The sequence below is a fragment of the Bufo gargarizans genome, chromosome 1, assembly GCF_014858855.1.
Source record: "Bufo gargarizans isolate SCDJY-AF-19 chromosome 1, ASM1485885v1, whole genome shotgun sequence".
In the NCBI taxonomy this organism is placed as follows: Eukaryota; Metazoa; Chordata; class Amphibia; order Anura; family Bufonidae; genus Bufo; species Bufo gargarizans.
Window position 1 is genome coordinate 424,623,743 of NC_058080.1, and position 72,089 is coordinate 424,695,831.

The 72,089-nt window shown below is 43.7% G+C and overlaps 1 protein-coding gene across 1 annotated transcript; it reads left to right on the plus strand.

Moving 5' to 3' along the window:
• Positions 1-26,476: 26,476 nt before the first annotated feature.
• On the plus strand, positions 26,477-33,949 carry DMRTA1 (DMRT like family A1). Its single transcript, XM_044286544.1, has 2 exons — positions 26,477-27,011; positions 33,038-33,949. The coding sequence occupies exons 1-2, from the start codon at positions 26,477-26,479 to the stop codon at positions 33,874-33,876; spliced, it is 1,374 nt and encodes a 457-aa protein (XP_044142479.1). The 3' UTR covers positions 33,877-33,949.
• The last annotated feature ends 38,140 nt before the right edge of the window (positions 33,950-72,089 follow it).

Genomic DNA, 72,089 nt, shown 5'->3' on the forward strand with positions numbered 1-72,089 from the left:
TTTTCCTGCATTGATGGTGCCTTTCCAGACATGCAAGCTGCCCAAGCCACACGCACTCATGCAACCCCATACCATCAGAGATTCAGGCTTCTGAACTGAGCGTTGATAACAACTTGGGTTGTCCTTGTCCTCTTTGGTCCGGATGACATGGCGTCCCAGATTTCCAAAAAGAACTTTGAATCGTGACTCGTCTGAACACAGAACAGTCTTCCATTTTGCCACACTCCATTTTAAATGATCCCTGGCCCAGTGAAAACGCCTGAGCTTGTGGATCTTGCTTAGAAATGGCTTCTTCTTTGCACTGTAGAGTTTTAGCTGGCAACGGCGGATGGCACGGTGGATTGTGTTCACTGACAATGGTTTCTGGAAGTATTCCTGAGCCCATTCTGTGATTTCCTTTACAGTAGCATTCCTGTTTGTGGTGCAGTGTTGTTTAAGGGCCCGGAGATCACTGGCATCCAGTATGGTTTTACGGCCTTGACCCTTACGCACAGAGATTGTTCCAGATTCTCTGAATTTTCGGATGATGTTATGCACAGTTGATGATGATAGATGCAAAGTCTTTGCAATTTTTCGCTGGGTAACGCCTTTCTTATATTCAGTTTTTATTCACAATTTGTTTAGTGTCCCAACTTTTTTGGAATCCAGTTTGTATTACAGGTTATACTGTAGTTATTAGATTTCTGGAGATGGGTCGTCGTTTACGTAATTGGAGTCAGGAAGGAATTTTTTTCCCCTAAAATGAGGAAAATTGGCTTCTACCTCACAGGTTTTTGTTTGTTTTCCTCTGGATCAACTTGAAGGATAACAGGCCGAATATCTTTTTTCAGCCTTACAAACTATGTTACTATATTACCTTAACTTTTAGGGGTCTGATCCCTTTTACAATGCATTACAAGAAAGTGAATTGTAATGCATTGTGACTGTCAGTATCCCAACCTGGGATCTGGGCCTCATTGGCCCCTGTAGTTGGCAGGCCCAGGCCATTGCATCGCAGGAAGACAGTGGGTTGAAAGAGGGAGAGGGAATTTTCTGAGTAGACGGCAGATACAGCTGTCAGTAACAGCCAGGCCCCTGTGTCTGTTCACATTATAGATCTCTATTTTTTTGTCCTACTTTCCAGATCGACCTGAATCCTATACATTTGAGGTGCACTATCCTGCCATTATAGCACTGTCACTTTATGGAAGATTGTTTTGGATGCTATGACTAGAGATGAGCTAATTAAAAAAAAAAATATTCTGTTGGTTTGCCGAATTTTCCAAAATGATTCGATTCAATCCAAATTTGTGTCAAATCAGGTTAAAGACTGCTATTTCCTGGTTGCAGAGAGCCTGTATAATGGTGTAGAACACTGTGCCTTGTAGCAACACGCATAATGAGTCTGCTGTGAAAGTGAAACAATACTGTGAGTCAGTATGACACACAGATAACAGGCGTTGCTCTTAGAATCACTGCACACTTCACTTCTTTAGGAAGTTACGTGGGCCAAAACTGACCAAATAACTTAAGTGCGAACTCAGCTTTACAGGTAGGTGTTAACTACGGGTATAAAGAACCGTGCAGATGCCAAAGATTCCACTATAGCGTTAAAGAGCGCACTCCTTTTACACCGTCATCAGCTGATTCCACATAGATGTCTTCAGAAACTGTTCTATTAAAGGGCTTCTGTCACTCCACTAAATTCATTTTTTTTTTTTTTGTCTCCCTACAATCCTTATGCTGCGATTTCTTAATATATATAGCTATTACACTGTTTGGTTCAGTAGTTCTATCAAAAAACTGACTTTTATATTATGCAAATTACCTCTCTAGCAGCAGGTAGGGCGGCTACCTGCTGCTAGCAGCCGCATCCTCCATTCATAATGACGCCCCCTCCTCATGTTGATTGACAGGGCCAGCGGACGCGCTCGTCCTCTGACTGGCCCTGTCTGCGTTTTAAATCTCGCGCCGGTCTTCAGTTGGCGCAGGCGCACTCAGAGGAGGACGCTCGCTCGGCCGCTCCATCCTCAGTGCGCCTGCGCCGGGTGTACATGTGACGTCATCGGCACAGGCACGCTGAGGATGGAGCGGCTGAGCGAGCGTCCTCCTCTGAGTGCGCCTGCGCCAACTGAAGACCGGCGCGAGATTTAAAACGAAGACAGGGCCAGTCAGAGGACGAGCGCGTCCGCTGGCCCTGTCAATCAACATGAGGAGGGGGCGTCATTATGAATGGAGGATGCGGCTGCTAGCAGCAGGTAGCCGCCCTACCTGCTGCTAGAGAGGTAATTTGCATAATATAAAAGTCAGTTTTTTGATAAAACTACTGAACCAAACAGTGTAATAGCTATATATATTAAGAAATCGCAGCATAAGGATTGTAGGGAGACCAAAAAAAAAAATGAGTTTAGTGGAGTGACAGAAGCCCTTTAAAAGCTTACACAAGTAGAGCCCCCCTGACAGAGTGGAGAGGGTGTCAGCAGTAAGTTTGTGTTGACGTCACTGATTATTTTGCCCTTCCTCTGATCCATCAGAACAATAACCCCCCAAAAAACGGATCCTGTCCATTTAGCATCCGCCCTCAATTGGTCAGCATTTGGTCAATAATCCATCAGTATTGCTAATGCCCAAAAAAAGTGGATCCAAAACAGAGATGATACGTGAATGGAATATTTTCATGTCTTCTGTTTTGTACCCACTCCTGCTTTTGGCTACAAAATCATAACCCAATTCTGATAGGACCATACAGGCCTTACAGCTGCTACACAGACGGGATCCGTTGTGTGTCTCATTTTTCCTTCCTTTTGACAGATCAGAAGAAGGGTCAAATAAATGATGATGTCAACCAGGCCAAAAAGGCTAAATAGTGGCCCAGTCATAGAGTGGGGAGAATGGGAACAGCATTAATGTTTACAGAGTGGCACAATGACATAGTGTTGAGGTGGCAGCAGCATCAGAAGGCCACAGAGTGGCTAGGTGACATAGTGTGGAGGTGGCAGAAGTTGAGGAGGCCACAGAGTGGCACAATAACAGAGTGTGGAGGTGGCAGCAGCAGCATGAGGAGGACACAGAGTGCCAAGGTGACATAGTATTGAGGTAGCTGCAGCATCAGGAGACCACATAGTGGCAAGGTGAAATAGTGTGGAGGTATCAGCAGCATCAGGAGACCACAGAGTAGGACAATGACAGAGTGTGGAGGTGCAAGCATTATCCAGAGACCACAGAGTGGCAAGGTGATATAGTGTGGATGTGGCAGCAGCATCAGGAGAGAACAGAGTGGCACAATGACAGAGTGTGTAGGTGGCAGCAGCCTCAGCAGACCACAGAGTGACAAGGTGACATAGTGTAGAGGTGGCAGCAGCATCAGGAGACCACAGAGTGGCAAGGTGACATAGTGTGAAGGTGTCAGCAGCATCAGGAGACCACAAAGTGGCAAGGTGACATAGTTTGGAGTTAGCATCAGCATCAGGAGACCAAAGAGTGGCACAATGACAGAGTGTGGAGGTGGCATCAGCAGCATGAGGGGGGAAGGGGAGAGTGGCAAGATTAAATAGTGTTGAGGTAGCAGCAGCATCAGGAAACCACAGAGTGGAAAGGTGACATAGTGTGGAAGTGGCAGCAGCATCAGGAGACCACAGAGTAACAGAGTGGGGAGGTGGTTGGCACTAACAGTACACGCTGTCGATGGTGGGTGTAAAAAGGAGCACTTGGCATCAAATGTGTGGCATAAGGTGGGTGGCATCATCCGTATAGTAGCTGAGGCAGGTAGTCAGAAGAAACCGATCTCTTTGGTCAAGGTATTGGATTGGCACCATGGATGATCAAGTCTGATGAATCAGGCATTGGTAGGTGGAAATCCTGGCAGATCCACGCCTGATTCATCTTGTCAAAGGTAGTATCTCCACATTTTGGACAGGTGAGTTCTCCTTGTGGTAACTATGGCCCCCGCCGCACTAAAAACCCGCTCTAATGGCACACTACTGGCCGGGCAGGACAGCTTTTCCAGGACAAACTCAGCCAGCTGCGGCCACAAATCCAGTTTTGCTGCCCAGTAGTCCATTGGATCTTCAATGATGGCTGACAGGGTGCACTCCAAGTATGCTACCACCTGCTGGTTCAGGTTATGCTCTATGTCTAGCTGCTGGTGAGTAGTTTCTTCACTATGCGGGTGAAAAAAGCTGCTAATCAGCGACTCTAGACTCAGGCTGCTGCTGCTGGAGCTGGTACTGCTCCTGCCACCCCCGCCAGCAGCCATGGCAGTGGACTGTGAGCGCAGAGAGCCCCACCGGTCAAACCTGCGAGAGGATAAACGATGATGCAGATAGGCAGCGGCCAACTGACTACATAGGATGCCTCTATAGTAGTTCAGTTTGTCCTCCCTCTCAGCGGGTGTAAATAAGGCCCCCATTATGGACCGGTAGCAAGGGTCTAACATGGTGGAGAGACAGTAGTCATCCCTCTGCCGAATGGTGACAATTCGGCTGTCACTACGCAAACAAGTGAGCATGCATCGTGTCATTTGTGCAAGTGACTCAGAGGGACTCTCTGCCTCCATCTCCACTGCATACTGCCATGATGTGTCTCGATCATCTGCCTCGTCTTCCTCATTTCCCTGTTGCTCCTCCAGCTGTTCCTGCTCCTCCTCTCCTGTCACCTGTGTAGAAAAACCACCCATTTTGCTACACATTGCTTGTGCTCCAATGTCCTCCTCCTCCTCTAGTTGAGCCCCCACAGGGCTCATGTGGCCATGAGATGTAGGTGCCATGTCTCCAGTAGTGTTAGGCATGAATATTCTAATCGCGAATATCGCCACTTCAAGATTTTGCGAATATTTAGAATATAGTGCTATAAATTCATATTCTCAAATATTCTAGATTTTTTTTTCATCAGTAACCTCCCTTCTTGCTTGTGGGCCAATGAGAAGGCTGTAATGTCTTTGTCTGAGCTTAGCAACATCCCTAGCAACCAATAGGAAAATTGCCTACCCCTTACTATATAAGAACCTCCCCAGCAGCCATTTTCTGTAGTTTTATGGAGTTCTGAGAGAGACAGCAGTGTCATTGCTGTGCTCTGTGATTTACTGTTTAATTACATTAGATAGTTAGTAAGATTATATATATACACGCACCTAAAGAATTATTAGGAACACCTGCTCTATTTCTCATTAATGCGATTATCTAGTCAACCAATCACATGGCAGTTTCTTAAATGCATGTTGGGTTGTGGTCCTGGTCAAGAAAATCTCCTGAACTCCAAACTGAATGTCAGAATGGGAAAGAAAGGTGATTTAAGCAATTTTGAGCGTGGCATGGTTGTTGGTGCCAGACGGGCCGGTCTGAGTATTTCACAATCTGCTCAGTTACTGGGATTTTCACGCACAACCATTTCTAGGGTTTACAAAGAATGGTGTGAAAAGGGAAAAACATCCAGTATGCGGCAGTCCTGTGGGCGAAAATGCCTTGTTGATGCTAGCGGTCAGAGGAGAATGGGCCTACTGATTCAAGCTGATAGAAGAGCAACGTTGACTGAAATAACCTTTCGTTACAACCGAGGTATGCAGCAAAGCATTTGTGAAGCCACAACACGCACAAGCTTGAGGCGGATGGGCTACAACAGCAGAAGACCCCACCGGGTACCACTCATCTCCACTACAAATAGGAAAAAGAGGCTACAATTTGCACGAGCTCACCAAAATTGGACTGTTGAAGACTGGAAAAATGTTGCCTGGTCTGACGAGTCTCGAGTTCTGTTGAGACATTCAAATGGTAGAGTCCGAATTTGGCGTAAACAGAATGAGAACATGTATCCATCATGCCTTGTTACCACTGTGTAGGCTGGTGGTGGTGGTGTATGGTGTGGGGGATGTTTTCTGGGCACACTTTAGGCCCCTTAGTGCCAATTGGCCATCGTTTGAATGCCACAGGCTACCTGAGCATTGTTTCTGACCATGTCCATCCCTTCATGACCACCATGTACCCATCCTCTGATGGCTACTTCCAGCAGGATAATGCACCATGTCACAAAGCTTGAATCATTTCAAATTGGTTTCTTGAACATGACAATGAGTTCACTGTACTAAAATGGCCCCCACAGTCACCAGATCTCAACCCGATAGAGCATCTTTGGGATGTGGTGGAACAGGAGCTTCGTTCCCTGGATATGCATTCCTCAAATCCCCATCAACTGCAAGATGCTATCCTATCAGTATGGGCCAACATTTCTAAAGAATGCTATCAGCACCTTGTTGAATTAATGCCACGTAGAATTAAGGCAGTTCTGAAGGCAAAAGGGGGTCCAACACCGTATTAGTATGGTGTTCCTAATAATTCTTTAGGTGAGTGTATATATAATACAGATAGTTAGTGGGAAATAGTCAGTGTAGGTTAGCAGGTTAGATCATGATAGAGTGTAGCTGATAGGTTCCAGTGCAGGGTGTTAGGTAGTGCGATAGCTTCTGCTGTCCAGACATACATGCTATAGACATAGTGTTGTGATGTCACAAGTTCACAACAATACTTAGTGCACCATTCAGTAATATGTAGTCAGACATGCTAAAATGTGAAGTTGCCCGTATTGCGCAAAAATATGCGCATCATTACTTGCTGATTTGTGCAATCGCGAATATATTGGAGCACGATATCTGTATATAAAGCTTTTGTAATGTTCTGCCATGCTAAACATTTTCTCCCGTCTCAGGAAACTTCTAGCAGCTTAAAAAATGTAGCAAAAGTGACCCACGCCTGTATTGCGTGCGCAATACGCGCATATTACTTTACCGATTTTCGCAATCAAGAAAATAATTGCAAATTCTCTAATTCGTGAATATATGAGGAATATTCGCCCCAAATATTCGCGAAATATAGCAAATTCGAATATTGCCCCTGCTGCTCATCACTATTCTCCAGTCCCCTGACCAGCCAGATTTATCTGCATCTTTTCCAGTATATTAATCAATGGAATGACGTTGTTCATCCCGTAGTCCTGGCGATTGACAAATAAAATGGCCTCCTCAAAGGGCATGAGCCGCCACTGACTAACATCAAAGTTACATAGGGGAGTACCTCTGTCCGCCTATATCATCAAAAAATCGTTTATGGCCTTTCTCAGTTCGGACAGTTGGTCCAACATATGGAGGGTGGAATTCCAACGGGTGGAAACACTGCATATCAGCCTATGTTAGGGGACACCGTTCTGCTGCTGTAGCTCAAGGAGGGTGTACTTGGCGGTGGACGAGTGGCTGAAGTGCATGCAAAGTTTTCTGGCCATTTTTAGAATGTTTTGCAGATAGTTTGAAGACTACAGGAAATGCTTGACAACCAGTTTGAACACGTGCACTATGCAGGACGCATGGCTTAGCCCTCCTTGACGCAGCGCCGATTCCATGTTATTCCTGTTGTCGGTCACCATGGTTCCGATTTTGAGTTGTCGCAGAGAAAGCCAGGATTCGATTTCTTGTTGAAGGAGGATGAGCAGTCCCCTGTGTGACTCCGTTCGCCCTGTACATGTGGTATGCTGGTGGGGCATTGTGAATTGTCCCTGCACTAGAGGCTGATGACACGGTGGAGGATGAGGGGGCTGCCTAAAATCAGGTGCGTGCCACTGGGTAATGCAGCAGTTGCTGCGGCAGGCTGCACGACCACATTGGAGCCACGGTTCTCCCTGGCCACTTTATGGTGACGCTGCATATGTTGATGCATGGTCGTGGTGCCAACATTGGCACCCTGGCCATGCTTCACCTTCTGCCCACAGATTTGACAAATGGCCATGTTTACCTCTCTTAGCGGCTTAACAAAAAACTGCCAAACCGCCGAGTAGGTGATTTTAACCCCAACACTCCGCACTGACTGACTGCTATTACCACTGCCTCCATGAACCCCTGCACCACTATTTTCCGAGTAGGTAGACTCCTGCAAAGCAGGTGGTCTAACCCTGGCACGTTTGGCTCCTGACCTCTAACTGTTGCCACCCTGCTGACTCCCGTTCACGCTACTGACTTCCTGGCTCCGCCGCTGCCTCACTCGCAAGCTGCCACCCTCTTCTCTTGATGATGATGAAGCCCCTTCATCACCCGGCTCCCAATCGTGATTGGCTACATCATCATCGAGTGCTGTCTGAACGTCACTGATGTCCTCCTGTCATGGTCCCTCTCGTGACTGATGTCAGGAAATCAAGGAGATTGGCTCAGCGTACTTTACACCAGTCTACGATATTCCCTGTGCTATAAGAGGACCAGACTCAGGCCTTGTTATAAATTAGGCACATCCTCTGGCAGTCCAATCTGAAATCTATGCCAGCAACTAATTGATGTAGATTTCATTCTTCTTTTACTCCAGAAAACTGGCCTAAAAAATAATAATATGCTGGGCCTGTTGCCGAACCCGTCCTCACCCTTACCATGCCCTGTTTTTGGGAACACGGTGAGGGATTCAGAGAAATGCCACTTCTGACAAAAGTTATGGCATGTGGTGTCAAAAAGTCACAACACTGTGTCAATGACTTTTTTTATGGCAGAAAACTGAAATAGGGGGAATGTATTCATACAATGAATACAATGTATGAATATAGCAGAATGCCTTAAATAATCTTTTATACCTAGCCCTGTAACAATGAGAAGAGGGCATCCCTCTAGGGATTCTTTACTATAAGAGCAGGGATACTGGAACTCTATTCCACAAGATGTTGTGATGGTGGATTCATTGAACAAGTTCAAGAAGGACCTGGATGCCCTTGAATAAAAAATATTACTATGTGTATTAGATTTCTGAAATTAGAATGTTTGTCCAGGAATTAATTCTGATTGCATATTTGGAACGAGGAAGGAATTTTTTCTCCCTGAACATAGAGTGATCGTATTCGCTTCTTAGGGCTTTTTTTTCCTATTGAATATATAATTGGTTCTGTGTGATTGCAGCTTGGACTTGATGGCCTTGTTTCTTTTTCCAACCTTACCAACCATGTAACTATGTAACCTGTGAGGGATACAAAAGCTTTTCTGGTTTCCTTCTCCTTCTTGTTTTTCTTCTCCTGAAGTGTATGCAGACTGCTGTGCCACACAGACTCTGTATCATCGACTATCATTCAATCACAGAGCAGCAGGGTTTAGATAGGCTCTTTAATTGTAGATGATATAACTATGTATATACATGTGCATTCAGGGGCAGACTGGCCATAGACTGTACAGGGAATTTTCCTGGTGGGCTGATGCCCCATGGGGCCATCAAAGCCCTTGTCACTGCCGCTTGTCTGGTATATACTACTAGGGGAACCATAAGGGTCCATATTAGAGGACATCTAGACAGCATGCTAAAGGTAGGGCTGGCTTGGTGTTGTGGACCACATCTCACCTCCTAAGTCCCCTGCTCCCTATCCATATTAGACACATTTGGAGGAGAAGGACTGAACATGTCAGCTTTTGATGGCCACCACAAAGGCACAGCTCCTCAGGAGGTATTTTATGCTGTACTGTGGTATTATTGATTGACCCCATTTACTTCTGTTGCCCCGCCTTTTGTCAATTTGAACTCATCTACAACAATGGGGCCACTTTTAGCTTTTTTTTTCCAGTGCCATTTTAGGTTCCCAGTCCGCCCATGGGTGCATTGGCAACCCCCCCCCCCCTTCCTTTTTGGGCACACCTGTGATGAGAAGCATACTTAACTGCTTCACGGTGCTGGTTTCCTGCTCCTTTTCTCCCCGCACTCGGTTGCTCTGCTGTGCTCCCAGTATGTAAACTTTTGTTTTGATGCTGTTGCAGCCAATCGTTGGCCACAGTTGTGGCATGCTCCCCTTGTGTCATGTGACCATTTGACTTGATGCAAGGGGAGCTTATCACTGCTGTGGACAGAATTTGGTTGCATCTGCATTAAAATCTTACATCCTGAAAGTGCAGCAGAGCAGCCAAGTTCGGGGAAAGAAGGAGTGGGAAGCAGATAAGTATGCTTACCTTCGCAGGTCTGCTCCCTCCCCTAAATTGGCACAACCTCTTTAAACAATAAAAACATTTAAATACTGTTTTTTACTAATTATATATACAATTATGCATCAGGATGAAATGAAAGATCAGTTTTGTATGGTTTTGTATTATGTATATAATTAAACTTTCTGCACATGGCTGTTTTTTTCAGTTATTTTAATGTTTTATACTATTCCAAATTTCCCACAAGTAACACACTTAGAAGTATGCAGCCATTATGATAATCTGACACCAGCAATGGGGGTTCATCTAGCTATAATATATTAATAATTGTGGTGTTTGCCAGAAAAGCAATCTGTTTAATTAATTTCAATGTGCTGATTAAAGGTGGGTTGTTAACAGCAACCAACTCAATAAGGTAAAATTCATTGTATGGCTGAGGCAGGCAAAGCCGAGTGCGCTTAATACACAATACCAAAATTCCCACAGGGTACGTTTGTGGTTGTTTGTACCATAAGACACGGATTGCTTTAAATGTTCATTCAGCTAAAAGTGTTTATTAAAATCATTTACCAGGTGGTGCTCACAAAAACTCCATTGGGATATGCAAGCAAAGAGAGGGAAAAGGGAGAAAAAGACAGGGAAAATAAAAAGAATTCAAAGTATACGGTATAACATTTTCATTAGCAACACAATTTTCTTTCTACCCTACCATGTAAAATCACATGAAAAAATCAACACAAAACCAACAAACAAGCAACAAAAACACAACTGCACTTAATGAGGTAATAGCATAGTCTTGAAGGGCTTGATTTCAATATGAAAGGCCATTGATAACAAATGGTTTTCTTGACCATAAGGTGCATTTTGGTAAATTTGTACAAATTTGTACAAGTAAATCAACTTGTACAGGGTGTAATTTGCTAAAAAATACCCCATGGCTTGTATAGATGGACTTTTTAGAGTCTCATACAACTCTATACAGAATGAAATATCCTGAGGCTTTTGGGAAGAACAAAACACTTACTATTTAATGATGTTTAACCTGCTGCTTTTGTTTTCTTAACACTTTGAAGGCATTAATCACATACAATTGCCTTATTCTACAAGCAATGGCTGTGACAACACCTTGTATTCCTGCAAGCCTAAGCTCACAAAGGAAACAAAGTTCAAAGACGCCATTGACTCAAAGATGTGTTTTCAGTCAATGCATAAAAATAGAGACAGCTCCTTCTCATAGCTTCACTATATAGAGTGATTTGTTTAGCTCACAAAGGTTCTTTTAATTAGAACAATCTTCCACAGCCATCTATACATCGCTTTAGGAAGCTGTCCAAATAGGCTGCCATGATTGTTCAGAGACATGGTGCTATCATTTCAAGTGGTCCTCATTTCAAATAGCTCCTGAGCAATAGCTCATTTTACCATTTGCCTTTACTGATAATTCAGTTGGAAAATTGTCATGATTTATTATTAATTACATGTGAAATTAATATAAAAATGAACCTCTACGGATGGATTGTAAGGCATACTGCACATTTAATTAGTTATTATTATTGTTACTCCAATTAATTTTGAAGAAAGTCTTTAGGTTATCCAGGCTTTTTTTTAAAATCAGACCACCTTCTGCCCCTGTTGTGGGAAGAAACTTTGGTCAGTACTTATCTCTCCATTGGGCTCAGTCCAACGGAAAGGCAATAACCTATGAAATTCTCTACCCCCAATAGGGCAGAAGGCGGACGGATTTTTTTAAACAGTCCATAGAACCTTTTTAAGGCTAAGGCCTCATGCACACAACAGTTGTTTTTTGCGTCTGCAAATTGTGCATCCGCTAAAAAAAAAACGATGCGGCATCCGTTTTTTTTTGGTGGATCCATTTTTTTTAACAGATCCCTTGTAATAAATGCCTATCCTTGTCCACAAATGTGAAAAAAGTAGGACATGCACTATTTTTTTTTGCTGAAGGGAAACACGGAAAACGGATGCGGAACACAAACGGATGAACTATCAGCATATTTTGGCTGACCCATTGAAATGAATGGGTCCCCATCCTATCCGCAAAAAAAAACGAACGGAGGCCGAGAAAAACAACTCGTGTGCATGAGGCCTAAGAGTATTTACCTGCTACATACCAACTTTTTACTCTAGCAAAATTAAAAACTGATCAGAACAAGTATGTCTAGGCATACATTATTACACGATAAATTACATTTGTTGTAGACATTTAGGGGCACATTTATTAATACCGGCGTTTTAGACCGATAGCACAAGCCTCTCCATAACTTTGGCGCACCCAAAGCCAGTTCTAAATGTAAGACAGCTTTCGAGTTGTCTTACATTTAGACCTTTTTCTTCGCCTGATACAAGCATAGAAAATGGTAAGTGAGACGGGCCTACCAGCCCGTCCCCTTCTGCGCCCACGCCACGGACTCTTTTTTTTTACTTGGTGTGAGCGGTAAGAAGTCGCAGATTACAGAGCAACTAACCATTGCGCCACAATCTGAGCCTGAAATTCAACTAATTTAGGCGTATTTCAGATTGATAAATGACCCCTTTAATAACTACACATCATGCTGAAATTCTGGAGCTTTCACGACAAGTTAGGGTGGGTTCACACTAGCGTTAGGGATTCCGTTATGGCTTTCCATTATAACACGGCTATAACTGAAAATAACGGAATCCATAAGATGGAAGGACGGATCCGTTCTTCTGCCCATAAACTTGTATTATGACGGAATGCAAAATGGAAGCCTGTTTGCTTTCCGTCATGATAGAAGTCTATGGGAATCAAAACGGATCCGTCTGGGTCCCGTTATGCAAGACGGAAAACAAAGTCCTGTCGGCAGCAAATGGAATGCCTTTTAAAGGTTTCCGTTTTGCATTCTGTCTGGGCATTCCGTTATTTCCCGTTATAACCATGTAATAACGAAAAGCCATAATGGAATCCCTAACGCTAGTGTGAACCCATCCTTATTTCTTTTTACAGTCAAACCTCAGTTCTAAAAAAGTCATGTGACAGCAAGTTGCAGACAAATTGCACAAATGCTCCTGATTGCAAAACTTTTGGAGTCTTGCTGTCTAGCAACACATGTAGCCCTAGCCCAATAGTCCTTGATTGAAATGTATATTTCTGTATATAACCAAATTTATCATATCACCAAAATACAAATCAGTTAGCAAGGTTTTCTGAAGCCTGACATTGATTCAGCAAGTATGGTATAATATTCCACTCAGCTTCAAGCAGCAGAATACCACAATTGTCCATGTATGGAAGAAAAAATGTATTGCAGAAATGTGCCAGCAACATATGAAGTCTGAAAGCATCTATAAGAGGGTTGAAAACTGCTGAAACCCCTTTTACAAGAAAATATATCTTTTTGACTGTTTTAGCAGTTAGGTTTTAAGTAATATATGTACCACTGTAGGTTACTTGTCCTATGAAAGTGGCCATGAGTGGGCTGTAGATGATGAGGGAATCTATTCGCTGATTCGGAGATTCATGTCAAATCTCAGATTTTTTTTTAGGCACCAAATCGAACCCGAATCTTTTCTGGTTTGATTCGGACAAATTTTGCTAAAAGGTGCCCAGTGGATAAGCAATCAATAGTTACCACCAAGCAGGAGGTCATTGCAATCAGTTGCGGCCAAACAATAACAGCAGTTTGCAGCGGCAATGATAAAAGTAATTATATTACACCTGTCGCTGTATCAGACCGAGGGGATTTGCGAAGGAAAAAAAAAAATTTGTAAAAAAATACCAAAATAAGATAGGAGCTTTTAATGTAAAAAAAAAATCTGTGTTTTAGAGGACTGTAGGCGCCTATATAACAATTTTCAGGGCAATTGGAGCAACTTTGCTTCTGAATGAATAGATTCGGACTCAAATCAAACTTTTTGAAAATTTTGTTGAATATGAAACAAACCGAATCTTGGAAGATTCACTCTAGAGCTAAGCAAATCAAAGCTGACCAAGTGCAATTCGATCCGAATTTCAGGAAAAATATGATTCGCACTGAATACAAATTTCCTCACGCTTTGTGGTAACGAATCGCATTTTTTCCTAAAATGGCTGCTGCAGGTGTGAGATCACCCATAATGCCATGCATGCAGCCAATCAGCAGCCAGCCAGGCCTGTGATGTCACAGCCCTATAAATAGCCTCAGCCATTTTGGATTCTGATAATTTCCAGTATAGGGGGAGACATCAGCAGGCGCTAGGCACAGTGCTAGAAAAACTTTATTGTGCTAAAAAAAATGATTTACAAGTGCAGGGAAAGATTATTCATAGTGTAGAAAAAGTATAGGGAGGAATCATTCCACAGCATTTATGTTGAACAGGGTTCAGTAGGGAAGGTTACAGCCTGGGTAATAGCAACAATCCTATTACACCTTGCTGCACTGACTGGGGACCCAAATTGCCATTATACAGCTCTGTAATTCCAGCAAACCGTTCTTGTTATTAGGGTGTTAGAGCCATTAACAGGGTTTATTACAAGGAAATATTTCTATGTCTTTTTCGCCCTTGGGCGGTGGAGTTATATGTTCTAAAGCATTTTTTGGCTTGTATTAGTGGGAGAAAATTATTAGTCGTTGTGTGGTGAAGTGCTAAAATTACAGCACTTTTTGTCATGTATTAGTAGCAAAAGAAAAATATATTTGTTGTTAAGCCTTTGCAGTTATATTGCTCTAAAGCCTTTTGTGGCGTGTATTAGTGGCAAAACAAAAATATATTTGCCGTTCAGCAGTGCAGTTATTTGTTCTAACTAAAGCCCTTTTTGTCATGTAATAGTGGCAAAATAAAAATATATTTGCCGTTCAGTGGTGCAGTTACATGTTCTAAAGCCCTTTTTGTCTTGTAATATTGGCAAAAATATATATATTTGCGCTTAACGGTGCAGTTATATGTTCTAAAGCCTTTTGTGGCGTGTATTAGTGGCAAAAGAAAAATATATTTGTCGTTCAGCGGTGCAGTTATATGTTTTAAAGCCTTTTGTGGCATGTATTAGTGGAAAAAGAAAAATATATTTGCCATTCAGCGGTGCAGTTATATGTTCTAATGCCTTTTGTGGCCTGCATTAGTGGCAAAAGAAAAAGATATTTGCCGTTCAGCTGTGCCGTTATATGTTCTAAAGACTTTTGTGGTGTGCATTGGTGGCAAAACAAAAATATATTTGCCATTCAGCGGTGCGGTTATATGTTCTAAAGACTTTTGTGGCGTGTATTAGTGGCAAAAGAAAAATACATTTGCTGTTCAGCGGTGCAGTTATATGTTCTAAAGCCTTTTGTGGTGTGTATTAGTGGCAAAAGAAAAATATATTTGCCGTTCAGCAGTGCAGTTATATGTTCTAAAGCTTTTTTTTGTGTGTATTAGTGTGAAAAAAGGGGCTTATTAGCCGTTGTGTGGTGAAGTGAGAAAATTACAGACTTTTCTGGGTTGTTTTAATTTCCTTTTTCTTTCTTTATTTGATCTAACAGTATGTCAGGCAGAGAAGTGCCAGGTCCTGCACAGGGGATTGGCAGAGGCATAAATATTTCTGCCGCAGACAGAGGTCAGAGCAGAGTAAGGGGTTGTTGCAGCAGGGGTCACTTCGAGAGGCCTGAGCTCCCAGTGTCAGCTAGCGGGCATGTCTTGACCAGCGGTTCTTGAATGGTTGACAAGTGAAATCAGACACCCCCAGGCAGGAGTCAGTGGGTTCGTCAGACACAACCCTTAGTCGGCATGGCCCGGGAGCAGGCCCTGTGCCCTCACCTGTCCTCAATCTTCCTCTGTCCTTTTCTGTTCCCTCAGCCAGAGAAGTACTATATGCTGTGGGCTCAGCTCCAAAGTACAGCGAGGACGAGCTACTAGAGGACAGTCAGCAGCTACTGCCCAGCAAAGATCCGAAAGGAGACATCAGCTGCTTCCTTCGGTAGGCAGAAAGTAGTGATGGGGAGAGTGGCACAGAAGCTGGTGTTGCGAGTGATCAGGCTCCTGGCTCAGAGACTGTTGAGGAGGACATCAGTGAAGTGCAGACAGTACTCGATGAGGATGATGTAGCTGATCACACTTGGAAAGGGGCTTAATCATCATCGGGAAAAGAGGGTGGCAGCATGCCCGTGAGGCAGCAGCGGAACCAGCAAGTCTCTAGCATGGCCGGGAGTCAGCAGGGTGGCATGGCAGCAGTGGGAGGTCGGGAGCCAAACGTGCCTGGGGTAGACCACCCGCTTCGCTGGAGCCTACCTGCCCGAGAAGTAGCAGTGCACGTGTTCACGGAGGCAGCAGGGGTAGCAGACATTCAGTGCATAGTGGTGGGGGTAAAATCACCTATTTGGCGGTGTGGCAGTTTTTTGTTAAGCCGCCGGAGGAGGTGAACATGGCAATATGTAGAACCTGTGTGCAGAAGTTGAAGCGTGGCCAGGTGTTAATGTTGGTACCACGGCCCTGCTTCAACATATGCAGCGTCACCATAAAGTGGCCTGGGAGAACCGTGGCTTCGATGTGGTGGTCCAGTCTGCTGCAGCAACTGCTGCATCACCCTGTGGCACTCAACCGATTTCAGGCAGTCAAGGCTCTATCACCTCAGCTGAAGGGAGCTGTCTGTCCTTCCCATCATCTGCTGGTCTTTATTCTTCTGCTCCTCGCCCTCCTACTCCTCGTCAGTGATTCCGTCAGCAATCGATTACTGAAGCGATTGCCAAGAGACAACAGTATGCGTGCCTCATCCAATGGTGCAGAAGCTGAATGTGTTCCTGTCCATGTTTCTGTTGCTGCAGTCCCTCCCTTTCCAAATGATGGACTCTGCACCTTTCAGAGAACTTATAGCTTGTGCCGAGCCGAGGTGGAGAGTCTCAATCCGTCATTCATTTGCCAAAAAGGCAGTACCAGCCCTGCACACACATGTAGAACAGAAGGTGGGCCAGTCCTTGAGCCTGTTGTGTCTGCCAAAGTGCACGGCAGCGCCGACCTGTGGAGCTGTAACTACTGCCAGGAACAATACATGTCCTTTACGCCCCACTGGGTGAATGTGTTTCCTGCACAGCCACACCAGCAACTTGGCCAGGTGATGCCGCTTCCGCCTCCATGTTGCCACGCCATTGGTCCAGCGCCAATGTTCGCTTCTGCCTCCTCATCCTCCACAGTGTCCTCAGCCTCCACTACAGGGACAATGCACAATGCCTCCAGCATACCACATGTGCAGTGCACGGCAGTGTTGCGCTGTTCTGCACCTCGTTTGCATAGGCGAGCGGAGTCACACAGGGGAGGAACTGCTCCATGTCCTTCAGTAAGAAATTTAATGCTGGCTTTCTCCGTGACAATTAAAAATCGTAACCATGGTGACCGACAACGTGAAGAACATTGTGTCGGCACTGCGTCAAGGAGAGCTGAGCCATGCGCACTGCATGGCACACGTGTTCAATCTGTTTGTTAAGAGGTTCCTGAAGTCTTCCACCCATCTGCAAGACATCCTAAAAATGGCCAGGAAACTTTTCATGTACTTCAGCCACTCGTACACTGCAAAGCACACCCTCCTTGAGCTGCAGCGGCAGAACAGCATCCCCCAATATAGGTTCATATTTAAAGTTTCCACACGTTGGAATTCTACCCTCCATATGTTGGACCGACGATACGAACAGAGAAAGGCCATAAACGATTTATTGATCCAAGGGGACAGAAGTACTCCTCTGTGTAACTTCGATGTCAGCTAGTGGCAGCTCATGCATGACACCTGCCATTTGCTCAGGCCCTTTGAAGAGGCCACATTATTTGTCAGTTGCCAGGACTACGGGATGAACGATGTTATTCCACTGCTTCATGTCCTGGTACAGATGCTGGCAAATCTGGCTGGTCAGGGGACTGGAGACGTGGCTCCTAGATCTCATGGCCACATGAGCCCTGTGGGAGCTAAGCTGGAGGGGGAGGACATTGGAGCACAAGCAATGTGTAGCGAGATGGGTGGTTTTTCTACACAGGTGACAGGATAGGAGGAGCAGGAGCAGCCAGAGTAGTTACAGGGCTATGAGGAAGAGGAGGCAGAGGACCCAGACACACCGTGGCAGTATGCACTGGAGATGGAGGCAGGGAGTCCCTCCGAGTCACTTGTACAAATGGCCCGCTGCATTCTTACTTGCATGTGTAGTGACAGCCGAATTGTCACCATTTGGCAAAGGGATGACTTCTGACTCTTCACCTTGTTGGACCCTCGCTACTGGTCCGAAATAGGGGCCTTTTTTACACCCGCTGAGAGGGAGGACAAACGGAACTTCTATAGAGACTTCCTATATAGTCAGTTTGCCGCTGCCTATCTGCGCCATCATCCATCCTCTCGCAGATCTGACCCAGGGGGCGCTCTTTGTGCTCACGTTCCACTGCCATGGCTGCTGGGGTGGGGTGGCAGGAGCAGTACCATCTCCATCAGCAGCAGCCTAGAGTCTAGAGTTGCTGATGAGCAGCTTTATTCACCCGCATAGTGAAGAAACTACTCACCAGAAGCAGCAGCAGCTAGACCTGGAGCAGGACCTGAACCAGCAGGTGGTGGCATACTTGGACAGCACCCTGCCACCCCACACTGCTACCCCAATAAAAATTTGCCTGTCCACCCAAACCGTAGAGAAACTAACCTTTTGTCAAAATGAATCAGGCATGGATCAGCCATGATTTCCACACTCCATTGCCTGATGCATCAGACTAGATCATCCATGTGCCACACCAGCACTTTGACAAAATAGACCAGTTTCTTCTGGCTACAAGCCCCAGCTACTATTCAGATGCCACACATCTGATGCCAAGTGCTCCTTCTTACACCCACCATCATCAGCGGGTACTGTTATTGCAACCCACTGTCATTGGTCTTACCTTCTTGCTGTTCTCCTTCGTTTGACATGTGCTGGCGGCCATCTTGGTTTCTGGGTTTCTTGTAGCCTCCCACCCTGCGGCTTCTCCTTCCCACTGGGAGGAGCTGGATGCCTAGCTCATATATATAGGAGGTCTGTGGCTTCAGTTCCTTGCTTGGTCCTCCTGTGTTCACATGCTTCTAAGACTGCTGCTGCTTCTGGTTCCTGATCCTGGCTTCGTCTGACTACCCTGCTGGTTCCTGATCCAGGCTTCGTCTGACTACCCTGCTGGTTCCTGATCCAGGCTTCATCTGACTACCCTTCCGGTTCCTGACCTCTGGCTTCGCAAGACCCTGCTTCGGTTTAGCCATCCGTTTGGACTTTTGCCTTACAGCTTGATTTTCAATAAAGCCTTCTTATTTCCACTTACCTCTTGTTGTACGTCTGGTTCATGGTTCCCTGACATTAGGACCAAGCCATGAATTCTGACGGTACAGGGCCATCCTCGCTACCTACGCTGGTTGCCAGACTTGATCAGCAGGATCACCTGTTGGGTCGGTTCGCTGTGGCGTTGCAAACCCTGCTTGAACGCACGGCTCATTTAGCTTCCGTTGCCGATGGGTCGGTTGTCGCTCCTGGGCCCGCTCCTACTGCCGCTCCGGTTGTTGCGCCAGAGTCTACCCCGACACCTGTTGCTGCGCCTGCGGTGTTTCGGGGTATGACCGGTTCTGCCCCCCTTCCACAGCGCTTTGGGGGAGAGCCAACTCAGTGCCGAGGTTTCCTTAACCAGGTGGGCATTTATTTCGAGTTGCTGCCACATGCCTTTCCTACTGAGAGATCAAAGGTGGGCTTCTTGATCTCGCTGCTCTCGGACAAGGCCTTGGCCTGGGCCAGCCCTTTATGGGAGAACAACAATCCGGTGGTTGCCGAGTTTTCCGGTTTTGTTGCTTCTCTTCGGAAGGTATTCGATGTACCGGCTCGTGCTGCCTCTGCTGCGAAGCTCCTTATGTCCATCAGACAGGGACATAAGCTGTAGCTGAATACGCCATTGAGTTTCGTACCCTGGCAGCAGAGGTGGGCTGGAATAATGAGGCTCTGGTCGCTGCTTTCTCTCATGGTCTCTCGGATGCCTTGAAGGATGAGGTTGCAGCTAAGGACCTACCAGTGGAGCTCGAGTCTCTTATTTCTTTCCTGATTTTGATTGACACCAGACTCAGGGAGAGACCTTCCTTTAAGGAGAGCCTGCGGAGGTCTTCTAACAGATTGGCGCCTACGTTTGCTGTCCCACCCGTGCCTCCCTCCCCACCCACGCCTCCTGGGGATGACTTGTCTGGGGGTGAACCCATGCAGGCAGCTGGGGTTTGCTCGCCTGTCCGAGGGGGAGAGGGTACTCCGGAGACGCGAGGGCCGATGCATGTACTGTGGTCTCGGTGGGCATTTTCGGTTGGCATGCCCGAACCGTCCGGGAAACGCTCGCACCTGAGATCCTGTCGGGGGCAGATCTTGGGTGGAGTCTCCTCGTCCCCGGTTTCCCGTGTTGACAAACCACTGATTACTGTTGTCCTCTCCTGGGTCGGGGGCTCGGTGACGACCCAGGCGTTGGTGGACTCTGGTGCTGGTGGTTTGTTCATTGATAGTGTGTTCGCTGCCGCCAATTCCATTCCTCTGCAGCCTTGAGGTTCTCCACTGGCTTTTGAGGCGATAGACGGCAGACCCCTTCTGCCGCCACACGTGACTCATGAGACCCTTCCAGTGGGGATGGCCATTGGTGCCGTTCACAGAGAGTCGGTCTGTCTCCAGGTTATTTCGTCTCCACACTACTCGGTGGTCTTGGGGTACCCCTGGCTCCAGAAGCATAATCCGACTTTCGATTGGAGATCGGCCGAGATCCTCTCGTGGTCACCGCAGTGTGGGGCTAGTTGCATCCATGGGCCTGTCAAGTTGCTGTGTACTTCCTCGGACTCTCTGTTGCCTCCTGAATACGAGGAGTACCGGGATGTATTCGATAAGGTGCGTGCGGTTGCCCTACCTCCGCACCGCCCATACGATTGTGCCATAGAGTTACAATCTGGTGCCGTTCCTCCTCGTGGCAAAGTCTATCCACTGTCGGTAGCGGAGAATGAGGCCATGGAGGAGTACGTGAGGGAGGCGCTTTCACGCGGACACATTCGCAAATCCTCGTCCCCGGCAGGGGCTGGATTTTTCTTTGTGAAAAAGAAGGGCGGTGAGTTGAGGCCTTGCATCGATTACAGGGGTCTCAATCGCATCACGATCAAGAACGCTTACCCGATACCCTTGATTTCCGAGCTGTTCGATCGCCTCAAAGGGGCCACGGTCTTTACCAAACTCGACCTGAGGGCGGCATATAACCTGGTAAGGATCAAGGCGGGCGATGAGTGGAAGACCGCGTTTAACACCAGGACCGGTCATTATGAATCCTTGGTTATGCCCTTTGGGTTGTGCAATGCGCCCGCAGTCTTCCAGGAATTCATCAACGATGTTTTCCGTGACCTGTTGCAGCAGTGTGTGGTGGTCTATTTGGATGACATCTTGGTATATTCTGAATCCATGGAGGCCCACATTCTGGATGTCAGACGAGTGTTGCAACGGTTAAGAGAGAACAAGCTGTTCGGTAAGCTTGAGAAATGCGAATTTCACCGATCCCAGGTAACCTTCTTAGGTTACATCATTTCCGCTGAGGGGTTCTCCATGGATCCTGAGAAGGTTTCGGCTGTCTTACAGTGGCCCCAGCCCAGTGGTCTTCGTGCCCTGCAGCGCTTTTTGGGCTTCGCCAATTATTATCGGAAGTTCATCAGGGACTTTTCCATGCTAGCCAAGCCTCTCACGGATCTGACCAGGAAGGGCAGTAATCCCCAGGTCTGGCCGCTCGAGGCCATCCGAGCTTTTGAGGCTCTAAAGTCCGCCTTTGTGTCGGCTCCGATTTTGTCGCATCCCAACCCTGGGTTGCCTTTTGTCCTCGAGGTGGACGCGTCTGAGACGGGAGTAGGCGCCCTTCTGTCTCAGCGTAGAACACCAGAGGGTCCTCTGCTTCCTTGTGGGTTTTACTCCCGGAAACTGTCTTCCGCGGAGTGCAACTATCAGATTGGTGACAGGGAGTTATTGGCCATCGTGCAGGCCCTTAAAGAATGGAGGCACTTGCTCGAGGGCTCGGTGGTTCCGGTTCTCATCCTGACGGACCACAAGAATCTGACCTACCTCTCTGAGGCCAAGAGATTGACACCACGTCAGGCCAGATGGGCTCTGTTCTTGTCACGTTTTAATTACGTGGTCTCCTACCTACCCGGTTCCAAGAACATCAGAGCGGATGCCTTATTACGGCAGTACTCCGAGCTGTCCGGGGAGGAGTCGATTCCGACTTCGGTCATACCTCCGAATCAGATCCTGGCCGCCATTCGCACCAGCCTGACCTCTCCCCTGGGTGAGCAGATTTTGGCGGCTCAATCTGGTGCTCCCTCTGGGAGACCCAACGGCAGATGTTTTGTGCCTGAGGAGTTGCGCACTCGGTTGTTGCGAACCTACCATAACTCCAAGGCCGCGGGGCATCCTGGAAAGAATCAGCTGTCCTGGGCTGTTTCACGTCTGTTCTGGTGGCCTTCTCTACGTTCCGACATCGCCGCATATGTAGCGGCATGCTCCGTTTGTGCCCAGAGTAAGTCCCCTCGGCACCTTCCGTTGGGCCTATTGCAACCCATAGCCACCGGGGAGCGTCCATGGTCACACCTGGGGATGGATTTCATTGTGGACCTCCCTGCATCCCGAGGCCATACGGTCATTCTCATGATTGTGGATCGGTTTTCCAAAATGTGCCACTGTGTTCCTCTCAAGAAGTTACCCTCTGCACAAGAGTTGGCCACGATTTTTGCCAGGGAGGTCTTCCGGTTGCACGGTTTGCCCAAGGAGATTGTGTCGGATCGGGGGAGTCAGTTTGTGTCCAGGTTCTGGCGCGCCTTTTGCTCCCAGTTGGGGATTCATCTCTCTTTCTCCTCGGCCTACCACCCTCAGTCCAATGGGGCCGCAGAACGATCCAATCAGGCCTTGGAGCAATTCCTTCGTTGCTATGTCTCCGATCACCAAGACAATTGGGTTGACCTCCTGCCTTGGGCTGAGTTTGCCAGGAACACGGCGGTGAACTCTTCCTCTGGGACGTCTCCCTTCATGGCCAATTATGGGTTCCAACCTGCCGTGTTACCGGAGGTATTCTCTCCCCAGGATGTTCCGGCTGTGGAGGATCACCTTTCCGTCCTACGTGCTTCTTGGGTACAGATCCATGAGGTCCCTTGAGGTCTCTGCGCAGCGCCAGAGACTTCAGGCTGATCGCAGACGAGCGCCCGCTCCTTCCTACCAGGTCGGAGACCGCGTATGGTTGTCCACCCGCAACCTCAACCTTCGTGTGCCCACTCCCAAGCTGGCGCCTCGCTTTGTTGGTCCCTTCCGAGTGCTTCGCAGGGTAAACCCGGTAGCCTATGCCCTTGCGCTTCCTCCTGGCATGCGGATCTCCAACGTGTTTCATGTCTCCCTGTTGAAGCCACTGGTGTGTAATCGTTTCACTTCCTCGGTTCCTCGGCCTTGTCCGGTCCAAGTGGGCAATCGTGAGGAGTATGAGGTGAGCAATATCCTGGACTCACGCCTGGCCCGCGGTCGGGTGCAGTTTTTGGTCCATTGGCGTGGTTATGGTCCAGAGGAGCGTTCCTGGGTTCCCTCCGCAGATGTCCATGCTCCTGCCTTGCTCCGAGCCTTCCACGCACGCTTCCCTCAGAAACCGTTCTTTACTCCGCGGAGGAGGGGCCCTTGAGGGGGAGGTACTGTCATGGTCTTACCTTCTTGCTGTTCTCCTTCGTTTGACATGTACTGGCGGCCATCTTGGTTTCTGGGTTTCTTGTAGCCTCCCACCCTGCGGCTTCTCCTTCCCACTGGGAGGAGCTGGATGCCTAGCTCATATATATAGGAGGTCTGTGGCTTCAGTTCCTTGCTTGGTCCTCCTGTGTTCACATGCTTCTAAGACTGCTGCTGCTTCTGGTTCCTGATCCTGGCTTCGTCTGACTACCCTGCTGGTTCCTGATCCAGGCTTCGTCTGACTACCCTGCTGGTTCCTGATCCAGGCTTCGTCTGACTACCCTTCCGGTTCCTGACCTCTGGCTTCGCAAGACCCTGCTTCGGTTTAGCCATCCGTTTGGACTTTTGCCTTACATCTTGATTTTCAATAAAGCCTTCTTATTTCCACTTACCTCTTGTTGTACGTCTGGTTCATGGTTCCCTGACACCCACTCTCTTATTGCAACTCCACTCTGTCACAGGGTCACTCTGTGGTCTACTGATTCTGCTGCCACCTCCACACTCTGTCACCTTACCACTCTGTGGTCTCCTTATGCTGCTGCCACCTTCACACTATATCACCTTGCCACTCTGTGGTCTCCTCATGCTGCTGTTAACTCCATACTCTGTCACCTTTCCATTTTGTGGTCACCTCATGCTGCTGCCACCTCCACACTATGTCACCTTGCCACTATATGGCCTCCTGATGCTTCTGCCAACTCTACACTATATCACCTTGCCACTCTGTGGTCTCCTGATGCTACTGCCACCTCAACACTATGTCATTGGGCCACTCTGTGGACTTCTCATGATGTTCCCATTCTCCCCAATCCATGACGGGCCACTATTTTGCCTTTTTGGCCTGGTTGACATCATCATTTATTTGACCCTTCTTCTGTCAGAAGGAAGGAAAAATGAGACACACAACAGATCCTGTCTGCGTAGCAGCTGTAAGGCCTGTATGGTCCTATCAGAATTGGGTTATGATTTTGTAGCCAAAAGCAGGAGTGGGTACAAAACAGAAGACATGAAAATATTCCATTCACGTATCATCTCTGTTTTGGATCCACTTCTGTTTTTTTTTTTTGGCATTAGCAATACTGATGGATTATTGACCAAATGCTGACCAATTGAAGGCGGATGCTCAATGGACAGGATCAGTTTTTTTGGTGTTATTTTTCTGACGGATCAGAGGAAGGGCAAAATAATCAGTGACGTCAACACAAACTAACTGCTGACACCCTCTCCACTCTGTCGGGGGCTCTACTTGTATAACCAACGGGGCCACTATTTTGCCTTTTTGGCCTGGCTGACATCATCATTTATTTGACCCTTCTTCTGATCTGTCAGAAGGAAGGAAAAGTGAGACACACAACGGATCCTGTCTGTGTAGCAGCTGTAAGTCCTGTATGGTCCCATCAGAATTGGGTTATGATTTGGTAGCCAAAAGCAGGAGTGGGTACAATACACAGAAGACATGCAAAGTTTCCACTCACGTGTCATCTTTGTTTTTCATTCACTCCTATTTTTTGGGGGGCATTACCCATACTTGTGGATTACTGAGCAAATGCTCACCAAGTGAAGGCGGATGCTCCACAGACAGGATCAGTTTTTGGGTGTTATTTTTCTGACGGATCAGAGGAAGGGCAAAATAATCAGTGACGTCAACACAAACTAACTGCTGACACCCTCTCCACTCTGTCGGGGGGCTCTACTTGTATAAGCATTTAATAGAACTGGTTCTGTAGACACCTATGTGGAATCAGCCGACGACTGTGTAAAAGAAGTATTTTTTTTTTGTGTTAACATTGACCTGTAAGGCTGAGTTCATACTTGAGTTATTTGGTCAGTTTTGGCCCCGTGACTGCCCAAATTAGTGAAGTGTGCATTTGATCATAGGAGCAACACCTGTCATATGTATGTCATTCTGACTCACAGTATTATTTCACGACCAAAGCAGACTCCCTGTGAGTGTTACTGCAAGGCACAGTGTTCTACAGCACTATAAAGGCTCTGCAGCCAGGAAATAGCAGTTTTTTAAAGTGATTCACCACAAATAAATTCGGATCGAACAACATTTTTTTCGAAAAATTCTGCAAACCTGCCAAATCTCTAATTATTATAATACGCCTGGCAGAATACACAATGCCCCAGGCTGCTATGATGACCAATCAGCACCCTGCTGGAGGTGCTGATCCAAGGTCAGAGGAGCCTTCTGTCTCTGCCTAATCACTGAGATGCAGTGGTCACTATTGATTGGTCACTGTGGGCGGGTGTCTGTGAGCACCAGCTGGTTATGGAATGGGTGCAGTTCACGAGATGGCGCCATACTCTCTTGACACTATTGTGCTGTAAATGTATGGCATATGTCACCAAGGGGTTCAAGGAGTCTCTCTGTATAAAAGTCACTCTATATTTTAAATAGTTTCTTTTGATTTGAGTGAAATTTTACTGTTCTGCTTCCTCCAAATCATTTGGCAAAAAACTCTAGTGTGGACATGGCCTTATTATAAATGTATGTATATTGACAAAATGAATGTGTTATTTATTGACATCACCTCCTAATCAGGATATACAATTCACATGCTCTTAATTCTTTCTGCAGTTTCTAATCCAGCCACACCTAAACCCCTATTCTCTAGATTCATGGAGTACTTTACTATTTGCCTGCTATTAATAGTACACCCTCTGCAAGAATGGTCAGTGCCTGTGAAATCCCTATACAATTTGAGCTACGCCTCCATTCAAAGCGTCTTATTCCTCGACCCTCCTGCCAAACCTGAAATCACACTGAACATCTGGCTTGCTGAGGAGGAGACTGGGGGACGGACTCACGGTCACACAGTTTGTTTACCAGTGGTTGACACATTGAAGAACTCAGTCTGTTACAGGGAAGGCAGTCAGAGCTGAGCTGAAGCTTTGCTCCAGTTGCCAAGCAGCAATGGACTGTAGCAACTCTAGTTCAAACATCACCTCCAGACCACTGCTACCTCCTGGCTTGCTTGCTCCAGTTCCCCCTCCTCCTCATTCGTCCTCATCAACAATGTCAGTGCCTCCATCAGTGCCCATGCCTGCCTTTTTGAGGCCTCCAACCCTTCTCTTAAGAGCCGCAGCAGCAGCCGCAGCAACAGCTTGTACACCAAGGATGGCTTTGGAAAGAGGAGCAGGTGGGAGTGCTTTATATCCCCGAACACCCAAATGTGCACGATGCCGAAATCATGGGGTGGTATCAGCACTTAAAGGACATAAGCGTTTTTGCCGCTGGAGGGACTGTGCCTGTGCCAAATGTACCCTAATTGCAGAGCGTCAAAGAGTTATGGCTGCACAAGTCGCTCTCAGAAGACAACAAGCTCAAGAAGAATGTGAAGTCCGGGGTGTGCCACACTTCATGTATACTGGAGCGGGAAACGATGGACGGGAGGCCAGTAGACAGAAAACAGAGCTATCAACAGTTTTCAGCCAGCATGAAAATAAAGGTAAGTAAAAGTGATAAAACCATTAAAAAATAATGTATGGATCTCATATCTATCTATCTATGCATTTCGTATCTATCTATCTATCTATCTATCTATCTATCTATCTATCTATCTCATATCTATCTATCTATATAGAACAAGATATGCATAGGCATTTCGTATCTATCTATATATCTATCTCATATCTATCTATCTATGCATTTCGTATCTATCTATCTATATTATTCTATCTATCTATATATCTATCTAGTTCTTTCTTTCTATCTTGTTCTATCTATCTTATTCTATCTATGCATTTCGTATCTATCTATCTATCCATCTATCAATCTAGTTCTTTATTTCTATCTACCTTGTTCTATCTATCAATCCATCTATCTTATTCTATCTATCTATCTATCTTGTTCTATATATCTTATTATTCTATCTATCTATATCTATCTATCTTCTATTTATCTATCTATGCATTTTGTATTTATCTAAATTTCATATCTATCTATATGTGCATTTCATATCTATGTATCTATCTGGTAAACTTGCTATCTATCTATATTTCCCTGCTTCCGCAATTTGAACTTTGAAAACTTGAACTTTGAAAATGTAACATAATGCTTACAAAAGTCCCTGTGATAGGACTGAGACATTGCTGTCTCTACATAAGTGAACAAATCACTTTTGATTGGTCCTGCCATTTTCTTCTATTTTATTCTCAGTGGACCCTGGTTCTGGTCTATGGTGACTGACTAACTATCTATCTATCTATCTATCTATCTATCTAATATCAATCTATCTATCATTATCTATCTAATATCAATCTATCTATCATTATCTATCTATCTAATATCAATCTATCTATCTATCTAATATCAATCTAGCTATCATTATCTATCTAATATCAATCTATCTATCATTATCTATCTATCTAATATCAATCTATCTATCTATCTATCTATCTATCTATCTATCTATCTATCTAATATCAATCTATCTATCATTATCTATCTATCTATCTATCTATCTATCTATCTATCTATCTAATATCAATCTATCTATCATTATCTATCTATCTATCTATCTATCTACCAACCTAATCTACCTAACATATATAATCTGTCTATATATCTATCTATTATATGAATCCAGAAATAAGGCCGCTCTTTAAAGTTCCAGTGAAATAGTGTGTGGTACTTTATTCCCCCGTGCAGTGTTTCAGCCCTGCTCAATGGGGTCTTTCTCCAGCAATCGATTATCCTGAGGGACAGCACCCACCCACTTCACCCACTGCTTTCTTTTATGTTATCTATACTTCTTATTTATTTATCTATTGCACTAATTATATTAGTTTTAAAGCATTAATACATATGTTCTTGTTTTAATGAAATATGTGTTGTGTTACTGAACTTAGCAAAGGAATCGCTTGGGCATGTAATCACGTTCTGCAGTAATTTGATCCCTGACAGCAGATTTAAGTGACATTGGCCAAAGTTGCTGCTGTGTTCTGTGTGCATACGATTGGTTTGTAAAATGTATGTGCTAAAAAGAGCCAACATTTCTAAAGTAAACTCTCCCACTCACTATATATAGAAGGTTAGAGCTTCACTGAGCTTTCATCTAGTCCGAGTTAAAACAAATTTATGAAGTGTGTTATGACATATTTATAAATATGAGTGATGATCCAGGGACATCAATAGGCATACTGACAGCACTATTGGTTTATGTCCTGTATTATGTTTACCTATCTCTTCTGTAGAAGGGCTGGATGGCTGCAACCGTAGTTCACAATCTGCTTTCAGGGACAGATCATAAATTACAAACTGAGAATCTCTTATGCTACTGTAAGCTCATTTAAATGTATTTGGAAAATCCTGGAGAATGTCTTTACGTCAGATTCACTTGTTTGGGGGATTCCTTCATAGGCCTCAATATGGGTTTCAGGTTCGCAGGGTCTCACAATATGCCAGTTAGGAGAGCACACAATAAGCAGGGTTGCCAACCTGAATTTTTCTTTTTTCTGAACAATATATCCCCAAAGCACGGACAGCCAACATTTTGTTTACAGACAAATTGGAAAACTGTAACCATGACTGCTAAAGATTATAAGTAGTACATGCCTATAGCTTAATATACTGATTTACCGTGAGCTGCAAAATGATTATAATTATCACCAAAATAATCTAGTCAAGTACCGCCAGTCTCAAAAAAATGACTGACACATCTATTATTTTTCATGGGCACAGGAAAAAACTTGCCTATTTTTACGGACTGTCCAGAAATTTCTGGATGGTTGGCAACACTAACACTAAGTATCATGCAGTGGAAGATTTATTATGGCTCAAGTGTAAAAGATTTGCACCCGAACCTTAATAAATGTTCCAAAATGCATGATCCATTAGGCTACTTTCACACTCGTATTTAGTACAGATCCGTCATGGATCTGCACAGACGGATCCGTTCAGTTAATACAACTGTCTGTATCCGTTCAGAACGGATCCGTTTGTATTATCTTTAACATAGCCAAAACGGATCCGTCTTGAACACCATTCAAAGTCAATGGAGGACGGATCAGTTTTCTATTGTGCCAGATTGTGTCATAGAAAACTGATCCATCCCTATTGACTTACATTTTGTGTCAGAACAGATCCGTTTGGCTCAGCTGCAAGCAGCGTTTTGGTGTCTGTCTCCAAAGCAGAATGGAGACTGAACTGATGCAAACTGATGCATTCTGAGCGGATCCTTTTCCATTCAGAAAGCATTAGGGCAAAAAGGATCCGTTTTGGACCGCTTGTGGGAGCGCTGAGCGGATCTCAGAAACGGAAAGCCAAAACGCGAGTGTGAAAGTAGCCTAATGCGTGCTATCTTAACTGGTATATTGTTGTCAGATACAACTATATTTGCATTACATTATAGATATTCTCTCAATATTTTTGTCCATGTCTACATAATTTTATTTATAATATATATATTATACATAATTTGAATATACTAAATACTTATTTATACACAATGTGGCTGTACAGAATCAACAACATGCTCAATACAATAAGATATGTTTTATGTAGTGGTGTAGCTTTTGTGTCATTTTTTTAATGGAATTTATAACATATTAAATAATAGTTCATCAATCTCAATTATTTTTTAATTGGTATTTCTTCTTTTTTGAGATTTAGTTCATATTTATTGAAGTATGATATAATTATGCTGTATACAAAACTTAATAAAGTAACAATACATTAATAAATGAATAGCAATATGTAAAATAACAATGAATGAATGAAGAGGCACATTTAATCTTATTTTAATAATTTAGTAATTTAGTGTTGCAATGCTTTAGAGGTAGAGCGTAGTGAAAAAAATTATAAAAATTTGGTGCATTTACTAAATGAAAAAATAGTTATTTAATAAGATTACTAGTAATTGAACCTATTAAAATGTTTGAAAGTTATACTAAAGTATGAATCCATAGTTGAGAAAAATATCAATACAGTTAGTCTTACTAACTGGCTAGATATATTTTATTGTGAATGTAAAAGAATACATATTTAGTTTACACTTAATTTATTCTTTATGCATATAAAATGTAAGAAACTATGTTTTCCCCCTTGGTTTATTATTTATGCATGTAACATGTAAGGAATTATGTTTTTGGAATATTAAATTATACTGTTTAAGGATTGCAGTACCCTGGCACCTATCAATATAAATGTATGTCTCATAATGTAAGAACTAAAACATACATCACCCATTTACTTGCTTCTATGTACAATAATAATAATAATAATAAACTCCATAGTTTATCATTTGTTCAGTTACTGATACAGTTTTGCAACTGAAACTTTTAAGTTAATACTTGTCCTTAAAATATCCCCCAAAAAACGTGTTAAAACTGTGTGTAAAAACTGTTAAAGAAAATAAAACGTGTTATAAAAATAATTAGGTAACAAATACATATTAATGTAAAAGTTGTAAATTATATGTTATGTGTATGTATTTTATATTCTTAACTCCAACCTTCCCAGTTTATATAGATGTGAATTTCTTTACTGAATTTTGTGCTGCCTATTTCCACGTACATGTTTATGGGATTATTTTGCTGCTATTTAAGTTATAAGTACACATGTGAATTAGCAAAATAATTTGCAGCAATGTTAAGCTTGCTTAAACTGAACATTATCTCACACTGCTGAACATATCAATAGGTCAAATATCTTTTAGCTATCAATATTATATATAAAATGACCATGGGTAATATTTAAACTAGATATTCAGATATTACATATCAAATTAAGATTGTTTCAATGAATCACTGCATCACTTCATTGACTTCCTCGGTTGACTTACTTTCTAAATATATGTCTAAAATCTTTATTATTCTTAATCTCTAAACTAAATATCTCCCTTTTCATGCTGGAAATTATACAGCTGTGCGCATGTAATTTATGATATAGTCAGGAGTTTTATAATACCTTTACTACTATGTAAAATGTATTTGTGCTGTACACGTGTACTATAGGTCAACCACATTTGAGCCAAAAATAAATTATTTTTTATATTGATTACACATCATTTATTACTTAATAGCAACTAAATATGGAAATATTGCAATTAAGTAAATATGCTATTGATTACTGCATACACGGCATGTGACACATTCTGTCTCTCAGAACTATTACATGAACTTTACCCATAAACTTGCTAATAGTAAAAATAAAACTTAAAAATAAATGTTTGCCAGCAATATGCAAGCAAATGGTCTATTACCTACTACATTTTGTTAACTGCTAGAGACAGCCAGCTCTGCATTTAAGGAATTAGTTGTTTAATCCCTTTAGCACATAACCATATACTAGCTCACATAAAAAGATGCTGGCAGGAGTGCAGTCTTGGCACTATAAGAAAATTCTTGAATATGAAATATTTCCATTAAAAATAAATCACGTGGAAGTAATATAAATTATATGTGTGTGTGATTGATTTTCTCTGTGACGTAAATCCTAATTCCTTAGTATATGTTTTTCACTATTGCAACACATTCACGGCACTTGAGATCGAATCAGGTGTGAATAAAATGTATTGTTGTGCCTGGTATCACAGGAAAGTCCCTGCAGGGGTCAGGCATTATCATCTCATCAATGTAGATGTTTCAGGCTGCACAATACAAGATACTGAGGTTCTTAGTTCTGCTTGGCATACATGTTGGGGATAAAAAAAATTATACTGCAGAAAGTATACAATTGCCATGATGGCTATAAAGTTTTACGTGTCTGCCATTAACACCCACTATACAAAATGTATAACTTAAAGTACTGGAAAGCATAGGTGTCTTGGTTTTCACTACTGTTAAAGAAGTGTAACTCAGCCAAAAGTATGGCAAAGGGATATTCTTTTGGCATATATCTGGCCTATAGTTCTTTTTGGAAAGGTATACATTTGGATGGTTATGGGTTTAATGAAATTACTGAACACAGAGTGAACATAAACTAATACCAATTCAGAGTATATTATTCAGAACATGCTAAATGAGTGTAATTTAGTTAAGTTTACTTAGTTTAGTTTATTTTTACATACAGTAACCTTGAATAATTATCACAGCAGTAAATTATAAACAGCTGCAGATTATATAGCATCTGGATATTTGCCCACTATATGAATCTATTAGATTAAAATTGAAGGCAGAAAACTCAAATTCACACAAAAAATACCATATCATAGTATTCTATACACTCATATTGTAAAATACATGGCTTTCCTCTTGCTGGCCTGCTTTTAGTTATGCAGCTTTAAATATGGCATTATTTTTGTGGATTGGATTTTAATTCAGACTTTTGATTGCTGTGTACCTGTTTCCAGTCATTATTTCTTTACAGCCTTGGGAGCCCTGTTCATGCTATATAGACTGTCTCTACCTACAGATATACAGTTTCTGTGTTCCAGAATAACCTTATCTAATTAAAAACATACTCAAAGACAAAATACAGTTCAGACAATACGGAAGCAAAATGCTAATTTATTTTTGTATGTTTTTCATTTAGGTTCTGATGAATCAAAAGGAAGATATGATCAGTTTTATGATAGATTATCAAGCTCTGACACCATTGTCACTGCATTACAAGCACCTCAAAATGAAGAGGTCAGTGCAGGTCATCTATTAACGCCATCTAGTTTAAAAACAGCAAACAAAGAAGATTCCCTTCAATCTCCTGGGTCTGAAGGAAGATCTGAAGGTGCTGACAGTCCAACATCTTTATCATCTTCTGATCTGGAATCAGGAAATGAGAGCGAATGGCCAAAAGAGAACAGTGCTTCAAGTTCTAAAATCCCAATTGTGCCTAGAAAACCAAGAGATCCCCTAGAAATTCTTAGCAAAGTTTTTCCTAATCATAAAACAGCCAATTTACAAGGCATCTTGCATTACTGCAAAGGAGATGTGGTCCAAGCCATAGAATTGGTTTTAAATGGGAAAGAACACACACACGATGCCAGAGAAATTAATGGTCCATCCGGTTCAGACCTCAGTAAGTTCTCAAGAGATTCAGCATTAAACTTTACTGGGTTAAGTTTTGGTGGTTTTGGTGTCAAATCTGCCTTTTCTCCTCTACACACAAGTCCATCATCGGTTAGTGCTGATGCAAGTATGTTTCATCCAAGACTTGGGCTAAGTCCATTACGCTTTGCTTATTCCACATCTAACAGAGAACTTCCTGGATTTATTTCCCCTTATTTTACATCTGGCTTTGTACCATCATTTCCTTTTCATCCTGGAATGGATTATGCCTTTCCTGGAATGTTACGGGATGCTTCTTACTACCAACGAAAGGACACTGTTAACATGAATGGACATTATCCCAGGATAAACCAAGAAAATCACTAGTAACAGAAAAAATAGACATGAACATCTTACCTGTAGTTTGAAAGGAATGTTTTGTAGATTCTATGTGCATTAATAATACTTTTATATGCTTTTTATTTTTTGTAGAAGACTATTATTTGCTAAAATTAACTTTATATTGGGAATTATTGTAATAAACTTCTGTTAATTGTAGTTATGTTTTGTTTATTGGAATCAATTTACTAACATGACATATCAAACCAATATAGAAGTAGCTAGCATTATAAGATAAGATTCATCACTGTACCCAAGTTAGTCCAACAGCTCATGCACATAACCATATCATGGTTCCATACAGCTCCAGATTGTAGAGAAGTTTATGAGGCCCTACTATATTGACAAACTCCTCCATGTGTAATTGAAAGGGGTTTCCCAGTGAGTAACTTTTTTTCTTAAACAAGGTCAGAACTGGTTAAAAATAATACAGAAGAATTATCCACCTCTACAAATCCCTCTCTGCTGCTAGTCCAAAATGCTCTTCACTTTTTCTCTGTGTTCCACATTCTAGAAATGCAAAGAAATGCCCGATTAGTCAATCAATGGATGAGTTCGGTCACCACTAAGGCCAGTGATTGTTTTTTTTTTTTTTTTTTACATTTTTAGGGTGTAAAACTGGGATAGGAAGAATAGAGCAACAGGGATCATAAATATGTCAAAATGGCAGCAGTGTAGGGGATCAGCGGTGGTAAGCAATCCCTTTTCATTTTTTAAACATTTTGACCTGTTTTTCCTAAAATATTTACTTACTGGAAAACTTCTTGGGAGTGGGGGGGATTTATAAGGCTGGGACAACACAGGGGAGGGCTATCTGCAGATTGGCTGACTGCACGGCATTATGGGTTATCTCGCGTTCCCGGGCTTCTTACTTTAGCTTTGTGGCCGCCATGTGTGGCCGCCATTTTAGGAAAAACTGATTAGTTACCATGAAACATGAGAAAATTCAGATTTGTTGAGAATTAAAGTTTTCCTAAACTTTGGACCGACATTCCCTTTTCCAGAAACTTTGCAAAACTATCTAGTAAGGTGTAAAAAGTGTCTGAAACATATAACAAATCTGAAGCATTCCATGAATACCATTTCTTTTTTATGCATTAGAGCCCTGATTCTACAACATTTTGCATAGTGAATATCACACTTGACATTATGCTTAACATAGGATCTAAGGGGTTTTGCTTGACAAATCCATCCTGTCTCTGGTGTTATTTGAATGTTTCATAGTGTATATCGTTCTATCAGGCCCTGCATGGAGCAGTTTATAACATCTTACTTAGATATATTCTAAGCACTATACATCCCAGCGCACCTATCATCTACTTGTACATCACTGTGCATGAAAGGGTTAAGTCTATATGACAGATATATCTGTCACTGGTATATCATGGATACTGCCAAATTAACCCATGAGATCGCAGCAAGAGCACAGTAAAACACAGTCAATTCCCTGCCCCAACTTGAGGGAAAGGAAAAAAAATAAATCCAATCTCAGCAGTTCAACCACTTAGATGCTGAAGTCAATAGTGACTGAAGCATCTAAAGTGTTTTGACAGAGGAAGGTGTCTCCCTCTGGCTGCCAACAACAATCATGGGGTGTGTATGGGTTACCATGACAGTTGGAGGCCTAACAAAGGGATCTGCTTATTAGACTGCCTGTCAGTGTGACAATGGCAGACAATAATGCTTTAGAATCCCAAGAATTTCAAAGAATTATACAAGCAATCAAAGGATCACTTAATCAAGTAACCTAGTGAGAAAACAGAATGTAACATTATGTTTAATAATATAAATTCATAAAAAGACCCCCCAAAAAATGTCCTACATTTTTTCAAATAGTTTATTGTGAAAAATACACATTTGGTGCCATCACATTCGTAATGACCTGTAGATAAAACATAATTATTTACCACATGGCACAAGGTAAAAAAAAATGTTGATTTGCTGCCCTTTTACATTTTCTTCCTAAAATTATTATTTAAAATGAGTCAAGTAAATTATATGGAACCCAAAATGGTAATAACAAAAACTGATCCCACAAAAAACCAAACCATCCTTTGGCTACGTTGCCAGAGAAATATGAAATATGAGAAATATGGCTCTCAGAATAAAGTGTCACAAAATACATTTTTTTCTCAGAAACATGTTTTATTGTACAAATGTACTAAACCATAAATGAATATATACCTACTCGGTATTGCCACATTTATATCAATCTTTAGATTGCATTTAACATCCTATTTTTACTGCACAGTAAACAGCGGCAGCAAAGTACAAAGAAATGGCTCAATTATAGTTTTTTTTGCTTTCTCCTCCAAATAATGAAAGCTCCGTAGATCATATTTATCCTGCTTGATTGACAGAACAAAGTGTGATGATGCTGCAAAAACTTAGTCTGGTCAATAAGGGGTTAGTAAAAAAAGAATATGGTCACATCAGACATTCATGTTCTCTATGGAAACGTTTAATTAGATGATGTTTTATAAACCAGGTAGAATTCTGCTGGACTCCTGCCACCAAAAAGCAATGCATCAAACAGAGAAACAATGCAAAACTGTTAGCGCCGGGATAAATCATATGCAGAATAAATGAAGAATGTACAATGTTACTCAACTCTTATGCAGATTTCACCTAGGAAATAATGTACAGAATTAGAGAAGGATCAAGTGATTCAAGGGCTTAAAAAAGCTAATTGTGGATATTCTCCATTGAAGGTATGGTGCCACAAACATGTGAATGTCAATTGCTTTCATTTCTAAACCTACTCTGTGCCAGGCAGATTCTCTTCTAGTTCACTAAGAACTGAACAATCTCAAATCAGCAGCAGACAATAAAGCAACTCAGATGAATGAAGGTTTTACTTTTATTAAGAGACTGCACAGATGGCGGCTGAGTTGTTTGTATGGTACCAAATGGTCCATACTTTACTTAGTCCTAGGTTGACAGGTGGCTTTTATTGCTTAAGCTGAGTTCACACTTCATCTATTTGGTCAGTTATTTCTATCAGTTATTGTGAGCCAAAACCAGGTGGGGGTGAAAAATGCAGAATTGGGGCAAATCTTTAAATTTTACCTGATCTCTGAATAGGCGTCACTACTGGTTTTGGATCACACAATAACTGATGGAAATAAATGATTGAATAACTGAAGTGTGAGCCAGGCCTAAGTCACCAGTGTCCAGTAGCGTAGAAAGTGGACATTCTTTGGTGTTGCCCTTTTGTGCGTTGCTGTATGTATAATAAAATATTGTCAGATATGGCGTCTTATGTATCATATTTTACAGTTTAAATACAGTACAGTGGAAAAGTTTCAGGCAGGTGTGGAACAAAATGCTGCAAAGTAATAATGCCACTAGCTGCAGCAGAAAGGCCTGACAACCCCCCCTACCAGCTTGAAATAAATCTAGCAGATCAATTAGAGCAATAAGTGGAGAGATCTCTGGATCCATGTGAGGTACAGGGCTGGTTCTAGCTAGAGGCTGTCATGTACTATCTGATATATGATTTTCTTTTTTAACATTAATCATATGATAACCCCTTTAAATTGAAATGTATTCTGCAACAGGGCAACAACCCCAAACATACAGGCAATGTCATTAGACTTTTCTATTAGTCTCAAAAGACTCCCAGCAGAATCATAAAGATAGTCTATAAATACTTTATCCAGATGCATGTTCTTATATCAGGCTAAGCTAGGTTCTAGTCCACCTAAGGGGAGCAATGCTCACAAAGCTTTTCATTTCCGCAATGTCCGTTGCAGGGTGTAGATCCTAAGAACAGACCTGTAATATGTCACTCTGGTATGATTGGGGATCTGAGGCCTTTAACTCTTTCCCGACATCTGCCGTACATGTACTGGGCATTGGGAAGTGCGGAGCTCCTGCTGCATCCGCCGACATCGATGAAGATACAGATGCTGGTGCAACAACAAGACTGACCATGGCATGCACAGAGTTTTCAGAAGGAAGGGGCTCCCTCTCCAACCTAATTCGGTCCCTGCGCTGTGGTGACAGGGACCCGATGGCTCATTTGTCACAAAGCACATTTCTTTGTAAGTAGTGGGCGCAATGACAGGGGAATGGCGATTGCCCCCCCCATTCATTGAACCCCTCAGATGCCACTTTCATCACTAATAGCAGCATCTAAGATTCAAAAAATGAGTCTTTCAGGGGTTAATCGTTTAAAAAAAATACTCACTGTATCCATTTGAGCACAAAGAGCCCCCCCGCTGCCATCGGTGTGTGATGATGTCATCACGCTGGCCGTGGCTGCCTCTTTGCTGTCGAATGGCTAAGGCTACATGTCATAGTTTTATTCCGGCAGCCTCTCGCTGTGCGCTGCCGTGCCTCACCGGAACTCCGCCCCTGCCCCCATTATAGTCAATGGGGATGGAGCGGCAGTCCGGGGGCACACGGTCACTAGCGGCAGGACAGATCCGACAGGCTGTTCACCTGACAGAACAGCCTACCGGAGGTCTGTGCCGCTAGTGTGAAAGTAGCCTGAGGTGAGTATGATTATTTTTTTTACCGCCATTTCAGTTTTTTTACTGCCTTTTCAGTAAAAATGAATTTGTTACCACGAAGCACAAGGAAATTCGGCTTTGTGGCGAGTGAAATTTTGCCTGAAATTCGGATCGAAGTCCATTTCGAATACTTTGATTTACCAATGATAATATTGGAAAAGCAAATTATTAGAATGCAATGCCAGGGCGGCCATCTGCTGGTTATATTAATACAGAATCCATATAAGAGTAAATGTTAAATGGCAGAGTTTTCTGCTTAGCAATGGAGTAACTGTCAAACATATTTATGGAGAGAAGAGATTAGTGCTATATTCATCAGTTCCCATGGTCAACACGGACATGGCTTATTAATTGTCCTTAGCCATACTGTATTTTCATAGTAAACAATGGTTTCAATCTAGCATGCAGTAAGGATTTCCACGTAAGCATACACTTCTCATTCTACAAGTGATATAATTTCCCATGAGTATTCACCAGCATTGGTCCATGCACTATGTTGTGAGGATAAACCATTAGGTTCTCAAAACAACAGTTTTAACACATACATGTTAATAATTGGAGGGAAGAACTCTAAGTTATATAAAACGAATATCTAATACACATTAAGCAAGGTGCGTTTTTATTGAAAATATGGTAATAACCAGTTTTGCTTTCTTCGAAAGATAAGTTCGTAGGTGATAGATTTGTTGCAAAGGTTTCTGCATCCGTTCCACACATCTGAATACAATTTGGAAACCCATAAACATGCTGCAGAAACAACCCCATGCTTGTGTATGAAAATGATTCTCATAGAGTTTGCTGCTTAAAGTCAGACTTTGACTCATAGTGAACCATTTCAAAAAGGTGACACTAGCGAGATAGTTCTCTTTCCCTGGGAGACACCTCTTTGCATAGTATGAACTTTGTGAAATTTACATTGTGCCTAAACAGCAGATATCTAGAGAGAACATTTATATGGCATTTTACATGCGCTCTTAGTGTAAATATTGCTAGCAGCTTAAACAATGTCCCCAGAGTAAACTTTCAGCCACATCTCCACCACCCTGAGCATAATGCCTGACACCAATCCAGCATCTTTGTGCCTGTGCATGCTTCTTTGTTTGGACTGAGATATTAAATTTATCATATTTCACTTCTGAAAGGAGATTTCCACTACAAATGTAATGCTTTAAAATGATAGCAGCAGCCACACTGTACAGAACATGATAGTCAACAGGTAGTGGCAGAAGCATGATCACGGCAGCAGCCATATGATATATAACATGATGGTAGTCAGGCAGACAGCAGAAGTGGCATGATGGGGCACAGTCAGCAAGGGCAGATCTATTCATTAGTCTCAGCCGGAGGTGTGTTAAAATCTTTACGGATCCATGCCTTGTTCATTTTGACAAAAGTGATGATTTGTATACTAGCGGAGGACAACTTTGTCACCATGTCTCCTGCCACACTGAAAAACCATTTCTGAGATGACACAGGAGGCAGGACAAGAAAGAAAAGAGAGGGAATACTGGGCCAGTTCAGGCCACTGTTCCAGTCTGGCTTATAAGAAGTCTATGGGGTTAGGGGACACAATGTGTGTTGGAGAATTGCAAGAATTTAGGTAGGATTAACACAAAAAGTGTTGAGGAAGAAGTACATCTCCATTTGCTGATTTGCCTCAACCTGGCACTGCACATAAAAAAGTTGCTCCATGATGTTGATGATACTGAACTGGCTGCTCTTGCTGCTACTGGTAGAGAAGATGGCAGAAGGTAAGTGACTCTGTGAGAGGTGACAAGGAGCCACAGATATGCGTCTGCTGACTGAAAGCTGAGGCAAGCTGCATATACAGTGTTTCCTAGTTATAAAATAACTTGGCCTCCCTTTCAGCAAAAGGAAAACATTCCCTCATTTTGCTTTGCATCGCTTTTAGACCATCATGTGAATAACTGCTTCATGTAAATGATATGCCAATCATTATGTAAGCAAGCAAGCATAGAGCTTGCTATTTTGTCCACTGTACCATAGGACCCATTTCCTTCCAGCATCACCTCCCACTAAGATGAATGGTCATCATGGCTGCTGTTGTCATCATTATCATCATCCTCTTGATCCTCCACCGCCGACTCCTCCTCAATCTCTGGTGGCAGCTCCTCCTCCTCCATGGGGGTCCCCAACAGCTACAGAGCAGCTAGCAAAATGCGTAAGATGTTCTTCTTCCACCATCCCTTGTTGAATCAGGGGGGGGTGACATTTTTTATGATGCAGTTGTCCCTACTTACACATTTTGTGGCCTCTTCGAAGAGTTTTATTATGCAACAAGTGCCTCTGATGAGCTGCCACTGCCTGACCTCGAAACAACACATGCTCCCTGCTGAGGTGGTCTGGTGCATGACAAAATCATTCACTGTTTTAGGCTGCTCATGTTTTATGCTGCGACGTTTCGGCTCAACATGAGCCTTTCTCAAGCGGCTTGAGAAAGGCTCTTGTTGAGCCGAAACATCGCTTTTTTGCCACCATATGGGTGAATAAACACAACTTACTGTTTTACTGAAGAACCGTTTGGAGTGCAGTCCGATTTTTTTCATTATCTACAAGTGGGTAAGCTCCAGTTACCGTACTTGGGCTTTGCACCCGTCCTTACCTGTTTTCAAGGTGGTGCTGCCAATAGCTTTTACATCATATATATATATATATATATATATATATATATATATATGTGTGTTTTTAGCCATAATATATTTACACATATTATATATTTAGAATATATAATATATTATCATATATGTAAATATATTATGGCTAAAACATCAGTAGTAGTTTCCCACATATTATGCATTCATATATATCAGAAGTATGAATGAATATTATATATATATATATATATATATATATATATATATATATACAAAGAAAAAATGCAAAGAAAAAATCCAAGGCAGCACACAAAAATCTGTGAAAAATAGGGTGTTTATTCCCCCATGTATATATTGTAATTAAACAATTACTAAAGAAATATAAAATATATAACTCTAATTTAACCTCTATTTCTGAAAAGGTTTGTGACAGGATTTGAATTCACAGGATCTGCATCATAGCCCATAACTTTGACCACTATACTATATAGCTGCATAGCCGGTCACTTAAAAAATAAAATAAAAATATGAGACATCTACTGTATAAGTCTCAGTAGAAGTACAGTACAGTAGAAGTACATTTTTTTTAATTTTTTTTTGTAACTGGCTATGCAGCTATTATAACTGAGTGGTTTAGTGCCTTGCCTCTAATGCAGAAGGTTGTGAGTTCGAGTCCTGGCAGAAACATTTCTGAAATACAGGCTAAATTGGATTTAAATACACTGGGGTGTCCCCAAGCACTGACTCCATATATAGACAAAGCTATATATGGAGTCATAGCAGGGACACCTAAGCCGCGGACTTACACTGAGGGACACTGTACAGCAATCCTCTGCATAGAAATAGAGGCTAAATTAGATTTAAATACACTGACTCGAGTATCGTGCTCGAGCACACACGGTGATCGGCTGAACTCTGCGATATGCCGAGCATAGCGATGCTCGAGCCGAACACAAAAGTAAAAATAAAAATTAACACCCCACCCTATGGCTTTAAAATACTTTAAATATAGTAAAGTCACTACACATGATATGTAATATGCAGTATATAGTGGCCTTTTTAACAAAAAAACATACAGGAAAAAAAACCACCACTAAAACCTGTAAATGTGTTTAAAAACTCCATTACAAACCTAGGTATGAACCCACATCAATACTTAAAAACAAAAGTGTTGAAACAAAAAAGAAAAATAAATAAATCCTGACAATTGAAACATGCAATGCATCTTGAGATCAAGAGGTTAATTTAACAAATCCCCACTTCAGGAATTAAGATGTATATCCCAGTACTTAAGGGTGATGAATACCTAAGTAAGTGGCAGCCCTCAAACTGTAACTGTGTAGAGTTACCTTAAACAAATCTCTATTCTTTTCTACAATTCTTGAAGCTGAAGACAAACAAGGGGACAAATTGCTGTGAGCTATCAAGATTGAATAACAACACAGGTTTAGGCCTCACTGTGAGCAATTACACCTGTGCAAATTGCATTGTTGAGGTGGAGGATAAACCCTTTCAGATGTCCTATGAGGTGTGAATGTCTCCTTTCATATGGATCTAATATCATTAATTAAATGTATTGACAACTTTATGGCAAATAAATTGTAAGCTGGTGTTTTGCATTCTGTGCATGCTTTCTATATACATATGATTTGTCTTGTCTTGCAGTCACAAATAGTGATTAAGGTTAAAGCCACATGAAAAACTGTATATTTAATACTACATGCAATTTTGCTGCATTTTTTATACAGTTGCAGTTTCTAAACTGCTTTCACATTTCAGTCAAAGAAGCAGATTTCTCAATTACGTTGCCTAGTAGTGGGCTGCAGGTCCAGAAGTGAAGTGGGTTTCGTTCACACTGTCAGTCAGTAAATTTTAGTATAGGACCTCGCTGCTCCAAATCTGCAGAAGGTATCCCTCATATGATAAATCCAAAAACCGCATTAAGATATAGGCAAACATCAATGGTCCACAGTAATCCTTTTATGTTCAAATCAATCCTTCTGTGGAAGCCAAAGTTGTGCAAATAGTGAAGAACCACCAATAAGAGTAAAATAAATAAATAGTTTATTATACTCCCAAAAGTAGTAACATTTCAGGCATATCAAAATTGTATCAGTCCTCGTGTCTCTGCCTGACCTAAGTTTTGTTTTCGCTTCATCAGAGGCACATACTCCACCCTCACTATGGCGTGTCCGTGTAAAAATCTGAAAAAGATAATAGGAAAAAGAGTGTGCAGATCATTCAATCCACGAGGAAGGGTTCAGTTTTTAAAATAAAAGGAGAGATAACTTGCGATCATGCAGGTGTTATTTATTTATTGGAGTGTCCTTGTGTCCTCCAATATATTGGAAGAACAATGAAGAAACTGAAAATGAGGGTTGAGGAGCAAATCAGAAATATCAAAAAAAGGCTTGGAAACGCATAGTGTCGCCCTACATTTTTAAAAGGTACATGGAAAAAAATCCCAGTGGACTAATTGAAGGGGGGAGAGGGCTGCCTTGTCTAACGAATAACTGCTCGCGGTGAAATGGAGAGACAAGCATGACGTTTACATGCTCGCCTCCATTCACGCAGACACGACAATCCAAATTGAACGGGCAACTGGAGTCATTGAAAAGCCCCTCTCGGTCCACAACTATAATTTGCTCATGGGAGGGGTGGACTTCAATGACCAGATGTTGGCTTCTTATTTACTATCCCGCAGGACCAGACGCTGGTATAAGAAGGTGTCTGTATACCTAATTCAATTGGCTATGTACAATAGTTTTGTTTGCTACAGTAAGGCTGGGAGAACAGGATCCTTCCTCAAATTTAAGGAAGAGATCATAGAGAACCTCCTGTATCCAGGAGGTTCCATGGCCCAAACCACCAGTGTAGTGAGCCGTCTACACGAGCGACATTTCCCCAATGTCGTTGCTGGTACCTCAAACCAAGCGCCACCCCGAAAAAAAAGATGTTGTGTCTGTAGCAGGAGTGGAATAAGGCGTGACACCCGCTATTTCTGTCCTGACTGCCCTGACCACCATGCCCTATGCTTAGGGGAGTGTTTCCGGAAGTACCACACACAGGTACACTTAGTATAGGGATTGCGTGACACAGGACAGGCACACAGGGGTCTTAGGTAAGCAAAAAAGTTAATGTTCCAAAAGTTCAATAAAGTTTATAAAAGTTATTGTTCTGTTTCAAATGTTATATAAAGTTAATGTTAATAAATTTATTGCGTTGTTGCCTGTTTTTTTTTGTTTCGTTTTTTTACCTTCTAGGTGGAGCAACCGATCAACCAGCTGCAGCACTGATGTGCATTCTGACAGAAGCATTGCGCTGCTGTCAGATAACACAAAAGTCGGTGTATGCGGCCCTGCAAGACAAGATTTCTCCTCTGCAGTAAAAAAGATATGTTTGCCGAGGCTTATGAGCTGAGGGGCGGTGTTCATATGATTTGGCAAACACTTTGTATATAAAAAAATTAATAAAAAAAAATTCCGGCAATGATTTATTCATCCACATCAATTGGTGTGAATGGAGAAATCGGGTTTGCCAGGGCATACGGGCTGAGTGGGTTTGGATGTTGGGCAGAGCTCCTATGTCCTAGCAGACTGCTTTTCCGCTCCTTTTTTTTTTTTGCACATTTTTTGGCAGAGATTTTTTCATCGACATTGATCGATGCAAATGAAGAAATCTGTGCCGTTCATTTTTTATTTCAGCCCAGAGGCTGAACGGAAAAAAATTATCTCATTACTAGAGTTGAGCGAACACCTGGATGTTCGGGTTCGAGAAGTTCGGCCGAACTTCCCGGAAATGTTCGGGTTCGGGATCCGAACCCGATCTGAACTTCGTCCCGAACCCCATTGAACTCAATGGGGACCCGAACTTTTCGGCACTAAAACGGCTGTAAAACAGCCCAGGAAAGGGCTAGAGGGCTGCAAAAGGCAGCAACATGTAGGTAAATCCCCTGCAAACAAATGTGGATAGAGAAATTAATTAAAATAAAAATTAAATAAATAAAAATTAACCAAAATCAATTGGAGAGAGGTCCCATAGCAGAGAATCTGGCTTCCCGTCACCCACCACTGGAACAGTCCATTCTCAAATATTTAGGCCCCGGCACCCAGGCAGAGGAGAGAGGTCCCGTAACAGAGGATCTGGCTTCATGTCAGCAGAGAATCAGTCTGCATGTCATAGCAGAGAATCAGGCTTCACGTCACCCACCACTGTAAGAGTCCATTTTCATAAATTTAGGCCCAGCACCCAGGCAGAGGAGAGAGGTCCCGTAACAGACAATCTGGCTTCATGTCAGCAGAGAATTAGTCTGCATGTCATAGCAGAGAATGAGGCTTCACGTCAGCCACCACTGCAACAGTCCATTGTCAGATATTTAGGCCCAGCACCAAGGGAGAGGAGAGAGGTCCCGTAACAGAGGATCTGGCTTCATGTCAGCAGAGAATCAGTCTTCATATCATAGAAGAGAATCAGGCTTCACGTCACCCACCACTGCAACAGTCCATTTTCATAAATTTAGGCCCAGCACCCAGGCAGAGGAGAGAGGTCCCGTAACAGACAATCTGGCTTCATGTCAGCAGAGAATCAGTCTTCATGTCATAGCAGAGAATCAGTCTTCATGTCATAGCAGAGAATCAGGCATCACGTCACCCACCACTGTAAGAGTCCATTTTCATAAATTTAGGCCCAGCACCCAGGCAGAGGAGAGAGGTCCCGTAACAGACAATCTGGCTTCATGTCAGCAGAGAATCAGTCTGCATGTCATAGCAGAGAATCAGGCTTCACGTCACCCAACATTAGAACAGTCCATTGGCATATATTTAGGCCCAGGTACCCAGCCAGAGGAGAGAGGTCCCGTAACAGAGAATCTGGCTTCATGTCAGCAGAGAATTAGTCTGCATGTCATAGCAGAGAATGAGGCTTCACGTCAGCCACCACTGCAACAGTCCATTGGCATATATTTAGGCCCAGCACACAGGCAGAGGAGAGAGGTCCCGTAACAGAGGATCTGGCTTCATGTCAGCAGAGAATTAGTCTGCATGTCATAGCAGAGAATGAGGCTTCACGTCAGCCACCACTGCAACAGTCCATTGGCATATATTTAGGCCCAGCACCCAGGCAGAGGAGAGAGGTCCCGTAACAGACAATCTGGCTTCATGTCAGCAGAGAATTAGTCTGCATGTCATAGCAGAGAATGAGGCTTCACGTCAGCCACCACTGCAACAGTCCATTGGCATATATTTAGGCCCAGCACCCAGGCAGAGGAGAGAGGTCCCGTAACAGAGGATCTGGCTTCATGTCAGCAGAGAATCAGTCTGCATGTCATAGCAGAGAATCAGGCTTCACGTCACCCAACATTGGAACAGTCCATTGGCATATATTTAGGCCCCGACACCCAGACAGAGGAGAGGTTCATTCAACTTTGGGTAGCCTCGCAATATAATGGTAAAATGAAAATAAAAATAGGATTGAATGAGGAAGTGCCCTGGAGTCCAATAATATATGGTTAAGGTGAGGTAGTTAATGTCTAATCTGGACAAGGGACGGACAGATCCTGTGGGATCCATGCCTGGTTCATTTTTATGAACGTCAGCTTGTCCACATTGGCTGTAGACAGGCGGCTGCGTTTGTCTGTAATGACGCCCCCTGCCGTGCTGAATACACGTTCAGACAAAACGCTGGCCGCCGGGCAGGCCAGCACCTCCAAGGCATAAAAGGCTAGCTCTGGCCACGTGGGCAATTTAGAGACCCAGAAGTTGAATGGGGCCGAACCATCAGTCAGTACGTGGAGGGGTGTGCACATGTACTGTTCCACCATGTTAGTGAAATGTTGCCTCCTGCTAACACGTTGCGTATCAGGTGGTGGTGCAGTTAGCTGTGGCGTGTTGACAAAAGTTTCCACATCTCTGCCATGCTAACCCTGCCCTCAGAGGAGTTGGCCGTGACACAGCTGCCTTGGCGACCTCTTGCTCCTCCTCTGCCTTGGCCTTGGGCTTCCACTTGTTCCCCTGTGACATTTGGGAATGCTCTCAGTAGCGCGTCTACCAACGTGCGCTTGTATTCGCGCATCTTCCTATCACGCTCCAGTGCAGGAAGTAAGGTGGGCACATTGTCTTTGTAGCGTGGATCCAGCAGGGTGGCAACCCAGTAGTCCGCACAGGTTAAAATGTGGGCAACTCTGCTGTCGTTGCGCAGGCACTGCAGCATGTAGTCGCTCATGTGTGCCAGGCTGCCCAGGGGTAAGGAAAAGCTGTCCTCTGTGGGAGGCGTATCGTCATCGTCCTGCCTTTCCCCCCAGCCACGCACCAGTGATGGACCCGAGCTGCGTTGGGTGCCACCCCGCTGTGACCATGCTTCATCCTCCTCCACCTCCTCCTCATCCTCGTCCTCCTCGTCCTCCAGTAGTGGGCCCTGGCTGGCCACATTTGTACCTGGCCTCTGCTGTTGCCAAAAACCTCCCTCTGAGTCACTTCGAAGAGACTGGCCTGAAAGTGCTAAAAATGACCCCTCTTCCTCCTCCTCCTCCTCCTCCTGGGCCACCTCCTCTTCCATCATCGCCCTAAGTGTTTTCTCAAGGAGACATAGAAGTGGTATTGTAACGCTGATAACGGCGTCATCGCCACTAGCCATGTTGGTGGAGTACTCGAAACAGCGCAACAGGGCTCAGAGGTCTCGCATGGAGGCCCAGTCATTGGTGGTGAAGTGGTGCTGTTCTGTAGTGCGACTGACCCGTGCGTGCTGCAGCTGAAAATCCACTATGGCCTGCTGCTGCTGCTGCTGCTCGCAAATCTGTCCAGCATGTGCAAGGTGCAATTCCACCTGGTGGGCACGTCGCATATGAGGCGGTGAGCGGGAAGGCCGAAGTTACGCTGTAGCGCAGACAGGCTAGCAGCAGCAGGATGTGAACGCCGGAAGCGCGAACAGATGGCCCGCACTTTATGCAGCAGCTCTGACATGTCGGGGTAGTTGTGAATGAACTTCTGCACCACCAAATTCAGCACATGCGCCAAGCAAGGGATGTGCGTCAAATTGGCTAGTCCCAGAGCTGCAACGAGATTTCGCCCATTATCACACACCACCAGGCCGGGCTTGAGGCTCACCGGCAGCAACCACTCGTCGGTCTGTTGTTCTATACCCCGCCACAACTCCTGTGCGGTGTGGGGCCTGTCCCCCAAACATATGAGTTTCAGAATGGCCTGCTGACGTTTACCCCGGGCTGTGCTGAAGTTGGTGGTGAAGGTGTGTGGCTGACTGGATGAGCAGGTGGAAGAAGAGGAGGAGGAAGCCGAGAAGGAGGAGGTGGCAACAGGAGGCAAAGAATGTTGCCCTGCGATCCTTGGCGGCGAAAGGACGTGCGCCAAACAGCTCTCCGCCTGGGGCCCAGCTGCCACTACATTTACCCAGTGTGCAGTTAGGGAGATATAGCGTCCCTGGCCGTGCTTACTGGTCCACGTATCTGTGGTTAGGTGGACCTTGCCACAGATGGCGTTGCGCAGTGCACACTTGATTTTATCGGATACTTGGTTGTGCAGGGAAGGCACGGCTCTCTTGGAGAAGTAGTGGCGGCTGGGAACTACATACTGTGGGACAGCAAGCGACATGAGCTGTTTGAAGCTGTCTGTGTCCACCAGCCTAAATGACAGCATTTCATAGGCCAGTAGTTTAGAAATGCTGGCATTCAGGGCCAGGGATCGAGGGTGGCTAGGTGGGAATTTACGCTTTCTCTCAAATGTTTGTGAGATGGAGAGCTGAACGCTGCCGTGTGACATGGTTGAGACGCTTGGTGACGGAGGTGGTGGTGGTGTTGGTGGTACATCCCCTGTTTGCTGGGCGGCAGGTGCCAATGTTCCTCCAGAGGCGGAGGAAGAGGCCGAGGCGGCAGCAGCAGAAGAGGCCGAGGCGGCAGCAGCAGAAGAGGTAGCAGGGGGAGCCTGAGTGACTTCCTTGGTTTTAAGGTGTTTACTCCACTGCAGTTCATGCTTTGCATGCAGGTGCCTGGTCATGCAGGTTGTGCTCAGGTTCAGAACGTTAATGCCTCGCTTCAGGCTCTGATGGCACAGCGTGCAAACCACTCGGGTCTTGTCGTCAGCACATTGTTTGAAGAAGTGCCATGCCAGGGAACTCCTTGAAGCTGCCTTTGGGGTGCTCGGTCCCAGATGGCGGCGGTCAGTAGCAGGCGGAGTCTCTTGGCGGCGGGTGTTTTGCTTTTGCCCACTGCTCCCTCTTTTGCTACGCTGTTGGCTCGGTCTCACCACTGCCTCTTCCTCCGAACTGTGAAAGTCAGTGGCACGACCTTCATTCCATGTGGGGTCTAGGACCTCATCGTCCCCTGCATCGTCTTCCACCCAGTCTTGATCCCTGACCTCCTGTTCAGTCTGCACACTGCAGAAAGACGCAGCAGTTGGCACCTGTGTTTCGTCATCATCAGAGACATGCTGAGGTGGTATTCCCATGTCCTCATCATCAGGAAACATAAGTGGTTGTGCGTCAGTGCATTCTATGTCTTTCACCGCTGGGGAAGGGCTAGGTGGATGCCCTTGGGAAACCCTGCCAGCGGAGTCTTCAAACAGCATAAGAGACTGCTGCATAACTTGAGGCTGAGACAGTTTCCCTGGTAAGCATGGGGGTGATGTGACAGACTGATGGGGTTGGTTTTCAGGCGCCATCTGTGCGCTTTCTGCAGAAGACTGGGTGGGAGATAATGTGAACGTGCTGGATCCACTGTCGGCCACCCAATTGACTAATGCCTGTACCTGCTCAGGCCTTACCATCCTTAGAACGGCATTGGGCCCCACCATATATCGCTGTAAATTCTGGCGGCTACTGGGACCTGAGGTAGTTGGTACACTAGGACGTGTGGATGTGGCAGAACGGCCACGTCCTCTCCCAGCACCAGAGGGTCCACTAACACCACCACGACCATGTCCACATCCGCGTCCCTTACTAGATGTTTTCCTCATTGTTATGGTTCACCACAACAACAAAAATATTATTTGGCCCAATGTATTGTATTCAAATTCAGCGGGATAAAATTTGAGGCCTAGTATTTAGGCGCTGGGTGACCGGTATGGATTTTGTGACAGAATTAGACTTGGAAATGCACAGTAGCGTGTGTGTGAAGTTATTCTGAATGACCCTATGTGCACCTTGAATATTATATACCCTTTTAGGGATAGATTTCAAATAGCTCTGATATAGCAGAAACCACTAAATTATGAAATTGCTAAATTGGGAATTGTATTTCAACCCAGAACAAAAAATGTGCTTTGACGGACACTAAATAACTTTCCCATCCACAACAGGACAGCGGTAACGATAGATTTAGCGGGATATAAATTTGAGGCCTAGTATTTAGGCGCTGGGTGACCGGTATGGATTTACTAACAGAATTAGACTTGGAAATGCACAGTAGCGTGTGTGTGAAGTTATTCTGCATGACCCTATGTGCACCTTGAATATTATATACCCTTTTAGGGATAGATTTCAAATAGCTCTGATATAGCAGAAACCACTAAATTATGAAATTGCTAAATTGGGAATTGTATTTCAACCCAGAACAAAAAATGTGCTTTGACGGACACTAAATAACTTTCCCAGCCACAACAGGACAGCGGTAACGAGAGATTTAGCGGGATATAAATTTGAGGCCTAGTATTTAGGCGCTGGGTGACCGGTATGGATTTACTAACAGAATTAGACTTGGAAATGCACAGTAGCGTGTGTGTGAAGTTATTCTGAATGACCCTATGTGCACCTTGAATATTATATACCCTTTTAGGGATAGATTTCAAATAGCTCTGATATAGCAGAAACCACTAAATTATGAAATTGCTAAATTGGGAATTGTATTTCAACCCAGAACAAAAAATGTGCTTTGACGGACACTAAATAACTTTCCCAGCCACAACAGGACAGCGGTAACGAGAGATTTAGCGGGATATAAATTTGAGGCCTAGTATTTAGGCGCTGGGTGACCGGTATGGATTTAGTGACAGAATTTACTGGGATATGGCCAAAAAATAACCACACTATTGCTGGTTAAATGCACTTGCTGTGACAGCTTGACCAACCACAGTACTGAGGGTTAAATGCACTTGGTGACGGGCGCAGCTTGCCCCTGATGTAGTATATATATGGCCAAAAAATGAACAGACAATTGCTGGTTAAATGCACTTGGTGTGACAGCTTCACCCTGATGTAGGCTTTAGCCAAAAAACAACCACACCATTGAGGGTTAAATGCACTTGGTGACAGGCGCAGCTTGCCCCTGATGTAGTATATGGCCAAAAAATGAACAGACTATTGCTGGTTAAATGCACTTGGTGACGGGCGCAGCTTGCCCCTGATTTAGTATATGGCCAAAAAATGAACAGAGTATTGCTGGTTAAATGCAAAAAAATGCAAAAAAAAAAAAAATATCAATTTCTGCTAACTTGTGCCCAAAAAAAAATAAAAAAATCTATGAACTCGCCATGCCCCTCATGGAATACCTTGGGGTGTCTTCTTTCCAAAATGGGGTCACATATGGGGTATTTATACTGCCCTGACATTTTCAGGGCCCTAAAGCGTGAGAAGAAGTCTGGAATCCAAATGTCTAAAAATGCCCTCCTAAAAGGTACTCATTGGAATTTGGGCCCCTTTGCGCACCTAGGCTGCAAAAAAGTGTGACACATTTTGTATCGCTGTACTCAGGAGAAGTAGGGCAATGTGTTTTGGGGTGTATTTTTACATATACCTATGCTGGGTGAGAGAAATATCTCTGTAAAATGACAACTTTGTATAAAAAAATGGGAAAAGTTGTCTTTTACAGAGATATTTCTCTCACCCAGCATAGGTAAATGTAAAAATACACCCCAAAACACATTTCCCTACTTCTTCTGAGTACGGCAATACCACATGTGTGACACTTATTTGCATTAAGGGGGTTTAAGCTAGGGGAGCTGAAGTGGTTAAATCACCCCCTTGCCCAATTTTACATATAAAATATATAAATTTATAAACAATAAAAATAATTACATATCGCCACACCCGAAAAAGTGAAAACTATTACAATATTATAACATATCTCCTATGCGGTGAACGCCGTAACAGAAAAAAAAGAAAAAATTAGCAATTTGCCATTTTTGGGTCACCTTGTCCTGACAAAAATTAGGTTAGGACTGTTCTATTATGGTCCAGACGTTCCATAAAATCTGGAATGCATGAAGCTTTTTGGGTGTTTTATTTTTTTCACATGGTATCGAGTATCACAATACTTTTTATGGTATCGAAATAGAGTCAAAATGTTGGTATTGCGGCAACCCTAGGTAAGAAATGTGTTTATTTTTTATTTTTATTATTATACCGTAATTATATGCATTTTAAATTTGGTGACAATTTTTTTTTATTTGGCTCCTAAAATTTTCAGCTTAAGAGTAGGGATGAGCGAACCCGAACTGTATAGTTCGGGTTCGTACCGAATTTTGGGGTGTCCGTGACACAGACCCGAACCCGGACATTTTCATAAAAGTCCGGGTTCGGGTTCGGTGTTTGTCGCTTTCTTGGCGCTTTTTGAAAGGCTGCAAAGCAGCCAATAAACAAGCGTCATACTACTTGCCCCAAGAGGCCGTCACAGCCATGCCTACTATTGGAATGGCTGTGATTGGCCAGAGCACCATGTGACCCAGCCTCTATTTAAGCTGGAGTCACATAGTGCCGCCCGTCACTCTGCTCTGATTAGCGTAGGGAGAGGTTGCAGCTGCGACAGTAGGGCGAGATTAGGCTGATTAACTCCTCCAAAAGACTCCATCCATTGATCGATCTGCAGCTGTGGATGATTGAACTGCTGCTATTGAATTGCTCACTGTTTTTAGGCTGCCCAGAGCGTTTTTCAGACACTTTTTTCTGGGGTGATCGGCGGCCATTTTGTGTTTTGTGTTGCGCCAGCACAAGCTGCCACCAAGTGCATTTAACCCTCAATGGTGTGGTTGTTTTTTGGCTAAAGTCTACATCAGGGTGAAGCTGTAACACCTAGTGCTTTTAACCAGCAATAGTCTGTTTATTTTTTGGCCATATACTACATCAGGGGCAAGCTGCGCCTGTCACCAAGTGCATTTAACCCTCAATGGTGTGGTTGTTTTTTGGCTAAATCCTACATCAGGGTGAAGCTGTCACACCAAGTGCATTTAACCAGCAATAGTCTGTTTATTTTTTGGCCATATACTACATCAGGGGCAAGCTGCGCCTGTCACCAAGTGCATTTAACCCTCAATGGTGTGGTTGTTTTTTGGCTAAATCCTACATCAGGGTGAAGCTGTCACACCAAGTGCATTTAACCAGCAATAGTCTGTTTATTGTTTGGCCATATACTACATCAGGGGCAAGCTGCGCCTGTCACCAAGTGCATTTAACCCTCAGTAGTGTGGTTGGTCAAGCTGTCACACCAAGTGCATTTAACCAGCAATAGTCTGTTTATTTTTTGGCCATATACTACATCAGGGGCAAGCTGCGCCTGTCACCAAGTGCATTTAACCCTCAGTAGTGTGGTTGGTCAAGCTGTCACACCAAGTGCATTTAACCATCTATAGTGTGGTTATTTTTTGGCCATATCCCAGTCTAATTCTGTCAGTAAACGTATACCTGTCACCCAGCGCCTAAATACTAGGCCTCAAGTTTATATCCAGCTAAATCTATCGTTACTGGTATGGCTGGTCAAGTTATTTAGTGTCCGTCAAAGCACAGTTTTTGTTCTGGGTTGAAATACAATTCCCAATTTAGCAATTTCCTAATTTAGTGGTTTCTGCTGTATCAGGCCTACTTTAAATACATCCCTAAAAGGGTATATCAGAATCAAGGTGCTGATAGGGTCATTCTCAATAACTTCACACACACGGTACTGTGCATATCCCAGTCTAATTCTGTCCGTAAAACGTATACCTGTCACCCAGCGCCTAAATACTAGGCCTCAAATTTATATCCTGCTAAATCTGTCGTTACTGCTGTACTGTTGTGGCTGGGCAAGTTATTTAGTGTCCGTCAAAGCACATTTTTTGTTCTGGGTTGAAATACAATTCCCAATTTAGCAATTTCCTAATTTAGTGGTTTCTGCTGTATCAGAGCTATTTTAAATCTGTCCCAAAAAGGGTATATCAGATTCAAGGTGCACATAGGGTCATTCTGAATAACTTCACACACACGCTACTGTGCATTTCCAAGTCTAATTCTGTCAGTAAACCTATACCTGTCACCCAGCGCCTAAATACTAGGCCTCAAATTTATATCCAGATAAATCTGTCGTTACTGCTGTACTGTTGTGGCTGGGCAAGTTATTTAGTGTCCGTCAAAGCACATTTTTTGTTCTGGGTTGAAAAACAATTCCCAATTTAGCAATTTCCTAATTTAGTGGTTTCTGCTGTATCAGGCCTACTTTAAATTTATCCCTAAAAGGGTATATCAGATTCAAGGTGCACATAGGGTCATTCTGAATAACTTCACACACACGTTACTGTGCATATCCCAGTCTAATTCTGTCCGTAAAACGTATACCTGTCACCCAGCGCCTAAATACTAGGCCTCAAATTTATATCCTGCTAAATCTGTCGTTACTGCTGTACTGTTGTGGCTGGGCAAGTTATTTAGTGTCCGTCAAAGCACATTTTTTGTTCTGGGTTGAAATACAATTCCCAATTTAGCAATTTCCTAATTTAGTGGTTTCTGCTGTATCAGAGCTATTTTAAATCTATCCCTAAAAGGGTATATCAGATTCAAGGTGCACATAGGGTCATTCTGAATAACTTCACACACACGCTACTGTGCATTTCCAAGTCTAATTCTGTCAGTAAACCTATACCTGTGACCCAGCGCCTAAATACTAGGCCTCAAATTTATAGTCAGCTAAATCTGTGGTTACTGCTGTGCCTGTATTAGTGTAATACGGTACCTAAATAGATAGCCAGATAGTGTTAGGTGTCTGTAAAAAAAGTCCTTAATTTAAATTCAATACATTGGTCCAAATAATATTTTTGTTGTTGTGGTGAACGATAACAATGAGAAAAACATCTAGTAAAGGACGCGGACGCGGACATGGTCGTGGTGGTGTTAGTGGACCCTCTGGTGCTGGGAGAGGACGTGGCCGTTCTGCCATAGCCACACGTCCTAGTGTACCAACTGCCTCAGGTCCTAGTAGCCGCCAGAATTTACAGCGATATTTGGTGGGGCCCAATGCCGTTCTAAGGATAGTAAGGCCTGAGCAGGTACAGGCATTAGTCAATTGGGTGGCCGACAGTGGATCCAGCACGTTCACATTATCTCCCACCCAGTCTTCTGCAGAAAGCGCACAGATGGCGCCTGAAAACCAACCCCATCAGTCTGTCACATCACCCCCATGCATATCAGGGAAACTGTCTGAGCCTCAAGTTTTGCAGCAGTCTCTTATGCTGTTTGAAGACTCTGCTGGCAGGGTTTCCCAAGGGCATCCACCTAGCCCTTCCCCAGTGGTGGAAGACATAGAATGCACTGACGCACAACCACTTATGTTTCCTGATGATGAGGACATGGGAATACCACCTCAGCAAGTCTCTGATGATGACGAAACACAGGTGCCAACTGCTGCGTCTTTCTGCAGTGTGCAGACTGAACAGGAGGTCAGGGATCAAGACTGGGTGGAAGACGATGCAGGGGACGATGAGGTCCTAGACCCCACATGGAATGAAGGTCGTGCCACTGACTTTCACAGTTCGGAGGAAGAGGCAGTGGTGAGACCGAGCCAACAGCGTAGCAAAAGAGGGAGCAGTGGGCAAAAGCAGAACACCCGCCGCCAAGAGACTCCGCCTGCTACTGACCGCCGCCATCTGGGACCGAGCACCCCAAAGGCAGCTTCAAGGAGTTCCCTGGCATGGCACTTCTTCAAACAATGTGCTGACGACAAGACCCGAGTGGTTTGCACGCTGTGCCATCAGAGCCTGAAGCGAGACTTTAACGTTCTGAACCTTAGCACAACCTGCATGACCAGGCACCTGCATGCAAAGCATGAACTGCAGTGGAGTAAACACCTTAAAAACAAGGAAGTCACTCAGGCTCCCCCTGCTACCTCTTCTGCTGCTGCCGCCTCGGCCTCTTCTGCTGCTGCCGCCTCGGCCTCTTCCTCCACCTCTGGAGGAACGTTGGCACCTGCCGCCCAGCAAACAGGGGATGTACCACCAACACCACCACCTCCGTCACCAAGCATCTCAACCATGTCACACGGCAGCGTTCAGCTCTCCATCTCACAAACATTTGAGAGAAAGCGTAAATTCCCCCCTAGCCACCCTCGATCCCTGGCCCTGAATGCCAGCATTTCTAAACTACTGGCCTATGAAATGCTGTCATTTAGGCTGGTGGACACAGACAGCTTCAAACAGCTCATGTCGCTTGCTGTCCCACAGTATGTTGTTCCCAGCCGGCACTACTTCTCCAAGAGAGCCGTGCCTTCCCTGCACAACCAAGTATCCGATAAAATCAAGTGTGCACTGTGCAACGCAATCTGTGGCAAGGTCCACCTAACCACAGATACGTGGACCAGTAAGCACGGCCAGGGACGCTATATCTCCCTAACTGCACACTGGATAAATGTAGTGGCGGCTGGGCCCCAGGCGGAGAGCTGTTTAGCGCACGTCCTTCCGCCGCCAAGGATCGCAGGGCAACATTCTTTGCCTCCTGTTGCCTCCTCCTCCTACTCGGCTTCCTCCTCCTCTTCTTCCACCTGCTCATCCAGTCAGCCACACACCTTCACCACCAACTTCAGCACAGCCCGGGGTAAACTTCAGCAGGCCATTCTGAAACTCATATGTTTGGGGGACAGGCCCCACACCGCACAGGAGTTGTGGCGGGGTATAGAACAACAGACCGACGAGTGGTTGCTGCCGGTGAGCCTCAAGCCCGGCCTGGTGGTATGCGATAATGGCCGAAATCTCGTTGCAGCTCTGGGACTAGCCGGTTTGACGCACATCCCTTGCCTGGCGCATGTGCTGAATTTGGTGGTGCAGAAGTTCATTCACAACTACCCCGACATGTCAGAGCTGCTGCATAAAGTGCGGGCTGTCTGTTCGCGCTTCCGGCTTTCATATCCTGCCGCTGCTCGCCTGTCTGCGCTACAGCGTAACTTCGGCCTTCCCGCTCAACGCCTCATATGCGACGTGCCCACCAGGTGGAACTCCACCTTGCACATGCTGGACAGACTGTGCGAGCAGTAGCAGGCCATAGTGGAGTTTCAGCTGCAGCACGCACGGGTCAGTCGCACTGCGGAATAGCACCACTTCACCACCAATGACTGGGCCTCCATGCGAGACCTGTGTGCCCTGTTGCGCTGTTTTGAGTACTCCACCAACATGGCCAGTGGCGATGACGCCGTTATCAGCGTTACAATACCACTTCTATGTCTGTTGGGTGACGTGAAGCATGATTCTCTGCTATGACATGCAGACTGATTCTCTGCTGACATGAAGCCAGATTCTCTGTTACGGGACCTCTCTCCTCTGCCTGGGTGCCGGGGCCTAAATATCTGACAATGGACTGTTCCAGTGTTGGGTGACGTGAAGCATGATTCTCTGCTATGACATGAAGACTGATTCTCTGCTGACATGAAGCCAGATTCTCTGTTAAGGGACCTCTCTCCTCTGCCTGGGTGCCTGGGCCTAAATATCTGACAATGGACTGTTACAGTGGTGGGTGATGTGAAGCCAGATTCTCTGCTATGGGACCTCTCTCCAATTGATATTGGTTAATTTTTATTTATTTTATTTTTATTTTTATTCATTTCCCTATCCACATTTGTTTGCAGGGGATTTACCTACATGTTTCTGCCTTTTGCAGCCCTCTAGCTCTTTCCTGGGCTGTTTTACAGCCTTTTTAGTGCCGAAAAGTTCGGGTCCCAATGGGGTTCGGGACGTAGTTCGGGTCGGGTTCGGATCCCGAATCCGAACATTTCCGGGAAGTTCGGCCGAACTTCTCGAACCCGAACATCCAGGTGTTCGCTCAACTCTACTTTTTACCTGTTTCCAGAGGATTCCACAGTCAAGCACTTCAAGTCAAAGGACTCAAGTTATTTTTGAGCCTACCCTTGCATTAATAAAATTGCACTATTTTCTATAAAATGTTTACTGCAACGTTAAAAGCTTGCACTCAAAGATAAGACGTAAACGATACCTGAGCTCTTTGTGATTTCCATTGTGATACATTTGCACTAATTGTACCAGTTTACATTTTATGTAACGTTTAAGATAACATGTCTATTGTGTGTATTCTCTCCTAGGTGCCGCAATGCTGCACTATTTGTGATAATTGCACTTAACCAAAAATGTAGCAACTTACTGAGTATGCCTTATTTAACAGGTCATATTCTCTCATTCCTTTATACGGACTGCCTTTATGCGGATGCTTAATACTAATGGCCTACATCTGGTGTTATATATCCCGGGTACCCAGGGTAGGACCAAGTGGTGAGTCCTGGCAGGTCCAGTACACGGCTAACCCCGCTGCTTTGGGAATGGTTAGTAGTCATAGACCCCTTCTTCCCGCTTGTTATACAGTACAGACCAAAAGTTTGGAAACACCTTCTCATTCAAAGAGTTTTCTTTAATTTTCATGACTATGAAAATTGTAGATTCACACTGAAGGCATCAAAACTATGAATTAACACATGTGGAATTATATACATAACAAAAAAGTGTGAAACTACTGAAAATATGTCATATTCTAGGTTCTTCAAAGTAGCCACCTTTTGCTTTGATTACTGCTTTGCACACTCTTGGCATTCTCTTGATGAGCTTCAAGAGGTAGTCACCTGAAATGGTTTTCACTTCACAGGTGTGCCCTGTCAGGTTTAATAAGTGGGATTTCTTGCCTTATAAATGGGGTTGGGACCATCAGTTGCGTTGTGGAGAAGTCAGGTGGATACACAGCTGATAGTCCTACTGAATAGACTGTTAGAATTTGTATTATGGCAAGAAAAAAGCAGCTAAGTAAAGAAAAACGAGTGGCCATCATTACTTTAAGAAATGAAGGTCAGTCAGTACGAAAAATTGGGAAAACTTTGAAAGTGTCCCCAAGTGCAGTCACAAAAACCATCAAGCGCTACAAAGAAACTGGCTCACATGCGGACCGCCCCAGGAAAGGAAGACCAAGAGTCACCTCTGCTGCGGAGAATAAGTTCATCCGAGTCACCAGCCTCAGAAATCGCAGGTTAACAGCAGCTCAGAATAGAGACCAGGTCAATGCCACACAGAGTTCTAGCAGCAGACACATCTCTAGAACAACTGTTAAGAGGAGACTGTGTGAATCAGGCCTTCATGGTAGAATATCTGCTAGGAAACCACTGCTAAGGACAGGCAACAAGCAGAAGAGACTTGCTTGGGCTAAAGAACACAAGGAATGGACATTAGACCAGTGGAAATCTGTGCTTTGATCTGATGAGTCCAAATTTGAGATCTTTGGTTCCAACCACCGTGCCTTTGTGCGACGCAGAAAAGGTGAACGGATGGACTCTACATGCCTGGTTCCCACCGTGAAGCATGGAGGAGGAGGTGTGATGGTGTGGGGGTGCTTTGCTGGTTACACTGTTGGGGATTTATTCAAAATTTAAGGCATACTGAACCAGCATGGCTACCATAGCATCTTGCAGCGGCATGCTATTCCATCTGGTTTGCGTTTAGTTGGACCATCATTTATTTTTCAACAAGACAATGACCCCAAACACACCTCCAGGCTGTGTAAGGGTTATTTGACCATGAAGGAGAGTGATGGGGTGCTGTGCCAGATGACCTGGCCTCCACAGTCACCGGACCTGAACCCAATCAAGATGGTTTGGGGTGAGCTGGACTGCAGAGTGAAGGCAAAAGGGCCAACAAGTGCTAAGCATCTCTGGGAACTCCTTCAAGACTGTTGGAAAACCATTTCAGGTGACTACCTCTTGAAGCTCATCAAGAGAATGCCAAGAGTGTGCAAAGCAGTAATCAAAGCAAAAGGTGGCTACTTTGAAGAACCTAGAATATGACATATTTTCAGTTGTTTCACACTTTTTTGTTATGTATATAATTCCACATGTGTTAATTCAGAGTTTTGATGCCTTCAGTGTGAATCTACAATTTTCATAGTCAATAAAGAATACTCTTTGAATGAGAAGGTGTGTCCAAACTTTTGGTCTGTACTTGTATGTTCAGGATTGCTCCCATCCTGAGGTGTTTTACTTCCAGGAGTTTCATGGGATTATACTACCCTCCTCCTGTGACATTGCCAGAAGTGCATGGAGACGCTACATACCTCCCCTTCTGAGCCTTTGCCTAAGGTCTGGTACCTCAAGCCTTAGAGCCACAATTTATCTACCCCCTAGTCACCATTAGTGATGAGCGGCAGTTGCCATATTCGATTTCGACGAAATTCGCGAATATTCGATAGAATATTCGTTTTATATTCGTCGAAATCGAATATTCGTCATTATTCTTGTTATCGCGATTAATATGCGATTTACATAATCGCGTATTGCGATTGTAACTTAAAGGCTACTCTCCTATTGAAATAGCAATGTGATTAATTCAAGTTATAATAATCGAATTTCGATTTTAACTTAAAGGCTACTCTCCTATTGAAATAGCAATGCGATTAATTCAAGTTATAAAAATCGAATTTCGATTTTAACTTAGCACTGCTATATTCCATATTCGTTAATTCTAGCCTAATATGGAATATAGCAGTGCTAAGTTAAAATCGAAATTCGATTTTTATAACTTGAATTAATCGCATTGCTATTTCAATAGGAGAGTAGCCTTTAAGTTAAAATCGAAATTCGATTATTATAACTTGAAATAATCGAATTGCGATTTCAACGTAATTCTCAAATCCGACAGTACATTCTAGTATATGGAGTCGTTCCCATGGTGATGAGCGTGGAATATAGCATTACTAAGTTAAAATCGCCATGCGATTACTTCGAGTTATATTAATCGCATGGCGATTTCAACTTGGACCTGGTTTACTATATGGTTGGCTTCAATGGCTTGGTAGAATTAGCGAATATGACGAATATATTCGTTATATTCCACAAAACGAAGATAACGAAGTATTCTGCATCTTCGTTTTAGCTACCTATTCGTCAACTTCGCTAATTCTAGCAATGATATAGGAAAGTTGACTATAGAGACAGCTAAGTTTAATTCGCTATGCGATTACATTACTTAGCTTTTTTTTTTTATAAATAAAATAATTATAATACCTGATAATTATTATAATTATACTATTTATAAAAAAAAAAGCAGTCATACAATCGCATAGCGAATTAAACTTAGCGGTCTCTATAGTAAACTTTCCTATATGATTGCTAGAATTAGCGAAGTTGACGAATAGGTAGCTAAAACGAAGATGGAGAATATTTCGTTATCTTCGTTTTGTGGAATATGACAAATACATTCGTTATATTCGTTTTGTGGAATATAACGAATATATTCGTCATATTCGCTAATTCTACCAAGCCAACCATAGTAAACCAGGTCCAAATTGAAATCGCAATTCGATTAATTCAAGTTATAATAATCGAATTTCGATTTTAACTTAGCACTGCTATAGTCCATATTAGGCTAGAATTAACGAATATGGAATATAGCAGTGCTAAGTTAAAGTCGAAATTCGATTTTTATAACTTGAATTAATCGCATTGCTATTTTAATAGGAGAGTAGCCTTTAAGTTAAAATCAAAATTCGATTATTATAACTTGAAATAATTGAATTGCGATTTCAACGTAATTCTCAAATCCGACAGTACATTCTAGTATATGGAGACGTTTCCATGGTGATGGGGACACTCCATGAGCATGGAAGTCGGCAGAAGCGGCAACGGGCACTGACTGGAGCAGCCAGGAAGCCAGGAATCCAAATGACAGGTAAGAACAACTTTAGGGAAGTGGAAAAGAAAAAAATATAACAATAAAAAAAAAAAAAAAAGAATATTCTAAATATCGAATTTATATCACTATATTCGAAATATTAGCGAAGTGCCAATATTCGCGAAAATAATTTGATATTCGAATATTCGCGCTCAACACTAGTCACCATAGTGATCATGCTATAAGCCAAATTTCTCAGACTTTGGTGCAGGAAAGGGAATACAGGATAAAGCCACCCTTCCATTTGCCAGTATTTCATTACACCATGGTGGGACTACAGAGTAAGGACACCACCATGCTTTCTTTGGTGTTTAAAGGATCCAGAACACATGTTTGCTTAGTGCAGTAATTTGGTTCACTGGTTATACCGAGAGAGGAAAACTGTGTGTTGGACACCCTACTCATGCGGGTAGGAACCTTGGGATAGCCGTTTTATGTTTTGTCTATGTATGTATATGTAAAACATGCAGCACTTTGTACTTAATTGAGTACCCCAGAGCTGGTTATTCTTCCTCCTAAGCATAAGCCGAGGGTGGTTTAATTCGAAGTAAGGGGGAATTTAACATCCCAGAGTTATGTTAAGAAACTCTTTTACTCCCCTACAGCCTGTCAAGTGTATCTGCATTGTCATCTAATGTAATTTTACATCACATCCTCACAAATGTGCATTCAAACCATTGTTAAATGTATTTGCTGTAATTTTCATGTTCACCAGCAGGTGGCAGCAATGTGTTTATAAGGGACTTAGTTCAGTTTAGCATATCTAGACTGGAATAGTACATTTAAGTTTAGCTCCCCCCTCTGTCAGGAGGTGTGGAATCTTCCCACATCCTGCCTCAGGTGGAGAAGGAAGTTAGAGTTAGTGTGCCAGCCACCCCGGCTAGAGGAAGGCTGTGCTGGTAGGAGCTCCCAGTTCTAGGGATCCCAACCCAGGATCTCGTCTCGGCTGAGATCAAAGATCATCATTCCCATTCTGAGCCCTTCAGCCTCAGCTGGTGACAATCAAGCAACCACCTCCAGAACTCCAGGAAGAACTATACCCTGTGAGCTAACTGTGAGTACCGTCCAGAGACCAGGAGCAGCCAAATTCCTCCTCAGCTAGTCAGTCTCATACACAGCAGAAGATAGACAGAGCAGAAGATATAGATTCCTGCCATATTACAGAGCCACAAGCAGGCGACTTATCCTGCAAGAGAGCTCCAGGCACATGATAGAAGCAGAAGACAGATTCCTGCCATACATTGCTAATACCTGCTGGGACCAAGGACTATTGCTGTATCTCGTGTGGATTAATACTGCATCTAGTAAAGACCAGTTTGAATTATATTCCAAGTCTGGATCTCATTCATTGCTACTAAGTCCCTCAATTACTCCTACTAGCAGCACTCATTTTATTGCAAGTGAGCCAGGATCCAGGAGTCCAGCCGTACCCAGGTAGGAGACACCGTTGACACTATACCCACTACTATACAGAGACATTACACCACTCTGGCATTCCTAACCTGGTACGTGGGTTACAACATCTTAAAGGGCACTGAGACTGTACCCTGCACACGCTGCAATTGGCGTCACGAACAAAAACTATTAACTATTACTTACACCTGACCCAGTCATTGCATATTATAGCGTCAGAGTGCATTATTCCAATCCGGCTTACTGCATATACCTTTGGAGTCAAATTTTTTATGATTGCATTTAACTTATTTTTTCCTAAAAATCATATTTTCAATTGGCCTTTATTAAAAATATTGAGCTGTTTAGTCACAAAGAATTAACTGTTTTTCTAGCTGTGTGACTGAGAGATAATAAATAGAGATGAGCCAATCGAAGCTGGCGAAGTGGAATTCATTACGAATTTCAGGAAAAATTTGATTCGCACCGAATGCGAATTTCCTTGCGCTTCGTTGCAACGAATCGCATTTTTCCTAAAATGGCGGCTGTGCATGTGAGGACAGGGAGAAAGGAAGTCTGGGAAGGCAGGATGACCCATACTGACATGCATGCATCAAATCAGCAATCAGCCAGCCCTGTAATTTCTCAGCCATATAAATAGCCTCAGCCATCTTAGATGCTGCCATTCATCAGCGTACTTAGTACAGGGAGAGAAGTGTCTGCAGGAGCTAGGGACAGTGATAGAGAAATTGTCATTGTGCTAAAAAAAGATTTACAAGTGCAGGGAAAAATTATTCAAGATGTAGGGAAAGCATAGGGAGGAATCATTCCAATGCATTTCTGTTGAACAGGGTTCAGTTGGGGAGGTAGCAGCCTGCTTAACTGGAACAATCAGATTACACTTTGCTGCACTGACTGATGATACAAACTGCCATTATACAGCTCTAATTCCAGCAAACAGTTCTTATTAGGGTGCAAGTGCTGTTTGATACAGGCATTAACAGGGTTCAATACAAGGAAATATTTTATAAGTTTTATTTGTCCTAGTACATTGCAGTTTTATGCTGTAAAGCATTTTTTGGCTTTTATTAGTGGGGAAAAGGGCTTATTAGCCATTGTGTCATGAAGTGCGAAATTACAGCCCTTTTTGTCGTGTATTACTGGCAAAAGTAAATATATTTGCCTCCTAGCGGTGCAGTTATCTGTTTTAAAACCCTTGTTTGAGTGTATTAGTGGAAAAGGAAAAATATCTTTGCCGCTTAGCGGTGCAGTGAGATATTTTACAGCCCACTTTGCATGTATTAGTGGTGAAATACAAATAAATTTGCCGTTGATAGTTGTACTTATTTGTTGAAATAATTTTTGTGTAAAAATTTAAAAAAAAGGGCCTAATTGCCATTCAGCGGTCGAGCGAGATATTTTACAGCTCACTTTGCTGTGTATTACTGGAGAAATACAAATGTATTTGCCTATTGTTGCACTTATCTGATCTGTAGAAAAGCCTTTGTGTAAAAATAGAACAAAACTTGGGCCTAATTGCAGATCAGCGGTGCAGTGAGATATTTTACAGCCCAGTTTGCCGTGTATTACTGGCGAAATACAAATATTTGCCGTTTTTAGTTGTACTTATTTGATGAAAAGCCTTTTGTGAAAAATTAGAAAAAAAAACTGGCCTAATTGCCGTTAAGCGGTGCGGTGAGATATAGTGACAGATGAACATCGTCGGTTTGCGAATGAGATCACGCGAACGTGATCAAATGTTCGCAAACCGTAAGTTAGCGGTGGGCCCCATTCACTTTAATGGCACTCGAACCTGGAAAACCTTTAGTTCATATTTGCAACCACCAAATACTTACTAGAAGAGCATAAATATCCCCACAACATGCACAGTGACATACTAGAGGGATATCAATGACAAAAATTCCCACAAAAATATGTATTTTAATCAGTGGCTATTTTTATCCATCTTAAAGGGAAATTCTCCAAAATTTGCCCTGCTGGAGCCTAGAATTTTTTTATTTTAGGCCACTTGAGTACGGGCCCTAAAAATGAAGCATTCACCTGACATAAAAGAGCAAGTGATTATGTGGCTCGAGGTACATTATGTGGTCAAGGGATAAAAATTTTACTGCAGGCCACTGGAGTACAGGCCCAAAACATTAGGCATTCATCATACAGAAAAGATCTTGTGATTATGTGGCTGGAGGTATATTAGACAGTCATTGGATAACAATTTTACTATAGGCCATTATAAAAACAGGTCAAATACATATGTTTAAAAGAACATTAAAATTGGATTAAAAACATGGCTAACGAAACCCCCCCTCTTGAATAAACCCCAAATGATAATAGTTGAAATTTTATAACACGTAGTCGTCACAGGTGTTGAATTCCTCCGAGGCCCCAACAATTAGGCATTCACCGTACAGAAAACATCAAGTGATTATGTCGCTGCAGGTATATTAGACGGTCAATGGATATCAATTTTATTGCAGGCCAGTGGAGTACAGGCCCCAAACATTAGGCATTCAGCGGACAGAAAAATCCTTTTATGCCGCTGTATTTACATAAGACAGGGACCATTCATTGTTCTGGGTGGTGGTGGATATGAGTGGGCTGGCATGAGGATTTTCAATAAAATGTGGTGGTCACAGGTGTTGAACTCCTCCGAGATCCATGCCTCATTCATTTTGAGAAATGTGAGGTAGTCCACACTGTCGTGAGCTAGGCGAGTGCGCTTATCAGTCACGATCCCGCATGCTGCACTGAACGTCCTTTCGGAGAGGACATTCGATGAGTGGCAAGCCAAGAGTTCCATGGAAAATTGTGCCAGCTCTGTCCACAGGTCAAGCCTCTGTCCCCAGTAGTCCAGGGGTTCCTCGCTTCTCAGAGCGACCACATCGGCCGTTACCCGATGTAAAGTAGTCAGACACCTGTCAGTCTAGGCGTTCCCTGAGGATGGATCCTGAGGGCGGCTGTCGATGGGTTGGTTGAAAGAATGATCTCATATCCGAAGTGACCAACACATCTTCAAACCGCCTTCTTCTTGCAGGCGCGGTAGGAATGGTACCCTCACCTATTTCGCTGTGGCTGGAAATTCGTCTGCCAGCGCCCGCAACTGCAGAATGCAGCATCTCTGGCAGCAAGTCCTGGAAATGCTGCATTATGACAGCCCTCTGTGATGCTGGTAACATGTCTGCCATTTTGTATTTGTATCGGGGGTCTAAGTACGTTGCCGCCAAGTACTGGTCCTTGCCCTTTATGCTTTTTATACAGGGGTCCCTCTTGAAAACACTGGGAGCATGAAGGCCTTCATTTGCACTAAATTGGAAGCGGTGGAGCACCCTGGCTCCTGCTCATCGCCCAGGAGAATGTCATCCTCCGACTCCTCCCCCCAGCCATGGACAACACCAGGGATCAGGACCTGTGCCATGTTATTTTGTCCTGTTTTAGCGCGCTCAGCAGAATGGCACTATTGTCGCACACCACTTTACCAACTGTCAAATTCAACGGGGTTAGCCACTGATCGGCCTGTGACTGCATAGCTGAAAGCAGTGCAGGATCAGTGTGGCTCTAGGCTTGCAGGCACAACAGCCGCAGCACAGGATGGCAACGCCTCACCTGGCATGTCAAATAGGTTCTGGGAAGCTTGGGAGGTGCAGCGGAAGATGCGGTAGCAGTGGAAAAGGAGAAGTCAGCCAAGGAGGAGACAGAGGATGGAGTACAAGGAGGAGAAGAAGAGGCAGGCCTGCATGCAATCCATGGCGGTAACACCAAATCCACATGGGTGCCACGGGTTGCATCCTTGACAGCCGTCAGAAGGATTACCCAGTGGGCAGAAAAAGTTTTGTACCTTCCCTGCCCGTGTTTGCTAGACCACGTGTCTGTGGTCAGATGTATCTTGGCACCGACACTGTGCCAGAGATGCATTCACTTGCTGCTGAACATGGCCATATAGGTCTGGGATGCCCTTCTGGGAGAAATATTTCCTTCTGGGGACCTTCCTTTGCGGTGCGCCAATAATCACAAATTTTCTAAAGGCCTCCGAGTCCACCAGTTTATATGGCAGTAGTTGGCGGGCTAGCAGTTACCACAAGCCAGCTGTCAGCCATTGGGCAAGAGATTTATCCAGCGTCATCAACTTTTAACGTTCGAACATTTGGGCCAGGGAAGCCTGCCTTTTGCCAGATGAACGCGACAACGGCACGGTGGAAGGTGGAGTGGAGGACAAATGGGAGGAGAAGGAGAAGAGGCAGGACGTGGAGGGGCTGGGAGTGTGGTTTTGTGGATAGCGTTGCTCCCACTGAGCTCGGTGATGGGAGGCCAGGTGCCTTTTTAAGGCAGTCGTCCCTAGGTGAGTGTTGGGCTTACCGCGACTTATGTGTTGACAGCACAGGCTGCAGATGGCAACACTATTGTCAGCACCTGACACGTTAAAAAAAGCCCACACTGAGGAGCCATGTGCCGGCGTCCTGGGAGCGCCAGATACATTTGCAGTCTGCTTTTTGCCTTCTGTGCACTGCGAGTTCTGCCTGCTTATCCTCCTTCTACCCCCTATCTGCTGCTCTGTCTCTCCCTCTGAACTCCCCTCCTCTCCCTCTCTTGTGGGCACCCACGTGACATCCATCGACACGTCATCATCGTCACCTTCACCACCACTGACCATTAGAGATCTCAGAGTAGGCAGCAACAGCGGGGACCCCCGTCCTTGGGCTGATCTTCGTACAAAAATGGCTGCTCATCGGTAAGGTCTGAGAATGGATGGGAAAATAATTCTTCGGACTCAAGTGGAGGGGCTATGGTGGTGGTGATGTCTTTGGGGGTGCACACAGCAGAGAGTGAGGAGGGTGCAGAAGCGGAATGCTGAGTGAGCCACTTAATCAACTCTGGTGTGTCCTTTGACGTAATCGTACGCACCTTCTCCAACTTTTCACTTGGGCTCCAGCCTGGTGCACCTGCCCGACCCCTACCACCCCTGCGGAATGGCCTGTCACGTCCTCTGCCTGTAATTTTCAAAATAACAAGCGGTATTTCTCTATGGAAAAACACAAAAGGCGCACCATACGGTAGTACAGTCCAATTAAATAAATGAATGTAAAATACTCCAGATTGGAGGCTCAACTTAAGGCTTGGAAGGGGTCGTAATAGGCCCCCAAGGCAGATGGTTATGCAGCCAGGAATGTACGCACTTCCACGTAGGGATGCCTGGAGTCCCCAAGAAGGCGGATAAATCCAAATAGAAAGAAGAAACTCCCATGGCGCAAATACCAATCTTTGATGATACAAACTTAATTTAATAAATTAGCAGGTGGTACAACGTGTTTCGAGGCAGAACACACCCCTTCATCAGGTACAGACTGCTCATACAGTCTTGATGAAGGGGTGTTTTCTGCGCGTTGTACCACCTTCTAATTTATTAAATGAAGTTTGTATCTTCAAAGATTGGTATTTCCGCCGTGGGAGTTTCTTCTTTCTATTTGTAATTTTCAAAATGACCCTGTGACAAAGTCCCTATAGAAGAGCACAATTTGTGGAAGCAGGTATATTGCAGGCCTCAATCAATATTTGGTGGAAACAGGTATATCAATCCCCTCTATCAGTATTTTGGAGGAAACAGGTATATAAAACCCCTTAATGAGTATTTGCTGGAATCTGGTATATCAAACCCCTTAATCAATATTTGGTGGAAGCTGGTATATCGCAGGCCTTAATCAATATTTTGTGGAAGCGGGTGTATCACATCTCTCAATCAATATTTTGTGGAAGCTGATGTATCACACCCCTCAATCAGTCTTTGATGGAAGCAGGTATATCAAACCCCTTTATCAGTTTTTATTTGGACAACAGGTATATAACACCAGTTGCAATTAGTTATTCCAATAGCTTTTATCCCTCTATCTAGCTGCAGTAAGGCAGCAGAACCGCACACAACTGCTGCACAATAAAAATGCAGTATAATATACTTTCTATGTTAGTAAGTATATTATAAGTACATCACACCCCTCAGTATGTCACCTATCGACAGCACACCTATACCAGTCCTTAAAAGGACTTTTGTAGCCCTATTGCCTAGCGTTTGGTGTCCCTAACAGTCTGCCCCTGCTCCACACAGCAACCTCTCCCTACACTGGCAAAAAAATTAATGTAAAATGGCTGCCAGATTGGGTTTATTTATCGGGTAGGGGGTGTGTCCATGTGATGAAACATCTCAATATGCTGTTCTGTCCCACCTGATGGATGTGTCATGGGTCAAAGTTTTGCTCAATGCAAAGAAATAAGGCGTGTGCGAATATCGCCATATGTTCGGTGAATCACGAACGAGCAAAATTCGCCGTGAAATGACCGCCATCTCTAGTGAGATATTTTACAGCCCAGTTTGCTATGTATTACTGGCGAAAAACAAATATATTTGCCGTTCATACTTATCTGATGAAAAGCCTTTTGTGTAAAAATAGAAAAAAACTTGGGCCTAATTGACATTCAGCGGTGCAGTGAGATATTTTACAGCCCAGTTTGCCATGTGTTACTGGCAAAATACATATATATATATTGTGAGGGGGTTAGCTCTTCTACGGGGGTCATTCTCACAGATACAGCTTCAGGACACCAGGTTTCAGGTCTAAACTGTATTTATTGTTAGACCCAGGTTTCAGGTCTAAAACAAAACAATAAACACTCGCCCGTCCTTGCTCTAACTAAACACAAAATTCCTGACTCACCTAAGTCACCGTTCACACCCTGTGTTCACATGCAGATTTTTGAGCCAATGTCCCACAGCCTACTGGCTGTACAGGGCACAGTACGCCCACTGTCTCCTATCCAGTGTCTCTTGTGGGGGATTGGGGCTCAATAGTCCGCCTGGCTATGGCCCTGCGACCCTCCCAGGCGTCGCTTTGTCACCCAACTTCAGGCTATCTCCCAGCCTTGTGATCCCTCAGCCTTGCCCAGCTGAGACCACACAGACAGACCCTCCAGGCCTCTGTCCACAGGTAACACACTTACCCCTTGCTGACACCCTGGGAGGTGCTTTATGCCAGGCTGAAGTACCTCCAACTGGTCTCACCTGTGGTGGAATAGGGGTGTGGACCACACTATCCACCCCTTCCTTGCCTCTAACCTGTGTGAGACCTGTCACTTTCTTACAATATATATATATATATATATATATATATATATATATATATACACACACACACGCTTTTTATTGTTGCACTTCTCTGTAGAAAAGCCATTTGTGTAGAAAAAAACCCAAAAAACTTGGGCCTAATTGCCGTTCAGCGGTGCAGTGAGATATTTTACAGCCCACTTTGCCGTGTATTACTGGCGAAATACAAATATATTTGCCGTTTATAGTTGTACTTGTACTACTTTCACACTGGCGTTTCTGGTTCCACTTGTGAGATTCGTTTCAGGGCTCTCACAAGTGGCCCAAAACAGATCAGTTCAGCCCCAATGCATTCTGAATGGAAAAGGATCCGCTCAGAATGCATCAATTTGGCTGCTTTTGGTCTCCGTTCTGCTTTTGAGGCGGACACTAAAACGCAGCTTGCAGCGTTTTGGTGTCTGCCTGACGATGCAGAGCCAAACGAACCTGTTCTGACTAACAATGTAAGTCAATGGGGATGGATCCGTTTTCACTGACACAATACGGTGCAATTGAAAACGGATCCGTCCCCCATTGACTTTCAATGTATGTCAAGACGGATCCGTTTTGACTTAGACTTTTTTTTTATGAATAAAGCAAACGGATCCGTTATAAATGTATACAAGCATTTTCATTATCGGTGCAGATCCGTCTTTGCAGATACAAGACAGATCCGCACCGAACGCATGTGTGAAAGTAGCCTTATCTGTTGAAAAACATTTGTGTAAAAATAGAAAAAAACTTGGGCCTAATTGCCGTTCAGTGGTGCGGTGAGATATTTACAGCCCACTTTGCCGTGGATTACTGGAAAAATACAAATATAATTTTCTGTTTATAGTTGTACTTATTCTTTGAAAAGCCTTTTGTGCAAAAATAGAAAAAAGATTGGGCCTAATTGCCACTTAGCGGTGCAGTGAGATATTTTATAGCCCACTTTGCCGTGTATTAGTGGCGAAATACAAATATATTCAACATTAATGGTTGTACTTATTTGTAGAAAAGCCTTTTGTGTAAAAACAGAAAAAAACTTGGGACTAATTGCCGTTCCGCGGTGCGGTGACATATTTTACAGCCCAGTTTTCCATGTATTACTGACAAAATACAAATATATTTTTTGTTTAAGGTTGTACTTATCTGTTGAAAAGCCTTTTCTGTAAAAATATAAAAAAAATGTGGGCCTATTTGCCATTCAGCGGTTCAGTGAGATATTTTACAGTCCAATATGACGTGTATTACTGGTGAAATACAAATATATTTGCCGTTTAAGGTTCTACTTATCCTTTGAAAAGCTTTTCCTGTAAAAAATGAAAAAAAAAAAAAAAGGGCCTAATTGCTGTTCAATGGTGCAGTGATACATTCTAAAGCCCTGTTTGCTGTGTATTAGTGGCAAAATAAAAAAATATTTGATCTAACATTTGGTTTTTTTAATCTAACAGTATGTTAGGCGGAGAAGTGCCAGGCCTTGCACAGGGGAGTGGCAGAGGCCTAAATGTTTTTGGCGTAGGCAGAGGTCGCAGCAGAGTAAGGGGCCGTGGCAGCAGGGGTCACTTCGAGAGTCCTGAGCTCCCAGTGTCAGCTAGGAGTCGTGACCAGCAACCCAGCAGTTCTTGAATGGTTGAGTCGATCTTGGACTTCATCGCAACTT

Excerpts from the sequence above, each read along its gene's own strand:
- DMRTA1 (XM_044286544.1), top strand. The coding sequence starts at position 26,477 with ATGGACTGTAGCAACTCTAGTTCAAACATCACCTCCAGACCACTGCTA. Across the intron at positions 27,012-33,037 it reads CAGCCAGCATGAAAATAAAG|GTTCTGATGAATCAAAAGGA; the intron begins GTAAGTAAAAGT and ends TTTTTCATTTAG.